This window comes from Nicotiana sylvestris, chromosome 7 (assembly GCF_000393655.2).
Source record: "Nicotiana sylvestris chromosome 7, ASM39365v2, whole genome shotgun sequence".
In the NCBI taxonomy this organism is placed as follows: Eukaryota; Viridiplantae; Streptophyta; class Magnoliopsida; order Solanales; family Solanaceae; genus Nicotiana; species Nicotiana sylvestris.
The window spans coordinates 163,144,303-163,216,391 of NC_091063.1; the positions used below are offsets into that span (position 1 = coordinate 163,144,303).

General features: G+C 32.5%; 1 protein-coding gene, 2 long non-coding RNA genes and 1 pseudogene across 8 annotated transcripts in view; 3 read left to right on the forward strand and 1 right to left on the reverse strand.

Annotated features, from left to right (window-relative positions):
* LOC104217108 (uncharacterized) overlaps positions 1 to 2,918 on the forward strand; it is a 12,368-nt gene extending 9,450 nt beyond the window's left edge. For 3 of the 4 annotated variants that reach the window (XR_011400874.1, XR_011400877.1, XR_011400875.1), the window contains one exon: positions 1 to 2,918. This exon is cut by the window's left edge. This is a non-coding gene — a long non-coding RNA (uncharacterized lncRNA). The other variant, XR_011400876.1, reaches the window with a different exon arrangement.
* Positions 2,919 to 12,222: 9,304 nt separating this feature from the next.
* On the forward strand, positions 12,223 to 15,045 carry LOC104229144 (uncharacterized). 3 transcript variants are annotated; one of them, XR_711530.2, is made up of 4 exons: positions 12,223 to 12,518; positions 12,755 to 12,824; positions 14,159 to 14,204; positions 14,763 to 15,045. It is a non-coding gene; the product is annotated as an uncharacterized lncRNA (long non-coding RNA). The 3 variants fall into 3 exon arrangements; XR_711536.2 differs by having other exon boundaries at positions 12,223 to 12,514; XR_711531.2 differs by having other exon boundaries at positions 12,227 to 12,423.
* A 5,037-nt stretch (positions 15,046 to 20,082) lies between these two features.
* LOC104227605 (uncharacterized) lies at positions 20,083 to 25,016 on the forward strand (annotated as a pseudogene).
* Positions 25,017 to 39,544: 14,528 nt separating this feature from the next.
* On the reverse strand, positions 39,545 to 46,627 carry LOC104237401 (ABC transporter B family member 1). The gene is made up of 10 exons (XM_009791553.2): positions 46,085 to 46,627; positions 45,925 to 45,979; positions 45,631 to 45,806; positions 45,344 to 45,544; positions 44,782 to 45,041; positions 44,375 to 44,691; positions 43,790 to 44,013; positions 41,963 to 42,336; positions 41,168 to 41,882; positions 39,545 to 40,994 (listed from the first exon to the last, which is right to left on the reverse strand). The coding sequence occupies exons 1-10, from the start codon at positions 46,496 to 46,498 to the stop codon at positions 39,717 to 39,719; spliced, it is 4,014 nt and encodes a 1,337-aa protein (XP_009789855.1). The 5' UTR covers positions 46,499 to 46,627; the 3' UTR covers positions 39,545 to 39,716.
* Positions 46,628 to 72,089: the final 25,462 nt, after the last annotated feature.

Here is a 72,089-nt window from a genome sequence, read left to right on the forward strand (position 1 = left end):
TCTGCAATCATAATTATGATCTTGAATAAGGATCTCCTTTCTACAAATATGCGTAGGGATGCATAAGCACATGTGCACTAAAAAATAAATTTAACAAACCCTGTAAGCTAATACAGCTGCAAGTTTAGGCGAATTCATTTATGAAATGACCCACTGAAGTTGGATAATCTCTTTGTCTCTAGTGACCTAACTTTTGACCAATGGCTGTTTTCCCCTGGAACACATTGTTGACTCCTGTATATTACATGTTAACCACTGATTGTATAGATTGTTTCCCGAGTTTTTGGTTTCCATTACCAGAATGTTATCGACTATATTGTTCAAACACTTTCTCACTTCTGTAATTTATATGTTGGGTGATGCGGCCAATTTGATCATCACTATGTATGTCGTGGATATATGTCCTAATAGTGATAATTGATGATATGGTACAACAGTCCTCATGTTTGAAAATCTGACATGTTTTCAGATGCAAGTTGCTTCTTTCTTTCTTTAGAAACTCAAGACATTAGGGGCTTGACCGTCTATAACTGAAGTATTGAAGTAAAACGACTTATATATCTTGTGGTTAATTGTTAATAATCCAACATATAAGCATTTCTATCTTCTTCTTCTTCTTGTTTAAATTAGATCTAAACAATCTTTCCGAAGAAAACAAATGGACTGTACATTTGTTTTATAATCGTGGTGTTTGGGCCAGCTTGCGCATACTTCGACGAATTCCACGGGATACCTGCTTCCTCCCACTAGCAACAGGTACCAGGTAATTCTATCCACCAAGGCTTGCATAGATGAGAAAAAATCACCCAGTGTTTTTGTCTCCGCTGAGATTTGAACCTGAAACGTCAAATTCTCAATCCGCTTCATTGACCACTAGGCTACACCCTTGGGTGCTAATAGAATGTATCTTTGTTGAAATCCAGCTTCTTTTATGTTACTTCTAAGAACGGTGCATTTCTGTTGGATCAGAGGTAAACCCATGCTACACAAATGACTGTCTTTTTAAGAATCATGACCGTGAATTCAATTTCAAATTCTTGCGCTGTTGTGCATTCTCCACCTTTTACCTCTTCGTTAATGCTGATTTTGTTATGAGACTGACATTTCCACTTCTTTTTCATGGTATCCTTTCAATTAAATGGGAAGATTGCATCTTATTTCCCTGTTACTGACAAATTGAGAAGTGGTGCATGGTCAGACGTTTTTACCTTTCAAACATTACTGTCAGACTCATCACATTTGAACCGGATATCATGCCTGTGCAGCCAATCAATCAGACCACTTGAATATTCCAATTTGTTGGATCAACATTAGTTGTTGATGGTTCCTTCTTTTCCCCTAATTGGTTGTTGATCCTTAAAGATTAATTTGTGCATGTGTGGGTTGGTGCTTGTGATTATTGCTTGGAATGATAGATCATGTGACATCTGATCATTGTGGAGGAGGAGCTTTGGTTTGCTTTAGGGAGAAAACTAGCACATCATCTATGTGTCGTTCATTGTCAGTTCACCACTTTCTAAAAGACCTTATAACAAAAGGGCCTGACTCAGGAATAAGCACTGTATCCAACCTTTTATCATTTTCCAACCATGTGGGAAGCATATCGAATTACAAATTCATTGCCTTTTGTTAAATGAAACCATTCCAGGTTCTGCGGTCCTAACTGCTAAGTGCATTTTTCTATGCGTGTTTCTTTTCATGGGTGTTGGGCCTCTGAAATGTCTTTCTGCCAAAACCAAACTCCATTAGTAGGTTTTATTGGTTTATTAACGTGGTTGAGGCTCTCCAGTTTCTTGAAATATGGAGGACAGGGATAATCTACTCCAATATATAGTTTTGCCTCCAAGATATTGTTGTTCAATTACGTGCCTAATATGTCTTGCCTAATATGTCTTGGATATGTATTGGTGTTGCAGGTGAGTGTCTTTTTCAATGCGTTTCCTAAGATCCGCAATTACTACGAGGAAAAATCATCTCTTCTTTCCATTTCTGAGTGCGGATTCATGCATCTTTCCCTGCATTTCAAGGTATTAATTAGCTTATTTTCCAAGTTTCCGTAAAAAGGTAATCTCTGTTCTTGTTCATGTCAAATGCATCACAAAGGTGATGCTTATGTCGGTTAAATTTGAGTTTTGTAGTGCACTAAATCCTTTCGAAGGAAAAGAGAGAAAAACAGTAACTTTTTGGTGTTTTGCGTTGTGTTGAATGTTACAAGATATGATGTAGCTACTGAACTTGACAACGTGAATTTATAATATTATCATCCATTTAGTTAAATATGAATGAATTTCTTAGCGTGATTAGTCAGCTGTACGGCAGATCAATTATTCTTTGCTCCTTCTCTTCACCTTCTCAAGGAAAAAATGAATTATCTAGCATTTGCAGGCGCAATCGTGGCCCAAAAGATTGCTGGTTTCTTGTTAAGCCCAACTTAGCCTGAGCTAAAATTTACTGCAAATCTCGTAGGAATTTTTACTTTCTATAGCAAAGGTTAACGCCTTATTTATTTTAAATAAATACCATTTAAATAAATTATATTCTATAGATACATTTTAATGTTTATAGCAAAATATCTAATTTTGATTACCTCCTACCCCTAATACGCTATTCAGTTACACTATTTTCTTTCTCTCTCTACTTTGATACATGTCATTCTCTTCCCCCATTCCCTGAAACCACGAGTTACTGTTAGAGCCAGATTCCTTTGAAGGAACAACAAATCTTGTCAAGTACGACTGGAATGTGAGGCCTGCTACTTGAGGCTCAATCTCATGGTTTCCTTCAATAACCATCATCGAAACTCTTGAGATCAGCGGCTCCATAAACCTGCAACTCCAGCTTATTCAGTTCAAATTTCTCTCTTTGCTTCAATTAGTAATGCACCACAAAGAATCATATTCAGATTAGCTTGTTTCAAATCCAACGACTTCCAATTTTTCACTTTATTTTTCATTTTCTATCTCATAGGAATATATAATAGGCTCTGTAACAGTTCGTCGTTCCACAATGGTATCAATTTGATGAGCACTCATATATTTCATTATATTCATTGTCTTTTTTTCATTGTAATTCAATGTATCTCGTTGTATTCCATGTATTTCATTGTATTCACTGTCTTTTTTTCATTGTATTTCAATGCATCCCGCTGTATTCTATGTATTTCATTGTATTCACTGTTTCGCTATATGCCATGAATGTATTCATATGTTTTTTTTTTAATTAATATAATTTATGTATTCAGATGTATTATATAATTTCTCTGAAGATTGCTATGTTTTTGGGGTATTTTTCGGTTGAGAATCTTTTTTATAACTAGAAATACAAAATTTGTGTGTTATAATTGAGTTTGTTGAGTTATATTAGGAGTCTATGTTAATTGATTCACTTTCCGTTTAAAAACAGTGTAATCCCCTGTTTCACGCCGTGAATACAGTCGAATACAATAATCTGTCCAACTGTAATCCCATGTTTCATGCCATGAATACAGTCGAATACAACAATTGATTAGCTCGACTTCTCTGATTCACGTCTATTTTTGCTACTGTATTCATGAATACAGTAGCTTAAATACATCTAACATATCTTATAAAAATAGAAAATGTATTTACAATCCGTAATATAGCAAATGATATTTATAGATAGTTAATTACCATTAAAAGATAAGTACTTTATGAAAATTTTCAATCTCATATCATACTGGTCTTTTGACTTGGGTTAAGGTGGACTGAAAGTACTTGCAACTTTCAAAGGATTTTGACTATCTTACTGCCAGCCCATGGAGGCACGTCAATGGATTTTTTTTTGAAGAATTAACCTAATTAGTCGTATATTCAACCGTTTAAATTAAAAATAGGTAGTAGATATATATAATACGTGTATAATTTATGTATATGGATTAGAAAAGATAAACCATGAATTTGACCGACTATTTATATAAATATTACAATTCTTTTCTTTCGATTTAATCCGAAATCACTAAGGCCTAATTAATAGTATTGATTTACGTCGGATAAAGTTTCATGAAAAAACTTTATTTCCAAGGCTTAAATCCATCACACCATTAACATAAAGCTAATGTGTTTAACTGAATTCAGTATCCTTTATATGGAATGTACAAAACCACTAATAATTCATTGAATATTAAGTTTTGACCTCATTATAGCAAAAGCACAGTAGGTTAAGTGCAAAAAAAAAAAAAAAACTCCTATAATTCATCAAAATTAATTATCCGACCCATCTTGAAATAAAAAGGAATTTCAATCATTTTACCACTCCGTGAATGGTTAAAAAGGTGAGAGATTTACTCAGGTTTTGGTTGAAATCGCATTACTCACCATTCCACCGGAGGTACTTCAGGTGAAGCTACTAGGCTTCCATTTGGTAATACCACGTGTCCTTGAACCATTGATCACGTGTTCTTGTCTGACCATTGCATTACACTGTACTAACCATGCAACTTCTTGTTTTAACTTTACTAGCTACGTACTAGAACCTTCTTCTTTGAATAAGAAGCTTCTAGTAGTTAAATATATATGTGTGTGTGGTGTTATTATATCTGGTGCATAATTAAGTAGAGGTCAAGGGAACAGGAGTTGAAGGCATATATAGAAGTTATTGTTCTCTATCTGTCTTTTGTGATTCGGGCGATTGATTGAGTGTCTCTTTCTATTTAAATAAACAAGATTGCACATTTTTATCTGCATTTGCACCTGCACCTTAGTGGACGAGTTTGTAAAGCATATAATTCTAGCAATACAAATATATTGTGGCCGATCGATCGAGAGACTCGTGCAGAAAGGTGCTGGTGCTTTTGCAGACAAAATGGCATCTTGCCTTTCTTTTTCCATCTTCACTCCGTCAAATGGTGTACCCTAGTTTGAGGTAACAACAACGACCCAGTATAATCCCACAAGTGGGGTCTGGGGAGGGTAATATATACGCATACCTTACCCCTACCCCGAAGGGTAGGGAGGCTGTTTCCAGGAGACCCTCGACTCAAAATTATATCTTAATTTGAGGTAACGGATATTTTATATCTTAATTGACATGCGTATAAGCTAACTCTCATTATTATTTTTAAATATAAGTCTTTCCTTATAGTAGCTTTTGCTTATCAAGATTTCCTTTGTTTTGTCGTAGTAACAATACTTCGTTCGCGCCATTACCATATTATTTTGTTGTTATGTTGCTTGGTTGCTTTTATTTTCATTGTTTCTTGAGTTTATGTTGCTTGGATTCTTCAAAATTGTTGAATCCTTCGAAAGTAGTGCATTTTTGAAGGATATGATACGGATGCGGCATCATTTTAGAGAGTCCGCCCAATACAGGGGCGGATCTACATGTTAATTTTGGGTGCTCAAGCACCCATTATCTTTGACAAGATTTAATAAATTTGTATAAGTAATTATAAAAATATTTAGGTAAATATTGATTGAGCACCCATAACTAAACTCTTTTTTCCTCTTCTTTCAAATTTTTTATCAGTGAGCACCCACGACTTTAAAATCCTGGATCCGCCACTGGCCCAACATAGGTCGAGGTTCTGTCAGAAACAACATTTCTATCTTTATAAAATAGGGGTAAAGTCTGTTAACACATTACCCTTTTCAGATCCCATTTATAAGATTAAACTAGGTTTGTTATTGTTGTTATTATCGTCCCAGTACTAATACCACGATATATTGTTCTGAGGGAATGTAATCAGTGAGGAAATATATTTTTACTTGCATTTAGCCATTCCTATGGGGTTGAAGATTTGGTGGCATACTATAGTGAAGAGAGGTTTCAGGTTGATGGTGTGGTGCAAAATTCACTAATTATTTTTCTTTATTTGACATGGAATTGCAAATTCATAATTTATTTTTTTATTGTTTCAGTTATAAAATACCTCAAATTAGGCATTTTTTTACCGAGCAAAATATAGATAATTTTTTTTTTGTTGGTAATTGAAGTTGAGAGGCATGTGAAAATCCCACTAGATGATGTGTTATAACTCTCTGCTCTGCACTTGTCAAGTGTGCAGAAAACCTAAAGATGAGTTGCCTTTTCAATAGTTTTTCTTCCTTATCCTAATGATACGCACATGCACGAGGAGGGGTGGACGTTCTGACAGTCCGATTGAATTCTACCGAATGCAAATGCAACTATTTACCCATTGACATTAACAAATTTAAGCTTGTTTTTTCTTAATTAATATAGGACTGAAAAAAAAAAAGATTTATCTAGTATTTCAAAGAAAACTATAATAGATCAAGAGTTCAAGTCTAGATTAATGTTTTGTCATTCGCAACTATGACTGTCCAACGGGATGGGACGGGACGGGACGAAATTAACGGGACGTGACGATATTTAAGCGGGACGGTGGTGGGACGGGACGAAATGGGACGGGACAAACGGGACGAAACGGTCGTCCCATCCCATCCCGCTAACAAACGGGACGAGACGGAACGGGATGGGACGGGTTTGTGGGTTTTAAGTGTATTTTTTTTTTAAAACGTCTAGTTTTTTGAAAATTATTATGTTGTTAAAGCAATGGCTAGATTTTTGACTTATTTAATAAACTTAAATGTTATTATGTTAAAACAAAAATTAGAAAACTAAGTAAAGAATTATAAAATATTAAAACAAAAGACTTGTAATGAAATATTCTAGTAATTGTAAATTTATAATAGAGTTATAATTTATTTAATATAATTTCAAAGTATTAACTATTAAGTAACTAACACAATTCATATAAAAAAAATTAACGTTTAGAGCCTTTTATTTTATTAATGGAACTTTCAAATCTCAAATACAAATATAATTCTGTTGAAGAGCACCTAATCTACGCAACCACCTTCTAGGAAAGGTTTTGTTTGAACTAGGCCTCTTAGTAGCCAATTACAAATTATCATACTAATATTTGTAAGCTCCTATATAGCTGCTTTGTAACTTATCAATAATATCTCTCGGACATTGTTCTGGAATTGGCAGTGTTGAATGTTGATTGATGTTCTATGAGCTCCATGTCGTCATCGATCTCAGTGCTAAGTATCTCATTGTATTTTTCTTTTTCCCTAGTGTTAATTTTTCAAAACCAAGATTTCTTCTTTCTGCATTAATCCAATCTCTGAATAATACAGAAATCTCTAGGTTGTCCTCTGCTAACGAATGTCTATGATCTTCGATTTGAAATATTGTTGCGCTAAAAACATTCTCCGGTGCTAAGAATCAAGTTCATCATCAATAAAGGAATCAAAACATGTTATATCATCAATATCTTCCCATAAGAATTTCTACTCTAGACTTAGAAGTAGAAGGAGCAGTTTCACCACTTGTTGTTTCTATAGATTTATATTTATCAAACATTGATCTAGATTCTAACATAAGAATATATGTTAGCTTGGAAGTCTTCGAGAGATGGTTGTTCATATTCTTGAATTGCTAAATTTTGATAAATTTTACGAACAAGTCCCTTTGCACCTCTTATTTTAAATATGGATTAAGTATTATAGAAATTAAATAAACTTGGGGAATAGAGAAAAAATACTTTTTAAATTTTACAATCATTTCATTAATGACTGGTGCATAAGTTGGATTTGTTTTATACTAACCAAATACAACAGAAATTCCACAAATATACCATAAAAACTCGCGGGACAGCTTGAATAGGCGGGACGGGACGAGACGGGACGGGATGAGATGGGACGGGACAAAACGGGATGAAATGGGATGGGATAAACGGGATGAAATGGTCGTCCCGTCCCATCCTGTGTCCCGTTTAACATTGGCCCATCCCGTTTTACTTGGAGCGGGACGGGACGAGACGCGGGACGGGACGCGGGCCGGCCTGGGCCGGCCCATCCCGTTGGACAGCCTTATTCGGAACTATCTAATCAGGGAACCTTTACCCCGTTTACGTGAATATACTATTAGAAATTCCACCATTGCTTTGAGTTTGTGTCACTTAAGGGCTCACTTGCTTGATAATTAATTTTGTGATTAAATTTGAGATGAGTTTATCTCACGTTTGGTTGGGATGAAATTGTGATATAAAAAATTCTGAGATTAGTGTCTAATCTCGAGATTGTAGTGTTATTTTTATCTCTATGGGAGGATGGAATAAATAACTAATCTCGAGATAATTAATTTTGGAATAACTTGTTTTCCAGCCAAACGACCTCTAATCTATCTATATCTATATTATATTAAAAGGAGAGTAGTGAAGCATGTGGTTAAGCCAAGTGACAAACTTAAAAGAAGTCACTTGGCAATTTTAAGACAACATTAATAATTAGAAATTATAAATGAAAATATAATTAATGAAAGTAGTTTAATAAATTTTATACATAATCTAAATAGATATTAGACAAATCTAATCTATATATCCATATCTATATTCTATCTATATTATATTAAAATGAGAGTAGTATGCATTGTGGTTAAGCCAACTGGCAAGCTAAAATGAAGCCACTTGGCAATTTTAAGACAATATTAATAATTAAAAATTATAAATGGAAACATAATTAATGAAAGTAGTTTAATAAATCTTATACATAATCCAAATAGATCTTAGACAAATCCAATCTTTATATCTATATTTATATTTATATGTATATTTGTATATATATATATATATATATATATATTGATTCACTCATAGATTTCTTTCTATATTAGCTAGAAATATGTAAGTAAAAAATTAACTAAAAACTAGAATAAAAAAAATAAAAAAATATAGAAAGACATAAATTGAGATAAGCTATTACTATTTGTACTTTGGAGCTATAAAATAAAATTAAAATTTACTTACGATATTAAAAATTTATTGAGTTTAAAATTAAATAAATTCAAGCAGCAAATTAAGATTTTACATAAAGTATACAAATTATTTATAAGGTAAAAAAAATTAAATAATCAAGAAAAAATAGTTTAATAACAAGAATAACAAAGTCATATTAATATTGATAAATCATGCAAACGAATATTTTATACGTAAATATTACTGTAACATTTAGATATAATGTGTTCAAATAATTAAGAAAATATTTTTCTATGATTAATATTTGAATTGAGTGCAGTTAGTTTAAATTTGAAAGCATAACATACTTTTTTAAAATACGGTCCAAATTAGAAAATAGAATGATAAAAATTATTTGAATTTGAGATGAGAAATTTTTTAATTTTTTATCAATATTATATTAGAATGAATGTGGTAGAAATAGATATTAAATTCAAACAAGCTAATAAAAATTCACATGACAATGTAATAATATTAGTTATTGAATAATTTAATATTAAAAATAAAGAATAAATAGAGAAAAAATTAAAATTCAGATTTTTTATCATAAAGAAAAGGGTAAAACTTATTTAAATTTGAGATGAGAAAATTTTTTATATTATGATAAGAAATGTCATAATATGGATAAGTCCACATAACTCAAGTCTAATAGATAAAATCAAAAACTAAAATATTGAATAAAAAAAAATTAGAGATAATGTGAGGAAATTTGTAAATTATAAGTTTAGAAAATAACATAAATGTAAATATACAATACTTAAAAAATTTAAAAATTTCGAGAAATATTTTAAAAACAAAATAAATATTTATTTTATGATTACAAAAATTTATATATATTAATAAATAGAGATAAAATAAAAATTCAGATTTTTATCATAGAAAAAAGGGTGAAATTTATTTAAATTTGAGATGAGAAAATTTTTTATATTATGATGAGAAAAGTCATAATATGGATAAGTCCACATAACTCAAGTCTAATAGATAAATTCAAAAACTAAAATATTGAATAATAAAAATAAATTAGAGATAATGTGAGGAAAATTGTAAATCATAAGTTAAGAAAATAAAATAAATGTAAATATACAATACTTAAAAATATTATTAAAACTTAAAAAATTTAAAATTTTCGAGAAATATTTTTAAAACAAAATAAATATTTATTTTATGATTACAAACTTATATATATATATATATATATATATATATTAGTAAATAGAGAAAAAAATTCAGAGTTTTTATTATAGAGAAAAGGGTAAAACTTATTTAAATTTGAGATGAGAAAGTTTTTTATATTATGATAAGAAAAATCAAAATATGGATAAGTCCATATAACTCAAGTCTAATAGGTAAAATCAAAAACTAAAATATTGAATAATAAAAATAAATTAGAGATAATGTGAGGAAATTTGTAAATCATAAGTTTAGAAAATAAAATAAATGTAAATATACAATACTTAAAATTTTTATCAAAACTTAAATTTTTTAAAATTTTCGAGAAATATTTTTAAAACAAAATAAATATTTATTTTATGATTACAAAATTTTATATATATTTATCTATATTATATAAAGAATAGTAGTGATAATGATATTAAATAAAGTTACAAATAAAATGTAATAAAACTATATATTAGATTAAAAAATAGAAAATTTATATTAAATTATTAAAAATTTACTATTAGAAAGAAAGGGAAAGACTATTTGAATTTGAGATTAGAAAGTTCTTAAAACTATGTTGAGAATGCTCAAACTATGGAGCATACCACGAAATTGAAGTCTTATTTGTGAAAAATAAAAAAATAAATACATATTTAAAAATACATAATATAGGTACTAATGAAAATTAGAAATTAAATTTGAATCTTAAAACTAAAAAAGAAAAAAGTTTACGTAAAGAAATAAAATGGCAGTGAAAATATTACTACAACATTTAGATATAATGTGTTCAAACAATTAAGAAAATATTTTTCTATGATTAATATCTGAATTGAGTGCAGTTAGTTTAAGTACGAAAGCATAACATAATATTTTGAAAATGCGGTCCAATTTACAACATATAATGATAAGAATTATTTAAATTTAATATGCTATTTTTTTATTTCATAATTTTTTTTATTTTTGAAAATGTCACGTAAAGAAATAAAATAGTAAAAATATTACTACAATATTTAGATATAATGTGTTCAAAAAATTAAGAAATATTTTTCTATGATTAAATTAAAATTCTAAAAATATAAATTAATTTCTAATATAGGTAATTTTACTAATGATAATTAAAAATTAAATTTGTATTTTAAAGCTAAAAAGAAAAGAAAATTTATTGCATCTAATATAAAAATAATTATAAGAGAAGTCAATATATTTGGAACGTAATAATCAAATAACTTATGTATTAATATTTTAGACTAATTCAAAGCTAAAATTTAAAATAAAATATGATATTATTTTGGTTATAGGTAAAATATTAATATAAAACTATTTAAAATATAGTAGGGAAGAGATGTATAAAAAAATAAAGGTAGTGTGATTTATACTTTAAATTAATTAAAAAATAAATAAATTAAATAATTAAATTATATTTAAAAATATTACTGATAAATTTAAATGATTAAAAAATTCCGAATAAGAGGATACAAGCATAAAAATATACCAAATTTTAAGAATAAAATATTTATATTTATTAAAGACTATTAAAAAGATAATAAGCAAGATATGAATTAAATTATTATGCTAATAAAAAATTATATGACAGTATAATAATATTAAATAATAAATAATACAATAACTATAAGAAAAAAACAAAAATAAAAAAGAATTTGCATAAAATGATGTGATGAATAAGGCATATTTGACTTTCAGTCAAAAACAAAGTGATAATAAGAATTTTCTTAAAATAATATGATATAATGTGCTCAAATAACACATATCACAACATGACATATTTAGTATTTTTTAATATTGACACCGAAACGAAATACAAGTACTAAAATCAAGGGATTAGGTTGCTACAAATAAAATAAAATAAAAAGTTGTCTACTAGGAGATTTGAATAATAATTCCATATCTTGCTTCAAAATTAATATCTAATATTATATAATTTTTATATGAAAGGTTTATATTTTAAGGTTATTTGCACATAATTCAAACAACATAGATTACAGTTTGACATAATTTGTGTCCGCACATCGCGCGGGTACTAATACTAGTACTAGTATTATTAAAAGGAAGGAAGTTTGGCATAGGATTGTGACAAGTGGCGGAATAAGAAAATGGCACGTGTTAGTTTTTAGGACAAAAAGTAGTTGTTATGAGTAATAATTAGTTATTAGTTAAAGCTAATTTTTTAATTAAAATTAAAATTTAAAATAATAAAACAACTTTTTTATGTAACCATCGTAGGATAGGAAGAAAAATTTAACAGTTTGTAAGTAGAGGTGCCTTAACCGCTTGCAAAATAAAAATCACATTTCTTTGGCAAGTGATTCTACTGTTCCCACTAATAAAACTAAACAGTTAGTTTTTAATAATTAGTTTCTTGCGTATTGTGGCGGAAGTGGTAAAAAGAAACTGTACAAAACCGGTGGAACCGTCAAGAAGTTTAAGGGAGAATCTATGGGAACATGGACTCAATATAGAATTTCAAAGTATAACGAAATTTGCTATTTGTGGAGCACTTCATTTCCTATCTAAATTCTCAAAGTAGTCTGCTTTACATGCCAAATTTGAACTTCTTCGGTTGGTAATTTCTAAATTCAATTGAAGTGGACTATACACCTAGGATGTTTGATGATATGCAAAACTTGAACTTCTTCTGTTGTTAATTTTTTGGGTGTTAGTTTTAGATTGTTTTGAATAATTTCTTGATTGATCGTACCTAATTGCAAGGTATCAAAATTGTTGCTCTAAGATTAGATCTCTTAATTTGTGCTTTATTATTATTTGTTCTTGTAAGAATAACTTTATTTATGGATCCAGTTCCAAAAGGACGAACAAGGAAAGATGAGGATGAAAGCAGAAGATGAACGGAGATGCACCTATTTTTTCAGTTAAGTTCTCTACTTTCTCTCCCTCTTTCTTTTAATCATGTATTTATTGAGTAGTTTTAATGATAATCATTGAAGTGGACTATGCACCCAAGTTGTTTGATAATATACCTGACTCATTCATCAAATAATATTTGAAGTACATAACGTAAAACATGTTTTAAATAGAGTTCTTCTCGCGAATGCATATCTTAAAACTAACCTTTAAGAACAATCATAGCTTTAAAATTGTATTTCGACTCACAGTGCAGTTCACTATGATTATTGCAAGTAATAATTCATTTCTTTGACACGTCTAGCTTTTCTCTTCCTTTTTGTAATATGACAAAATCTAATCAGCAATTAGGCCAAGCTAATCCATAATATTTCAAATTTGATTCTTCTTTAATATACAGTAAAAATTTAAAAAAAATTAGAAAAATGGACTTCGACGCTGCCACAACATATGCTTCTCTATGAAGAAGTAAACTAAAGGTACCTGCCTTTTCCCTTTTTTGTTAGTAATATTTTGGTAGATTACTAGCACTTTTTAATTGAAGACCTTTGTAGGTTTAATTTTAGTATCTTAGAGCTCAAGAATCCGGAACTACATTTAGTAAAGTGGATTTATACAAACGTTCTTTTTACTATTAGTTTTATACTAAATTGCAGCTAATGTAAGGAACTTCGTGTCGCGGCTGCTCCATTCCGCTGCGCTGCGGTCTCATTAACTGAACTTCGTTGCCACTAAATTGCTTACAAAAACTTATTCTTAAAATCTTTGTTTCTTTTTCAAGGAGCACAAAGTTATTTGACCCTGCTGATATAGCATTCTGTTGGAGCAGCATGTGAACTTTTATGGCATTCTGATCATATTATAGTTCAGCTTTGGGGAGCTATATTTTTTTTTTTTCTTTCTTTCTGAATGTTCACTTGGTTTATAAGTATCATCTTTTGAGTTACTTGTGGGAATTACTGAGGCTAACGATTGTAGCGAATATAAAATATCGACGCTACGAGTTTTGAATATGTTGGTCACCAAACTCAAACGTTATCAACAAGAAATCGAGAGAATGAGGAATGATGCGTTTCACTTTGGGCTTCATGGTGTTAAAAGCAATAGTGTTGGATCTCATCCTCTTGAAGGTAAGGCAAGAGGGATGAAGCCAAACCATAGGTGTTTGCAACTATTTTCCTCTTCGTTACCAAAAAATAATATCTTTCTCTTCATCTCCTCTTATCTCTTCATATTGAAATTATACAGTACTTTATTCAATGTTTTTCCTGCGACTTAGAATACATCACTCTTTGTTGCATTGTTGTGGCTAATTTTTGAAATTTTATATGCTTAATACAGGACTATTGCTTACAAAGATCAATTGAAAGAATATCACTATGCCCTGGTAAATATTTTATCCATTTTCTTTTAATTTGTACATTGAGTTCATACTTCAACAACGAACGACATTTGATTGAGTTCATACTTCAACAACGAACGACATTTGATCAGCCAGCAACTGAAGAGATGTAAGGTTGGTTATATATTAAAGATCAACCGGTAAAAAGTAAAGATCGACCATTGCATATTTTAAGATATAAATTTAAAAATAGTTTTGTAATCCAGACCCGTTCATGAATTATTCAGTCTTAGGTGTTTGTTTCACTTCATTGAATCATTAAATTGTCAGATACTTCATTCTATAGAATACTACAAATTACAAAGGTCTAGGAGACTAGTACCACTGTTGTTTGTTTGCATAAGTTTTAGTAGATTTTATACTTGATTATGGAAGCAAAATTTGATTGTTTTGCAATCTGCTAACTAGCCCGTGCTTCAGTAGTATCTTATTTCCTAGATTAAGAGGTAGTGTAATTCATTCAAAAAAAACCTGGGAGTTCAGAATTAGTTATCTACTTCTATTCCATGTTGCTAATCTACTTTATATCTCAATAATATGCAGAAAGTTGCGATTAGCAAGATGGATATGCAATCAACAAAATATTTGTTGCTGAATAGGTTTACATACATGTTCATCTTAAACTAAATTCATGACTCATAGTGATATACTATCTGTTCTTCCTTCACTATAACCTCTTTTGGCATCTGCTTTAAGCATATGTTAATAAATATCATCATGTATGGTTAAACTTACAGACGTCGGCAATCTTTTAACTTATTTGTAATGCAACTTTAAAAAATTGCTGAAATTGCCTTTTTTAATTAATTGATTAACTTCCTTTCAATATTTTGCATTTCTCAATATGCCAATCCATTCACTGGTCTGATCCATTTACCTAGCTAATGTGATGCTTTCCTTATGAAAGTCAGGAATGGTGATTTAGTTGTTCCATACTTGAGATTTAGCCGAAGATGAGTTATTTTTCCTCTTATATAATAATACATAATATGAGATAATATTTCACATGTTGAAGCCGTTTCAGGTACGCTTGATAAGATATTATGCTGAAGGATCTTTGTTTTAAGTATACGAATACGCTGAAAATGTGAAATTCTTCTAAGATTCGTTGGTCGATTTTGCTGCATATTTTACTCCTAAAATGCAGAGAGACCTGCGAAGGCAGGTCCTGGTTAGTTGGTCCGAAAAGTCAGAATTATCGGTAGAAGATGATGTAGCTTGGATTGAAGGGTAACGTTATCTACCTTAGTTGCTTAGTTAATATTAACATAGGGAGTCATTTCTACTAGAAGTTGAACATTATCCACCACTATTCGATAATGGTGCATATAAAAGAAAGGTTATGGTTTCTTAGATTTGGATTCGTTTTGTTAATTGAACAGAAAGTGGTGGTTAGTCTCTGTTGGAGACCAAGGACAATCCAAAATCATTTTTTTGAAGCAGGGGATTAGAGGTTTTAACTAGACCTCTTATCCCTTTCATTTTCAAATACAATTCTTATTTCATGAAGCTATTTTATTTGTATTATTATTATTATTATTATTCCTTTTATGTTTTGCTTTAAGACTCCTTTTAATTATACTTACGGAAAATTTGGAAGGCTTCGACACTATAATTTTTTGCTGTGGTGCAGAAAGAGTTCAAAAATATAAAGTTAGAACTAGAGTAGGTTTCATATTCGGTCAGTTTCTTTTTATATGATATACTTCAGTTTAGTTGGATGTTAAGTTTTAATGATATTAACTGAAATTAAAAGAATCCTATTACTATTTTGACTTTGTGGAAATCGGTAAATATGGCTTCTATTTGTTTATGAAATTTCGTATGTATAGTACCAAACATATATAAAATTAAAAGCTTTTTCACATAATGTGAGATCATTAATTTTTATTAATGTCAATATCAGGGATATGATAAGAACTTTTTTGTTTTCATATAAAACAAGTAATTAAGATCGTGATATTGATATCAAGTGTCAATTAAAATTATCAGGATAAATTTCTATTGAAGTATATATGATTTTAAATATGTCGATGCGATATGACAACTTTTTTTTTTTATATCAAACAAATAAGTTTCTACTTTCTTACTAAAAATTTTCATTGATATCGACCGCGCACGAATACTAGTATCTATATTATATTAAAAGGAGAGTAGTTTGCAATGTGGTTAAGCCAAATGGCTTATTGAGAATGACACTTGGCACTTTTAAGACAAAATCAAAATAGATTTTAGGACAAAATCTAATATAGATTGACAAGATTAGGATAAAAATAATATGAAATATGGTATATTTAGGAACATTATGCTTATTAGAAGAATACCAAATATGTAAATTGTTCAAGAAATTTTTATGTAGTAAATATTTTTATTTAAGGAAGATTCTTTCTTTAATTTTGGTCAAAGTGAAAAACGAAAGGATTGAATTTGGACTGATTTTCCTTCATGATACATTTCCAACTAAAATTTAGGTGATATTATTTTTTTAATTTAGGTACGTATTAACAAAATATTTAGTTTGACAAATATGATATGAAATGTCATAATTAATCTCTCTCACATACACACTCTCTCTCTCTCTCCCTCTCTCTCTCTCTCTATATATATATATTAAAGGAATAAAGTTTGCATTGTAATTAAGTCAAGGGGAAAACTACTATAAAGTCACTTGGCAATTTAGGATAATATTATAATAATATATAAATCTATATTATATTAAAAGGAGAGTAGTTTGCAATGTGGTTAAGCCAAATGGCTTATTGAGAAAATGCCACTTGGCACTTTTAAGACAAAATCAAAATAGATTTTAGGACAAAATCTAATATAGATTGACAAGATTAGGATAAAAATAATATGAAATATGGTATATTTAGGAACATTATGCTTATTAGAAGAATACCAAATCTGTAAATTGTTCAAAAATTTTTTATGTAGTAAATATTTTTATTTAAGGAAGATTCTTTCTTTAATTTTGGTCAAAGTGAAAAACGAAAGGATAGAATTTGGACTGATTTTCCTTCATGATACATTTCCAACTAAAATTTAGGTGATATTAATTTTTTAATTTAGTTACATATTAACAAAATATTTAGTTTGACAAATATGATATGAAATGTCATAATTGATCTTTCTCTCACACACACCCTCTCTCTCTCTATCTATCTATCTATCTATCTATCTATCTATCTATCTATCTATCTATATATATATATATATATATATATATATATATATATATATATATATATATATATATATATATATATATAAGTGGAATAAAGTTTGTATTGTAATTAAGTCAAGGGGAAAACTACTATAAAGTCACTTGGCAATTTAGGATAATATTATAATAATATATAAATTAAATTTAAGAGTAAAATTATTTTTTGAATTTAAATGAAAAAATATTAAATAAGATTCTTTTGAATCTTAATGGAAAGAAAGTTAATATTTTTCTAAGATACAACCTACTATCTTGTCTTTACTGATAAGATTTTAAAAAAGATAAAAATAATAACTACAAGTAAGAATAAAAATAATCTATATCTATTCTGTTAATTTATTTTCTTAAACTTTATCAACTCAATTCTTTTTCAAGCTTTTGAATTGAAAAACATATAAATCGGATCATATCCAAGTTTTTGAATATGAAAAGAAAACTTCCAGGATGTAAAAATATGAACAGATACTCTTCTATTTTTTTTAATATATTATTGACTTAAATACTAAATAGAATAACTTTATAAAATTTATAGTAGGAAAAATAATAAAAGAAGAGGGGCGGAGATAGTGTATGAAAATTTATAATTTACATTTACATAATAAATAATACTAAATAATATTATTAATAAATTTAAATATTAATCTAAGTAGTAGAATAAAAGTTAACAAAAAAATTTATTACAGTAAAAAGAAAAACTAAATTCATCCATAATATATTATAATCTATTTATATTATATTAAAAAGAGGGTAGTATGCATATGTATCTTCTATATTATCTTCTATATTTGCTTATTGCATGTAGTACAAAAATAATAATTATTAAAAATATATAACTTAATCGTAAAGGTCACATTCAAATTCACAATCTAACACTGAATATTGATAGGTGAAATTCTAAGTGAGACTAATCAATTAAAACATCATATAAAAATGTACAAAGTGAAGGATAGAGACAATTTGTTGATATTTATAATATTTATTAATTTATAATAACTTTAGAGTTTTGAAGATGAGCGTAACAATGGGAAAAAAGTTTCGAGAAAAATTTAGGAATAAGAAAATAGATATTTATGTTATATTAAAAGGAGAGCAATTGAGAAAAATATTAAGTCAAGTGACAAGCTAATAAAACGTAATGAGATAATATTAAGTATAACAGATTATGTAATAAAGTAAAATAATGAACTGAAAGTAATTCGATGACTATATGAATCCTTTTATAACTTTATAAGATTCTTTTATTGGGTATGTTTCCTTGGGTAACAAGAAGGTAATTAGAATTTGATTCAAACAATATGATATAATTCACATTCTTTAATATTATCTGCGCACCGCGCGAGTACTAATACTAATTATATTAAAAGGAAGGTAGTGAAGCATGAGGTGAAGCCAAGTGGCATAATGAGAACAAGCCATTTGGCATTTTTAGGACAAAATCTAAAACTTTTAAGACAAATCTAATAAGAATTAAGACAAAGATTTAATATAGATATTCTAAACTAAAAAATAAATATATACCAATACAACTTCTCATTTTTAGCCATAACACTATTCTCTAATTACGGGACGTATCAAACTCAAAGATATATTTTTTTTAAAGAGAGTTATTTATTATCAAGTACCACATTTAATTTAAATTTATTTATAATCTAAATATGATTTATTCAGAATAAATTTAATTTATGCCAAATATCACATTTAATTTTAATATGTTGAGCTCATTAAAATTGTAGGATCTAGGATAACATCTCCATCAAAATCGTTATGATAATGATTACACAAATACCAAAAAAAAAATAGCCTTGAGATAACTATATATCTGTATTATAAGGAAAGTAGTTTGCATTGTGATTACGTATGATTTCCTACTTGACTTAACGTCCTTACCATTACTCTCCATTTATTCAAGAAAAAAAAATTAGTTAACAAATATATTAATTTAAGTGACAAGCTAATAAAAAGTCATATGATACTAAGGAGGTAGATAATATAATAAAAAATAAGAAACAAAAAAGTTATTCAATGGCCATATGATTCGCTTCAATTAATATTATTGAGATTTTATTATTAGATATATTATATAAAAAAATTGGATGACAATTGAAATTTTATTACACTAATATGATCTAATATATTAAACGAGCCAAATCACAATCGCGCGACGCGGGTACTATACTAGTAGTATTAAACAGCAAAAAGTTATTAGTGGTTTGTCCACTTTTCTTTTTTCTTTGAGTTACCTGTTTTTTTTTTTCGTTTTTTTTTTATTTGAATGAAGCTATTTTAAACTCAACGCCTTACTTTGTAAAATTCTGATACATAATGTAGAAGTGAAGTTATTTTTTTCTCGAAAATTTATGAAAGACAAGAACATTAGTATATCATTCTAGGATTCCTTCGCAAGTCAACGTATACTTTTTCACTTTTATATATTTTACATAAATGTTATGACAAAATAACAAATTTTACCCACTTTGTTTAATGTAGTAGCAATATCTGAAATTCTTTGAATTTTCACTTTTTTATTTGAAATAGTCTTACGTTTGACTGAACAAAGAAACCATTAAAAATAAAAAAGAAATGTAGGAAAACAATGAATTTAAAAGTAATCACTCAATTAATTATTTTAATATAGTGGTCTGCCGATAAATAAATGTATTTATTTTGTGAATTCGAAGTCGTTCACAATCTAGGGTTTCAGATTTCCTTCGCCTAATTTGCAGAGAGTGAAAAAATGGGAGGGAAGTGTCCACACAGGAGCGTAAAGAAGCGGAGATACTCTCACAAAACCTTTCGCCGTTCAAAATTCCTCGTAAAAGGTGACGATGCCGTTTACGACGAACTTAAAAAGCCAGCTGAGCAACGGAAAGAGTTTCCAGTCGACGAAGATCTTCCCGGAATGGGTCAATATTACTGTCTTCACTGCGAGTAATTTATTCTTCTTTTTGAAGCTCAATTAATTGGTTATTTTATTAAATTTGATGTATAATATAGTGTTTTGTGTTTTGTTTACTTTGTTGTTTTTTCGTGGTCTGATTTGTGTAGTCGATATTTCGCGATGTTGCGGTGAGGGACGAGCATTTCAAGACGAAAAAGCACAGAAAGCGGTAAGAATGTTAATTGATTTTATCTTAATTCTTAAATAATTGGAGTAAAAGATACATCTTTTGTGCGCGGGGAGTAGTTATTGACTATTGATTTATTATCTGATGAATTTGTGTGAATAAATTGAAGTTAAGTGAAGGATAGGAGTTGTGAATTTCTTCATTTATTACTATGAGATAATGGAGTTGAATGTTGAAAATTGATGAATCAGTGTAGTTTCATCTCAGCTTGAAATTAGCTTTATTGCTATTGGTTGGGTCTTCATTGCACTGACTTGAATCCTCACGTCCAATTTTCTCCGCATGGCTGAGCCATCTTAAATTGGGTGAGCGGCTGGAGAGCGGAGTTATTATGCTTTCGTGTTTATAAACTAGCTGTTTGTAGGAGGTAAAGTAATTGTTGTCTTTGCAGAGAGTTTAGAGATATGCTCTATCCCTTTTAATTTAAATGAAGAAAATACATCTGAAGGCGGAAATATAATGTCTATAGTCTTTTCTGCATCAGATTGCTCAGAGAGAACGTAAATGTTAAGGAACTGATAGCTGATACAAAAGTGTATATGATATACTTGTAGTACGTGGAAAAAATGCTCAAAGGTTATATAAAAGTAAAAAGTTGTCCGCTTCTGCATGTTTTGCACAGTTCCACATTCTTTGATAATTTGTTGTTAAACCTTACTTGTTATCAAAAAGTGGTAGAATCTTGTTGCCTAGCACTTCCAAGAGCTCTCTATGTTTTAAGTGCAAATAGAATATGAGTAGTTTTCTCAATTAAATAGTATATTAATGAAATTGCATCTAAAAGAACACTTGTTGGATTGGTCTATGCGTGCCAGCTGCTTACGACGCCTGAATCCAGTCCTAATAGCTAAACAAGCTCAAAAGAATCCAAAAGTATACGGTTTTGGACCATCATGATCCTTGGAATTTGTGCCATTAGATCTTCTGGACAGACATATCTAATGATCTAAATTCCAAGGACCATGATGTTTTAGTAGGAGTCCTGGACCATAGTAGATGTGCTTTTAGAGTCATCTAAAGTGAAGGCTGTCTCATCTGCTTGTAATTGTGCAAATGCACAATATTTCATACCGGATAATTTGCTATCAAATCACAATATTTGCCAACAAGTGGTAGTAGCTGGGTTGTCTAGAGGATTAACTGTATTTTACTAATGCCAAAAGAAGAATAATCGTTTTCTTCTATTTGCATTATGGAATAATTTTCTGTACTGAATTTGACAGAAGTGTTTGCTTTGATTTCTTTGCGAGTTGCCTTTTTATTCTAGCCTGTTGGTTTTGACTTCTGGGGACTGCCAATGATAATAGAGGTCATATCTTTATATGGCATCTGCAGTCATACACGCTTCCAAGGATAGGGCGACGGAATAGATTACCTTTTGGCCAGTGCATGGTGAAAAGAGATACTGGTGGTAGATAATGTGGAAGTCTTGAACTTCCTTCTTGAAATACTTGAAACTCATTGAGCAGCTGTTTCTATTTGTAATTTTACAACATTTTGTTGTTTCATTTTAGGGCATTTTAGACAATCATGTTGCTTCTTCTCCGAATTTCTCTGTTTCCTTTGGTTGGCTAAGTTGGGTCTTCCAATTTCTCTGTTTCCTTTTGGTTGGCTAAGTCGGGGTTTGGTTTCTTCGATAATTTAGCACATACCACATGGTGAAGTAAAGGTTTTTGTTTCTCAGGAACATGCCAAAATCATAAATGTCAAACAAACATACATATTATGAATGCTAAATTTGACACTTACATTTTATGTTATAAAGAGCACAACTATAAGGTCATTTACTTTGGCTGTAAAGAAATAAGAATACTCTAGTCTGAGCTAGTGGTATCAATTCGAAGCTTAGATGGTCAAGCAAACAAATTGCGACTAATGAATTGTGAACCCATGATTTTCATAGACTATGGTTTGTAGTCTGTAAAGTACATAATCTTGTATACTTGCCTGAACAGCTTTCTTGATGCAGTGTGAAAATAATGATGGGCCGTGCACCACACACATAACTTGATGCTGATATAGCTGCTGGAATGGGCATGCCAGATAATGGTCCAAAGCTATGTCAATGGGTTGAGCTTCTCTCGTTCTGGTTAATAACTCCTTTGGCACTGGTAGAGTTCCCTTCACTTTGAAAATTTAACTGATGAACTTAGTTTTTTGTTAGTCTATATTCTCTCTCTCTCTCTCTCTCTTATAGTTATAGTGAGTTTAGAGATACTTAGCAGAGTGCTTTAGTTGGGCGTTTTATGTTTGGTCTAGATTCAGCGAGATGCTTTAGTTGTGAATTTCTTCATTTATTACTATGAGATAATGGAGCTGAATGTTGAAAATTGATGAATCAGTGTAGTTGCATCTCAGCTTGAAATTAGTTTTATTTCTATTGGTTGGGTCTTCGTTGCACTGACTTGAATCCTCACGTCCAATTTTCTCCACGTGGCTGAGCCATCTTAAATTGGGTGAGCGGCTGGAGAGCGGGGTTATTATGCTTTCGTGTTTATAAATTAGCTGTTTATAGGAGGTAAAGTAATTGTTGTATTTGCAGAGAGTTTAGAGATATGCTCTATCCCTTTTAATTTAAATGAAGAAAATACATCTGAAGGCGGAAATATAATGTCTAGTCTTCTCTGCATCAGATTGCTCAGAGAGAACGTAAATGTTAAGGAACTGATAGCTGATACCCAAGTGTATATGATAGTACTTGTCGGACATGAAAGAAATGCTCAAAGGTTATATAAAAGTAAAAAGTTGTCCGCTTCTGCATGTTTTGCACAGTCCCACATTCTTTGATAATTTGTTGTTAAACCTTACTTGTTATCAACAAGAAAAGGTAAAACTACCTTATGGAACTTGGGAAGGACAAAATCTGGACGAAGAAACAGCTGGGAATTGTTGCAAACAGCTGGGAATTGTTGCGAACTTGGAAGTACTGTGCAGTTTATGAGCAAGCGTCACTATTGGGTTGATCTTTTGTGTATGTGTCTGTATTTTAGAAAATTGAAGCAGTCCATTACACCTAATTCAAAGAAACAATCTCATAAATAGTTGTCGTAAAGGTATAATGTTGCTATTTTTTTAATTTTTTTTTAAAAGTTGGATCAGTTTGGGTACATTAGGCAATGTATACTTTATCTAACTATCTTATTGAGTATGGTTTATCTGCCTGATTTGTTGGTACCAACGTGGGCTAGAAGATGTTAGTTTCTTGTGTTATACAGAAAATGTAAAATACTAATAATAAGGAAAACAAAGCAGCGGAGACATGAATGTTAAGACCAGAACAAGCACAAACAAGCCAATGTTATCCATAGTGATGACCTAGGATTGATTCACCCTCAATGCCTTTTGAGCCTGGACCTGTCGCATAGGGCTTGTCTAGTGCGGTTTATATCTTTTGTGTGGTTTGTAGGCTATTGTATTTTGCCTAAAAAAAATAGAGAAATTTTCATAAAGCACTATTGTTTAGAGGTTATTAGTTATTTATAGATACCATTTACTAAAGGAATTTTTACCTCCTATAGCAAAAATTAACACCTTATTTATTTTAAATAAATACCATTTTAAAAAATTATATTCTATAGCTACCTTTTAATGTTTATAGCAAATATTTATTTTTGGTTACCTCTTACCCTTAAATCACTATATACGCTATTTTTTATTTCTCTCTCACATAATTACCGTATTTGATGTAAACTTCTCACTCCACGTTCTATATCTCTCTAATTTGATACACGCCATTCTCTTCCCCTATTCATAGAAAACACGATTCTAGAACTCAATCTCTCTCACCCACATCGCCCAGTTCTTCCCCATTCTCAGTCACCACGCCAATTTCATACACGCCATCTACATTGTTTCTCTCAACTTTCGTTATTTTTTGCTACAAATAGTTGTGGTAAGTATTTAACTTGTTAGAAACTTGTATTTTGTTTTTTCAATTTATCTCTACTAACCATTGTTATTGTATTCAACAGAAAACTTGAGATTTTCTCTTGGATGTCTGATTCAACATCCCACAAGAGGGTTACCAGAGGTATACCCACCAAAGTACTCAATTTTGATGGGCCATCTTTCTCTTTGCAAATCACTCGAGCAGAATTGGAATTTGCAGGTTCAGCAGCAAAAACAGCTGCAGAGAAGAGAACAAAATTACACAATGACACATTGAAACAAGCCCAAGTTGAGAAATCTTCTAAAGAATCAACACTCCCCGTTATGGAAAAGACAAAAAATCCTATGTATGAAGCTTCACGTGTCAAGGGAAAGGAGGTCGCTGCAAGAAATAGCTCGGATATACGAGACGAAAAGGTAATTTTTGATGTATCAATATGTATTTGATTCCTCATACATTGATTATTACCTCCAATGGGTTTTTATTATTATTGTATGTTATTGTATTTATATGTGCGCAATAGTTGATACATAGCTTCCTCTTCTTATTTGTTGATATGATATATATGTATGTTGATGTATTCATGAGTATTCAAAATTTCCTTCACTATATTTATACTTATTACAATGACCTTTGCATATCGTATTTAGATATATTCATAAGTATTCAAAAATTCCATCACTGATTTATACTTGTTACAATGACTTTTGCATGTGTTATTTCTTGCAGGAAAATATGGTAATTTACTAATTTGTTAAGTGGTTGTTATTTTTTTTAGAATATATTTCTGTTAGTCAATACAATTACAAAAGTCATTGTAACAAGTATAAATCAGTGATGACATTTTTGAATACTTATGAATACATCTAAATACGATATACAAAGGTCATTGTAATAAGTATAAATATAGTGAAGGAAATTTTGAATAATCATGAATACATCAACATACATATAAATCAAATCAACAAATAAGAAGATGAAGCTGTGTATCACTATTGTGCACATATAAATACAATAATAATAAAAAAACCATTGGAGAAGGTAATAATCAATGTATGAGGAATCAAATACATTAAAAAAATACCTTTTCGTCCTGTGTATCCGAACTATTTCTCGCAGCAACCTCCTTTCCCTTGACACGTGAAGCTTCATCCATAGGGTTTTTTCACTTTTCCGCAATGAGAAGTGTTGATTCTTTAGAAGATTTCTCAACTTGGGCTCGTTTCAAAGTGTCATTGTATAATTTTGTTCTCTTCTCTGCAGCCATTTTTGCTGCTAAACTTGCAAATTTCAATTTCGCTTGAGTGATTTGCAAAGAGAAAGAGGGCCCGTCAAAATTGAGTATTTTGGTGGGTATACCTCTCTTAACCCTTTTGTGGGATGTTGAATCAAACATTGGATAGAAAATCTCAAGTTTTCTGTTGAATACAATAATAATGGTTAGTAGAGATAAACAAAATACAAGCGAAATTCTAACAAGTTAAATACTTACCACAACTATTTGTAGATTGTTTATGTTTTATTTGACTAAATTGTGGATTGTTTATGTTTTATATGCAAGCTTTGTTTCAAATTTGAGATCATTTAGAGGGGAATTGGGGTGGTTTAATCAAAATTGAAGTTGCAAATTCGAAAAGTACTTTGTTAAAAAACACAGAAAAATTATATCAATCGGGTAAATTTGATTAACAGTCCACAGATAGGTAGATTAAATATAATATAAATTCTACTTATCCGATGAAGAGCAAAATTATGTTAATCTGAGATTTTGATGAACTTAACAAATAGATATTACATAAATTTTACTGATCTGGTGAAGAAAACGGAAGAGCACTAGTTGTATTCCGAGTTTGGGACTTTTTTTTAAATACCGCTAATCTTGAGGACGTTCGGCTATGACCATCCCCTTATGGGACTATTCGTGAAAGTAGTGCGGGCTAGCCAGTTTGTGGACTGGTAATTGAAAAATAGTCAAGAGTCACTGAAAAATAGTCAATATTTTACTACAACACGGAAAGTTCCAGCATAATATAGTGGAGATTGGAGCACATGTATGTTAACATTGTAATTGAACGAACGAAATTGACGAGATGAATCCAGGTTACACTTTGAATAGAGAAGACGAAGAAAGAGAGAAGATTAAACTTTCATTCATCTGATTAAGAAAGTTCTAGAGTATATGCACATATATATACAAGGGGCAAAATAGTCTAATTCTATCAACCTAACCGGACTAATAAAAATACAATTATTGGGCTAACTTTGACCCAAATCTGCTCTATAGGTCTATGGCCCAATGCTGTATTAATGCTATATCTTTATATAACTCCAACAATGTATATGTAATTTCAGTATATTATGCTGAAAAAAAATAGCATATTATGCTGGAAATTCACATGTAAAAATTCACATAAAATATTTTTCGGATTTTGAACAATGTTTTCGTTTAGATTTATCTTTCTCGTCGATATCCCGAAGCGAGTTCTCTGATCGGAAAAATTCAAGTGGTCCAAGCTTTCAAACGTCCAACGTTTTTCGAGCACTCTCTGACGCAAATTTTGTTTGTATTTCGTAGCTCTCTTCTCGTTTGGGATTTAATGATCCATTTGAATAAGTCAAAACATGTTCAGAACCTGCCAAATGTAACTAATTAATACTACTGCGTTTTCTGGCAGTGGGCATTTCTCATTGTTAAAGTAAAACCTAGCTCTGAATTGATGTACCAGTTGACTACGAAATAGCAATCATTTACTTTCACTGCCAGTTGAGTAATGAACATAAACTTGTCTTTAACTCTCTGTCTATTTTTCTTGGATCCTTTATTACTACTACTACTACTACTACTTGTGTTCCACTAAATGATTTTACTTCAAACTCTTGTCAGTCATTTTTTGACTTTTAGCATTTTGTATACTTAGCTCACCCCATTTATTCCCTCCAAGATCGTTTGTGGCGTTGAAAATTTTCTTTCGACTTTTTTCTACAATATTTTGTCACTAAACAATTGTTAGCTTGCGTTTGGCATAGATTTCCAAATTTGTTTTGAAAAATGTGATGTGGGTGAAGTTTAGTTTGAAGATAAAAATGTGTTTGGACATCAATTTTCAAAACATATTTTCCAAATTTATTTTGGAAAAACATAAAACATGGCTTATACCTACAAGTTCTAAAAATTATCACAAAATACCCAACAGTACAATTATCAATAACATTCATTATATTATCGCAAACCATAGTCCTGAACATAAATAAATTTGGTACAAAATTATCATTTTTTTAATGAACTACATGATACACTATCAGATGACCGAGAAGACGAAGTAACATTGTTACAAAATAAATGGTGGGCTCTTTTATAAAATACAAAAGTTTAGGGCAATTTTTAAAAAATGTAATAGTGATGTTGAGCTGGTTTTGAGATTTGGGATTTTGCCAAAATATAGCCAAAATCTATGGCCAAACATGTGTTGCCAAATAAACCCCAAATTTATTTGGGCAAAATCTATAACCAAACGGGTCTTTAGTCTCTTTATCTTTATTTAATTAGCTAGTAAATGCGTGTCTCTCACGTGACTTGTGAGTTGTGACTCAATTTAATTACAACCAGTGGCGAAACCACATGGTCTCAAGGGTAGTCAACTGACCACCCTTCGTCGAAAATTTGCATTATATTTATAGGTAAACTATTATATTTTAGAGGTATATAATATTGATGTTATAACACATTACAACATACTCACTCCGTCCAAGTTTATTTGTTTGCAACATTGAGAAATAAATTTTAACTTTTAGTTGTCTAATTTGAAAAATCAATGGATAATTTACTAGTTTATACCTATTTTACCCTTCTTATTAAGTATTATTTATTTTCAATTTATTTTTCAACATATAATAAATAGGATTGATATAGAAATATTATCATATTATTTATTACTATTTCTTAAGAGGTGAGCGAAGTCAAAAGTAAATAAGTAAGCTCAGACGGAAAAATGTATTTGGGACTTAGAAGACCCTAACAATCAAGAAAACCCAACCAGTGTATCTTAACCCAATGCCAGTTCCAAATGTACAATTTCTAATTAATGTTGTCAAGAAAAATAATTCATTTTTAAAGACACGATACATTTAGACCACTAAGAATCATGTGCAAATTAGTTTAAATTTTGAGCATAGAGGTTTGTCGGTGAAAAATAATTGGATATGAATGGAGCTTTCCCCAACATATGGAGTAATAAACTAGAATCATATCTTTTACAACCACACAATTTTGCTCAAACTTACTGTCATTATGTTATCAAAATTTCACTTATTTACAGATAAGACTTAAATCCTATGAGTTAAGTCATTAATATTTTTAACATATATTTTAAAAATTATAAGGTCATATCTACTATTTCTTGTAATTATATGATTATTGCCGCATTGGAAGTACAGTACCATAACATTGAATCTGCCCCTGATTTGCAGGTGTGCATCCTCCCCTCCTTCCGTTGATATTTTTATTGATTGTGCAACAGAAACGTATAGTTGAGTTGTACTTTATTACTGTTAGAATATACTATAAGCCATGCGTATTGTTATAGTATTCTTTATGAACAATTATTTATTTACTTGTTTAAATTCAATAAAGTTTCATTTTAAATAGATCATGTATTGGTTTGTGCGTCCATTGCTTACATAGTAGATGATTTAGTGTATAGAGTTTAGCTTATACACGGAAGATTAAATCATCGGTTCTTGTAAGACATAAAAGTTAATGTTCACAATCTAATGATGGAATTGGACAAATCATCGGAATGATTGTAGCACAAGATTAAATATAATTTATCTTGATTATGGGAATGGTTTAATTCCAACTTCTTGTGCTAGTACATTTTGTATGTATTGAACGGATCAAGTAGAGATGAGTATTTTATACTGACTTTATAAAATAATTTCTCTAGTCCATTTAATGTACTTATACTCTTAATCCTGATATAATTATTATTAGCTGTGTATGTCACTTGTTGTTTTGATTTATTAAAAGGCGAGATTCTTTCGCGAGTCAATAAGTCTGGTAAATTGGATAACAATGATATACATTGGTGAAGTAATAATTAGTTGATGGAATCCATGTCTCGATTTTGAGATTGATGATACTCCTTTATGAAAGCTTATAAGTTTTCATGTATAAACCCGACCGGTGGATTTTGTATCCGACACATGAAATAAGTTAAGTGTAAGTCTAAAGAAGTAACCAATAAATTAAATAGTCAGTAATTTAATTTGATTGATTAGTATCTGAATCTTAACATGGGGAGTTAAATAAGGTTTTATGGAAGAATTTCGAAATTGAACTAAGGAGTACAATTACGAATTTTTAGTGGAATAATTCGTAATTTATTATGATGGAAATTAGTTTCAGAATTTCGAAACTAATATCATAATAAGAAGCCTTGTTACTCTACCCTTCAGAGTAGGGGTAAGGTCTGCGTACATATTACCCTCCCCAGACCCCACTTGTGGGATTATACTGGGTCGTTGTTGTTGTTGTTGTTGTTGAATAAGAAGCCTTGTTAATTAAATTTTGTGGTCCCTACTGTGCCTAAATAATAGAAAATAGTGGAAACTGTTACTTAGTGGGAAAGAAAAAGTGGAAACCGTCCCTTAGTGGGAGAAGGAACCTAACAGGTTTTGAAAACGGTTTTGACCTAAAAAAACACAGCTATATATATGGATATAAGGGCTGGACGTTTTTTTCATGATTCTGACTGCGGTTTCTACTAGAATTTTGCCCACCCAAAATTCTCTATTTTCGGTTATTGTTTGGGTAACACAGTAGAAGACTGTGGAAATCTGCTAGTGTGTTTCAACTGAGGAACTGGAGAACGACATAGATTTGTTGTGTTTACGCTTCAAGAGGTAATCCTAAAATCTCCATACGTGCTAGTTGTTTAGATTGCACGTGAATAAGATTCTGTTATTGCTTCCGCTGTGTATATATTCCTACAATTGGTATCAGAGCTTACTCACGTCTAATTAAATAATTAGGATAAACCATAAGGATTAATATCATGTTCTATATGCAAGTTTTGAATTACATGCAAAGTTGTTTTTCTGAAATCCTGCACTGTTTTTTGGTGTGATTATGTGTTATGGGTTGTGTTGATTATTCTGAAAACTTGATGTATCCTTTTAGTATTGGTGATGTTGAGTTAGAATAATCTGAAAATTGAATTTTATCATGTAAAACGAAAAAACATGTTTTGCTGAATTAGGGCAGAAAATCGGAGACCTGAAACTTGGCAGGTCCATGCGAAACGGCCCAGTGAGCAATACACATGGATTTCTCATGACTGAAGTCGTTTTTTGGGCGTTCGGGGTCGTTTAGATGGTGTTTTTGCTGTTTCTCTAAAATTCTGAATTTTTTTTTAGTTGTTTTTAATTCCAGTAATTGTGGGGATCAATTCCCTTGGTCCCCGGGCTTAAAAAATCAGTGATATAATGTTTTTACACGTTGAAGTAGGTCTTCTTCCATATCGCATAAAAATATTATGAATAATCACTATGTTATACTAGTCATTGATTATTTGTATTTACTCTCCATCTGAGTATGACATGTTGGTTCAATGGGACTAATATATGTTGAATGTTGATATTCACTTGGCTTAAATTAACAGTTTACTCTCCACCTGAGTATGACATGTTTAAGTTTATGGAGTGAAAATCTGTCATTATATATGTATATTGCAAGAATAGCTTCTTTCCCATCGAAATTTGTTGTTCAAGGTGCATAGATTGTATATATATAATGTGTTTTGAATTTTAATGTTCATAATACAAACTGATTTGATCTATTTAAATATTTAATGTCTCCCAGATTAACAATGACTGCTTTTAATCCCCTTACTGCCATTCTTACCCAAAACAAACTTGAGGGTCCAAATTATGTTGATTGGAAACGAAATTTGGATATTGTTCTAATTGCTGAAGAGTACAAATTTGTGCTCGATGAGGTGTGTCCAGAAAAACCTGGAGATGATGCCACAGATGATGAACAGAAGGCTTACCAGAAATGGATTAAGGCTGATGAGATGGCGCGGTGTTATATTTTGGCATCCTTGTCGAATGTTCTGCAACATCAGCATCAGTCGATGGAGTCTGCTTATGACATTCTGGAAAATCTCAAAGAAATGTTCGGAGATCAGAATTGTGCGGCTAAGCAGACTGCCATGAAAGCCCTTCTGAATACCAAAATGGTTGAAGGTTCATCGGTCAGGGACCATGTTCTGAAGATGATGAGTCTTCTGAATGAACTGGAGGTCCTTGGAGCTAACATTGATAAGGACACGCAGGTTGAAATGATCCTGCAGACTTTGCCTGACAGTTTTCAGCAATTTCGCCTGAATTATAACATGAACAAAATGGATTTGTCCCTTGCGAAATTGTTGAATGAGCTGCAGTCGGCAGAGACTATTATCAAGTCCCAAGCTCCTCCCGTGGCATTGAATTTTGAGGCAGGTTCTTCTTCTAAGCCGAGAGGCGGGCAGAAAAAGAAAAAGGCTCAAAAACCCTCTGTTGGTGGCGCGACTGCTGGTGTGAAAAAGGCTAAGGGCAAGTGTTATCACTGCAAGCAGCCCGGGCATCATAAGAAGCAGTGTCCAACTTATCTGGCCAAGCTGAAAAATAAACCAGGTGATTTACATCTACTTGTCGTTGAAACATTTTTAGCGGCTGTTTCTACCATGTCATGGTGTGTAGATTCGGGAGCCACTAATCATATCTGCACTTATTTGCAGGGGTTTCAGGTAACGCGGCGGCTAAGTAAAGGAGAAATCAATGTTTATCAAGCAGACGGTTCAGCAGCCCCAGCTTTAGCATTAGGAAATATTAGTATTTCGTTTGGTAGTGGTAGAGTTTTAGCTTTAAAAGACACATTATATGTACCTTCCGTTAGAAGGAATTTAATTTCGGTTTCTAGCGCTATGAGAGATGGTTATGATTTTAATTGTCATGACGTTGATAAATGTGTTATTACTCATAATAAGCGTTATCTCTCTTCGGCTACATTGATTAATGGTCTTTTTGTTGTTGACTCTATTCCTAAACCGTTACCACCTAAAGAACTGAATAATGTTGATTTACCAAGTAAGAGAAAACGTTCTTCTGAATTGAGTGAAACATATTTATGGCACTTGCGTTTGGGTCATATAAATCTGAACAGAATTTCCAGGATGGTCAAGGATGGACCTTTAAGTTCATTGAAAGTGGAGGCATTACCAACTTGTGAATCCTGTTTAGAAAGGAAAATGACAAAACTAAATTTCCCCTCAAATGGAAATCGGGCAAGTGATAAATTAGAGTTAATTCATTCTGATTTGTGTGGTCCAATGAATGTCCAAGCAAGAGGTGGTTTTGAGTATTTTGTGACTTTCACAGATGATTACTCAAAATATGGAATATATTTATTTGTTGCGTCGAAAGTCTGAATGTTTTGAAAAGTTCAAAGAATTCAAGACTGAGACTGAAAAGCGACATAATAAACATATCAAGACACTACGATCTGATCGTGGTGGGGAGTACCTCTCTACGGACTTCATTGGTTATTTATCAGAATGTGGAATTACATCTCAATTATCTGCACCTGGAACTCCACAACAAAATGGTGTAGCTGAAAGAAGAAATAGGACTCTTATGGAAATGGTTAGATCAATGATGAGTTATTCCGATTTGCCTTCGTCTTTTTGGGGACATGCCTTAGAAACGACGAATTATGTTCTGAACTTAGTTCCTTCAAAGTCAGTACCCTTGACCCCTACAGAATTGTGGATTGGGCGCAAGCCTAGTCTGCGGCATATTCGAGTTTGGGGTTGTCCGACACATGTGCTAAAGGGGAAAACGGATAAATTGGAGGCAAGAACGGATGTATGCATGTTTATAGGTTATCCAAAAGGGACGAAAGGTGGTTTATTCTATTGTCCTAAAGAGAAAAAGGTAATTGTTAGCACAAATGCCAAGTTTCTAGAAGAGGACTATTTGATGAACCATGTTCCTAGAAGTAAACTCGTTTTACAGGAACTTAGCAAAGGAATGGAAACTCAGTCATCTGAAAATCAAAACGACCATATCCAAACCCCGGAAGTCGATTTTGACATACCATTGCACTTTAGTAGTGGGAGAAATGTCAATAGACTTAATGTACCACAAGAACAAGTGCCCGCAGTCATACTACCACAAAGTAGTGGGAGTCATGTTGAGCAGACTGCACAACAGGAAGAAGTCGTTGATATCCCTGTGGATAGCATGGAGACTCAGGTTCCTGATGATGTTGTGGTTCAACCACAAAATCAACGTGATGTAGTTGCAACTGATGTAGTGCGTAGTCGTAGTGGGAGAGAAATAAGACAGCCAGTTCGTTACACGCTCTTGAGAGAATCATATGATAGGATCCCTGAGGAGTCTACCTCCGAACCTGTCAATTACGACCAAGCACTACATGATAAAGATGCCGATAAGTGGATTGCTGCTATGAAATCAGAGATGGAGTCTATGTACTCTAATCAGGTTTGGGATCTTGTAGAACCAATTGATGGGGTTAAACCCATTGGATGCAAGTGGATCTATAAGAAAAAGAGAGGTGTAGACGGAAAAGTACAAACTTTTAAAGCAAGGCTTGTAGCGAAAGGGTTTACTCAGAAAGAAGGGATTGACTATGAGGAAACCTTCTCGCCGGTAGCCATGCTTAAGTCTATAAGGATTCTCTTATCCATTGCTGCTCATTATGATTATGAGATTTGGCAAATGGATGTCAAGACAGCTTTCCTTAATGGAAGTCTTGATGAGTGCATCTATATGATGCAACCAGACGGTTTTATGGAAAGTGGCAAAGAGCACATGTTGTGTAAGCTTAAAAGGTCCATTTATGGACTAAAACAGGCATCTAGGGCATGGAACACTTGTTTTGATAAGGCGATTAAAACTTTTGGTTTTGATCAGTGTCTTAACGAATCTTGTGTATACAAAAAGTGGGATGGGGACAAAGTGGCATTTTTGATCTTATATGTAGATGACATACTGCTCATAGGAAATAATGTGGGCATGTTGAATTCAGTTAAGCAGTGGTTGTCCACACATTTTGATATGAAAGATTTGGGAGAAGCGGCTCATATCCTTGGGATCAAACTCTTGCGAGATCGCAAGAAAAGGATATTAGGCTTGTCCCAAGGTCTTTATATTGATACAATACTCTCCAGGTTTAGCATGCATGATTCCAAGAAAGGATTCCTTCCTTTCAGACATGGAATTTCTCTATCTAAAGATCAGTCTCCTAAGACTGATGAAGAGATAGAAAAGATGAAGGCGGTCCCTTATGCATCAGCTGTGGGGAGCCTCATGTATGCTATGTTATGCACTAGGCCTGATATCTGCTTTGCCGTTGGCGTTGTTAGCAGATTTCAGTCTAATCCTGGGAAAGAGCATTGGACGGCGGTTAAACATATAATCAAGTACCTGAAAAGGACTAGGGATTACATGTTGATCTACCAATCGGATGACCTGGTACCTATTGGGTATACTGATTCGGATTTCCAATCAGACAGAGATTCTAGAAAGTCTACCTCAGGTAATGTGTTTACTCTTGGAGGTGGAGCCATAAGTTGGAGGAGTATCAAGCAAACTTGTGTTGCTGATTCCACCATGGAAGCCGAATATGTGGCAACCTCTGAGGCAGCCAAAGAGGCAGTTTGGCTCGGTAACTTCCTGAGAGAGTTGGGTGTGGTTCCTTCGATTCAAGCGCCAATTGCGCTTTACTGTGATAATAGTGGTGCGGTTGCAAATTCAAAGGAGCCACGAAGCCATAAGAGGGCAAAACACATTGAGCGTAAATGTAGTGGTCACCAAGATTGCGTCAGAGAACAACTTGGCAGATCCGTTTACTAAGAGCTTACCACAGAAGACTTTTGATAAGCATGTAGAAGGAATGGGTGTCAAAATTGTAGACGCATGGTTATTAGTCTAAGTGGGAGATTGTTAGAATATACTATAAGCCATGCGTATTGTTATAGTATTCTTTATGAACAATTATTTATTTACTTGTTTAAATTCAATAAAGTTTCATTTTAAATAGATCATGTGTTGGTTTGTGCGTCCATTGCTTACATAGTAGATGATTTAGTGTATAGAGTTTAGCTTATACACGGAAGATTAAATCATCGGTTCTTGTAAGACATAAAAGTTAATGTTCACAATCTAATGATGGAATTGGACAAATCATCGGAATGATTGTAGCACAAGATTAAATATAATTTATCTTGATTATGGGAATGGTTTAATTCCAACTTCTTGTGCTAGTACATTTTGTATGTATTGAACGGATCAAGTAGAGATGAGTATTTTATACTGACTTTATAAAATAATTTCTCTAGTCCATTTAATGTACTTATACTCTTAATCCTGATATAATTATTATTAGCTGTGTATGTCACTTGTTGTTTTGATTTATTAAAAGGCGAGATTCTTTCGCGAGTCAATAAGCCTGGTAAATTGGATAACAATGATATACATTGGCGAAGTAATAATTAGTTGATGGAATCCATGTCTCGATTTTGAGATTGATGATACTCCTTTATGAAAGCTTATAAGTTTTCATGTGTAAACCCGGCCGGTGGATTTTGTATCCGACACATGAAATAAGTTAAGTGTAAGTCTAAAGGAAGTAATCAATAAATTAAATAGTCAGTAATTTAATTTGATTGATTAGTATCTGAATCTTAACATGGGGAGTTAAATAAGGTTTTATGGAAGAATTTCGAAATTGAACTAAGGAGTGCAATTACGAATTTTTAGTGGAATAATTCGTAATTTATTATGATGGAAATTAGTTTCAGAATTTCGAAATTAATATCATAATAGGAAGCCTTGTTAATTAAATTCTGTTGTCCTTACTGTGCCTAAGTAATAGAAAATAGTGGAAACTGTTACTTAGTGGGAAAGAAAACGTGGAAACCGTCCCTTAGTGGGAGAAGGAAACCTAATAGGTTTTGAAAACGGTTTTGACCTAAAAAACGCAACTATATATATGGATATAAGGGTTGGACGTTTTTTTCATGATTCTGACTGCGGTTTCTACTAGAATTTTGCTCACCCAAAATTCTCTATTTTCGGTTATTGTTTGGGTAACACAGTAGAAGACTGTGGAAATCTGCTAGTGTGTTTTCAACTGAGGAACTGGAGAACGACATAGATTTATTGTGTTTACGCTTCAAAAAGTAATCCTAAAATCTCCATACGTGCTAGTTGTTTAGATTGCACGTGAATAAGATTCTGTTATTGCTTCCGCTGTGATATATATTCCTACAGGATCCGCCCTGGTTTGTAGTTGGGGATCCGGGTCCGTGGAGTTCCAAAGTTTTTACTTTCCTGTCCAAATTAATGTTCATGTTACATTACTTTCCACTATTGAATGATTAGTGTGTGTCTAATGCAAGAATCATAATATTTTTTCGTTTAAATGATAATAATGAAACTATAATTTAGGCATGTAATAATGCAGATTCGGGGTGTACATGCATCGAGTTGGTTCGGATTTTATCAAAATCAAACCAAATCAACTATATCAAACGATTGGTTTGGTTTTGTCGGGTTTTCGGATTTTTTGATTTTTTTTGTTACATGAATATTATTTTAATTTTACTTTATTAAAATAAAAGATAAAATTTTGATAAGTGAATATATGTAAATTAAAAATTAAAATTTTTTAATAAATGTATAATCTATTAATATTCTTATGGGAAAATTCTTTCAGTAACAAATGATAGTTATTTTCTTAGTCATCTAACAATAATTTTTCATTGATGTACGTTTTTAAGGTTAATTGAATTTAATTATTTAACATTAAAATTAATATGATACCTAAATAATGATACATTCTATTTAATTTTGAATTATTGAAATACTACTTCAAATTCAAAAAAGATATAAGAAATCTTGACATATGAATATAGAAGGATGATAATTGACGTATTTCAATAATACTTGATAAGAAAGTGATACAACTAATCAATTAAAGTAAATAAAAATAAATGTACTTCATAGTTCTATTAAATGTTACATCCCATGAGAGGATGCCAAATATTTCTTGATATTTTTAAAGAAAATTCTATATAAAATCTTAAAAGTATATATAAAGACTATATATTTATATATCAATTTGGTTTGAATTATTTTACTCAATACTAAACCAAATCTAATCGGTTTGGCACAGTTGTGTTTTTGCCACTGCCCTTATCCATGTAGAAAATATAATGCCGTTACGATCATCACGAAGAAAAGCATTATTTATACTATCTTTGTCAACTTTTAATGCCCAATTTTTGCTACTTTTCACTCGTGCACTTCCCACCACCCGAAACCCCATTATGTATACTCACAATCAACGTTTTGACAAATATATATATATATATATATATATATATATATATATCATGAACCATTATTGCTTTGTTTTGTTTCTTTTGCTATATAGACTTCATCAATTAGTTGCTTTCTCTTTCTCATGTGGAAGTGGAACCACTCAACCACGTGAACCCCCTAACTCAATAATGTTGTTTCCTTCCCCTTCTTCCACTTCACAAATCACTATCATCTTTAGGTATTGACAGATTAGTGACCGCGTCGAGCAACAGTGAAGTTATCTTTATATAATCTATATATTACGGGTTTGAATCATGAAATCAGTCACTCATGCTTGCATTAAGGTAGACTGACTACGTACATTACACCCTTTGGGGTACAGTCCTCAGGGACGTAGCTGGCATAGGACTTGTGAGTTCGGCTGAACCCAATAACTTTGGTCTAAATCATGTATTTATCTTAAAAAAATTCATTGAATATGTATAAATTGTTAATTTAGACCTTGGTAACATAAACGAACTAGAATTCTAAACCCATAAGCTTTAAATCCTGGTTTCGCCTCTAATTGTTCTTCCTCCGACCTTGCGTGAACACGGAATACCTTATGCACCGAGCTGCCTTTTTAGAAACTCCCTCTAGGGACACCATCAACATCAAACGGTCCAAAATTGCAAATCATATCTTGCTTGGATTATGACTTATAATCTTGTCGGAAATTCCAACATTTTTGGTCCCATATTGTACAGTCTCAAAGGCTAATCAATCCACACAATTGTCTGAAAAGTGATACAAATCTAACAATCTTGATTAAGGTTGTCATCAATATGGTACCCAAGGCCATCATAATTAACGTTTGTATTCGACGCATTTCACGGTTAATTAGTGTACTAAGTAGGGTCCAAATTAGGTTGATTTGGTAGTGAATTGGTAGGAGTGGGACATAAACATGTCCTTTGTTTCTTCAAAGTTACCACTTACCACTAACAATGGATCTTGTTTCTACATTATGTTGAATTTGTCTTGTAATAAATGAGACATATAAACAGATGTACGAGGACTTTCTGACCAAAGGACATTAAAATCAATCCTATAATGTGTCAATCTTTTCACCCTTTTATAGAGTAAATAATGAACATTAGGCACTAGGTCCCCACAAAGATAGTAAAATGTAACCTCCCCCCCCCCCCCAAACTCTTTTTTTTCTTCCTACATTGTATTTACGCAGGGTTCAGAAAAGCACAACACCCCCGAAAGAGTATGATGTAGGCAACCTACCCTAATGCAAGCTACGGTGGCTGATTCCACGGCTCGGACCCTTAATCAATCAGTTGAATTTATCTACAGAGCAACCCGATGGACGAAACATCTCATGTTTACGCAAGGTTCAGGAAAGGACCGCACTCCAAGAGAGTATGATGTAGGCAACCTACCCTAATGCAAGCTTTGATGGCTGATTCCACAACTCGAACGTGTGACCTACAAGTTGAATTTATGTACAGCGCAAACCGATAGACAAAGCATCCCATGTTTACGCAAGGTTCAGGAAATGACCGCACCCAAGAGAATATGATGTAGGCAACCTACCCTAATATAAGGTTCGGTGACTGATTTCACAGCTCGAACCTGTGACCTATCAGTTGAATTTATCTGTATTAATAAAAAGAAATGAAGCTAAACTATGATGAGGGAAGACCAAGAATGAAGATTGAAGGAAAAATTTTAAATTATAGATTAATGCACATATTATACTATACTATACTATACTAGAAAACAGTGAACAAGAAATGAGCATCCAAAAAATAAAAAGGGTGTTACACGAGGTATACTCCTTTTTCTAGTGGTATTTTCTTTTAGCCATAATTTCAAGTTTATCAATCTTGATCTTCCTTAGGACGTGCAGAAGAAGTAGAACCTGTTGCCATATTCACAGCTTCACCATGTGTAAATCTTTGTAGTTGTATCATACGTGCATAAATTCCGTCCGCGTAGTTTTTCAACAGATGAGAATGAGAACCTTGTTCTGCTACTTTCCCGTCATCTATCACCGCGATTACATGTGCATTTCTGATTGTAGATAGCCTATGTGCAACCACAATGGTGGTTTTTCCTGCACAAGCGCGATCCAATGCTTCTTGTACACATTTTTCGGACTCTGCATCAAGAGCGCTTGTTGCTTCATCCAGCAGCATTAGCTCTGCTTTCCTTAGGAAAGCACGTGCGATGGCAATTCTTTGCTTTTGTCCACCGGACAATTGAACTCCCCTTTCTCCGACGAATGTTTTGTAGCCATCAGGCAATGCAGATACAAACTTGTGGGCGTTTGCCAAGGTTGCTGCTTCGATTATCTCAGCTTCGGTTGCTGATTCATGTCCATAAGCAATGTTCTCGTAGATGGTGGTAGCAAAGAGGCAAGGTTCTTGTGGCACCACGGCAATGTGTTTTCTCAAAGACTTAAGGTTGTACTTTCGAATATCTTTGCCATCAATCATGACACGTCCGGATGATGGCTCATAAAACCGCTCTATAAGTGCAATGACTGAGCTCTTTCCGCACCCACTTGGTCCAACAAGAGCAAGAGTCTTTCCAGCTCGAGCACGAAGATTTAAATCTCGGAATATTGACACATCAGGCCTAGTGGGATATGAGAAGTCGACATGCTTAAATTCCACTTCACCACGAAGACGATCAGGAACAGCAGTGGCATCTGGATCATCAGGCTCAACTTCTGTTTTACGGTCAAGGAGGTCGAAAACTGAGCGCATTGCTCGGCCACCCTTGATGAAGTCAGGGGCTAAGGTTAAAGTTTCAGCTGCACCGTTAGCAGAAACCATGAGGACCATGAAAACACGGATGGTCTTCGAGAAGTCAGATATCCCATGCTTGACAAGCCACGAGGCATACCAAAGGCCGAGGGCATAGGAAGCATAAAGCAAGAACTGAGCAATCCCATAACCACTTCCTGCAATCTGTCCTTTCCAGAAGCAGCGCCTAAGTGGAGTTTGGAGGCTGGAGTTGAAAAGATTGACGATTTTTGTTTCTGAATTGAAGGCAGCGACTGTTCTTACATTAGCTACAGCTTCCCCTGCAAGCTGTGTGGCTTTGGCATGAGCAGCTTCTAGGTCTCCTGAGAATCCTGTCATGAACATTTTCTGGTGGAGAATACAGACTATTCAGCGCACTACGAAAATATAATCTAAAACAAATGTAAACCATAATAACTTATACACATGTTCTACAGTGGAGACTTGATCTTTTTCTGAAGAATTTGCTAACTGATTAATTAACATGCTATGCAAATTAAGTTGAATTTCTGTGAACTCACCTGTAAAACAGTTGCCGCAACAACCACAGGGAAGACAGCAATGAGGACAAGGGCGAGACGCCACTGCAGTACAAATCCTGCAGTGCATGCAACTAGCATGAGAGCTGAGTTCTGCATAATGACAGAGATTCTATCTCCAATGGCTGACCTAACATTGTTGGCGTCAAGAGCTAGCCTTGCTGCAATTCTTGAACTGTCATTCTCTTCCTGATCAAACCATGCCATTTCCATTTTAAGCACGGCGTCCAGCATTTTCTCTCTTACACGTTTTGTCAAATTCTCCCCCACAACATCCCAGAAGAAATGCTGTAGAGTATTGAAAATGAGCGCAGCCGATGAAACTCCAATCAAAAGATAACAGTATTTTGCAATTTGTTTGCTCATGTAAGTGTGGTCTGGATTGTAATACACGCTAAGAACAGCACTGAGGACGTATGCAAAGAAAGCACTAAGTGAACCACAAATGACAGAACCGATGGAACCAACTAAAGCATAACTCCACTCGGGAGAGTTCATCTTTGCAAGCCGGCCAAACGAACTAGCTTGGTCCTTGAATGCAAGCTTTTCATGTCGGTAACTAGAATATGCAGCATCGAGGGAGAGGCTGAAGTCCGATGTAGAAAAGTCAGACAATCGGCGGGAGTATGGTGATCGACCATAGGAAGAGTTTCTAGTGATGATTGGTGAGCTAACAGAGTTCCTTGCGCTCGAGGGCCTGCAAATAAAATAGTTGAAGAGCATTAATTTCATGTTGACCACAAAGGTCAAGACCGCGATATAAGGTGCATTAGATACCTCGCACTGCTCTTTCTAGCATTATTAAGAGCTGTTTCATGAGCTGCTTCTTGCATTTTGATGAGCTTGGCGTACATACCATTCTCTCCTTTACTCATGAGCTCATCATGCGATCCAATTTCAGAAACACTGCCTTGCTGTAGTACGGCGACTAGGTCAGCCTTTCGGATGGTAGACAGGCGATGAGCAATTACAAGAGTCGTTCGTCCAATCATGAACCTGTCTAGAGCCTCCTGCACTAGTTTTTCTGATTCAGAATCTAAAGCACTAGTTGCCTCGTCTAAAAGAAGGATTGCTGGATTCTTAAGCATGGCCCTCGCTATCGCAATCCTCTGCTTCTGTCCACCTGATAATTGTACTCCTCTCTCCCCTACCTGCAATATCCAAATATACATGACTTTCTGTTGGTCTAACTTGAAACGCCAAAATATTCAATACCATATGCATTGCAGAACTCAGTGTCATTTTTCTCTCAGATTAACAAATAAAAGTTTGATCTTGATTATTAACATCTTATAAAAAGACCAAGGTCAAATTCTACTATGAAATTTATTCATAAAATAAAACTGTTGTAACAGTCCGGTAATTATCTACAGCTTTGATCAACTTGTCCCTTTGCTAACCGGCGTGTGTATATATATATATATATATATATATATATATATATATATAATTCATGTATACTATGTGTATAATCAATGTATAATTTATGTATACCGGCTAGAAAAAGTAAATACGGAATCTGGCAGGCTATTTGTGTAACAATCCCTTCAATTATTCTTTTGTCAGTCCAAAGAAGTGCGCCCTTATATCCTAAGTACACAATAAATTTCAAGAAAAATATTTATTTTGTTTTTTGGATATCAGGCTTATTATAATCCTACCGATAGCCCTACATGTTTTTTCTCTCTTTTTTTTGTCATCTCTCCAACTATTAAGGTTACAACAAGTCATTTGTTCTCACATGAATATATAAAATAAAAACTTGTTCCTGCACATGCATTGTTGACTGAAACCCATGTTACCTATTTCTTAAATGAATGACCAGTCCCCCTACAAACATTGACTTCATTAAAAAAATGTTAAGTTTGTTTGTTGACTAAACATAAACAATTTAGGCACAAAAACCAATACAAGTGAGACTAATGAAACCATCTTTGTGAAATGATTTACAATCAAATGTATCTTGTAAGACATAAACTTTGACCATTCAACACAACCACTGAATCTAGCTTTGCCTAAGGCTAAAGTCATCCTTTTTTGCCCATTGACTAAGGGAACCCTTTGTATACATGAGAATAAAGACTATACGCGAAGGACCGGACCACAATGGTCTATTGTACGTAGCCTTCTCCTGCATTTTTGCAAGAGGTTGTTTCCACGGTTTGAAACCGTGAGAATACATGCAAAAAAAAACATCAACCTTATTTTAGAGCTCATTCTGAGGCAATCTCTACAATTAACCTTATATCCAATCCATCTTCCACAAACTGGTGGGACCCAACATGAGTTATATTAAATGTCACACATTAAATAGCATATGGAATGTAGAAGAAAATTTACAACAATTAATGATATATCTGCTAGATCTTTAATGCAACATAATTAGTTGAGTCTAAAGTAGCTAAATTTCTGTTTGGTGCAAGAATTTTAACACATGTGGCTGGTTGCTCTGAAAATAATTACAACCGCTAGCCAAATCACTGATTATGTATTAAATATGTATATTATATTATGTATTTTCCGGCTATTATTTTAGAGGGCGGCTATACAATGTAGACTTTCGGAAAAATCATGGATTTGGATGATTATTTATTATTAGCTAACCTGAGTATCAAAGCCATCAGGAAGCTTGATTATGAAAGAATGTGCATTAGCAACTCTAGCAGCTTCTTCAATCTCAATTTGAGTTGCATCCGGCCGTCCTAATAATATGTTTTCTTTGATGCTTGTGGCGAAGAGTGCCGGTTCTTGGCTCACAAGCCCAATTTGCTGCCTCAGCCATTTCAGTTTCAGTGTCTTTATGTCATTCCCATCAAGCAGAAGTTGTCCTGCATACAGACTAATTATTAGCTGAGATTTTCTTTCCGAAACATGTCTCCACATAAACACATGGAATTCACTTCAACTACCAAACATTTCATTAAGATGCCCATCACAGGATGTGTGAATGTATTAAGGGATTTTTTTTCATTTTTGGCCCATCGGCCCACATTAATTACGGGCGCTAGCCAAAGTATACGAAACATATATACTGATTATGTATATAATATGTATATCATATGTATACATATGCATTTGCCGGCTATTATTTTTTAGGGAGGTCCAAAAATGTAATTATCCGGTTTATTATAAAGGCACATTGCTGATATTGGATTCAATAATGAGGTCATTGTGCAAAGTTGTGCTAACCTGAGGTGGGATCATAAAATCTTTCAATAAGGGAGACCACAGTGCTTTTCCCAGAACCACTGCTTCCAACTAAAGCAATGGTCTTTCCAGCCGGAACAATGAGGTTGAAATTGTCGAGAATCTTGATATCTGGCCTTGAAGGGTAGGAGAAATCAACATCTTTAAGCTCTAGTTGCCCACTAACGGAGTCCAACTCCAAACCTGTCTTGGCGTTTCTGTCGACGCTTGGTTTATGATCGATAATACGGAAAATCTTGGCTGCTGCAACTCTGGCCTTCGCAAATGCAGTCATGCTAGGGGCAGATTGTCCCAAAGCCCTATCGATAAAGGAGAAATCTTTAAGCAATTAAACTTCTTTAAAAAAGTAAACGAACTTGACACATTTTTGTCCAATGCTAAGTACTTACAGTCCACCTATCATAACAGCAAACATTGTTGCAATGGCAAGTCCACCATTGGTATAATGATGCCTAACCAAATAGCCGCCGTACCATAGAAGAAGAGCATAGCAGCAGAAAACAGTGAAGTATGTCGCGCCAAGTCCTAATCCTTTTGAGAATCCACTCTTATAACCAATCTTTTGAGAAACTTTAAGTGCTGCTGAGTATGCTTGCATTGCTTTTGACTCACCAACAAATGCCAGTACTGTCCTAATTTGAACTACTGTCTGCAATTTGGCTACACTTCAGTAAACCAATACAAAAAGCAGAGGATATTTTATCTTAACTGAGCTTAAAACAAAAAGGGCAGCCGGTGCACTAATCTCCCGCTATGCATGAGGTCCGGGGAATGGCCGGACCACAAGGGTCTATTGTACAGAGCCTTACCTGCATTTCTGCAAGAGGTTGTTTCCACGACTCCAACCCGTGACCCCCTGGTCACATGGCATAACTTTACAAGTTACGCCAAGGCTCCCGTTCTTAGCTGAGCTTAATTTCACATAATTTGTACTACCATTTATCTTTTTACCTGTTCAACAATGTTCCCTGCCTTTGAAAGTGCTTCTTGACTTTTTCCAGAGAGCTTAGCTAATGTAATAGTGTGAATAGCACCAATAACAGCAATAAGTGGAACTACAGCAAGAGTAACAAGAGCTAATTGCCACACAGCTGTAAATCCCACCACAAATCCAGACACAAATGTAGCCATATAATGAATGAAATTACCCAACTGCAAAAAAAAAAAATTATCAGATCCTTAACTCCACACCCATTATCCTAAAAATGAAAAAGAATCAATTTTTAAAGTATGTTCACCTTCTCACTAATGGCATCTTGGACCATAACAGCATCAGTGTTAATAGCAAAAACAACATCAGAAGTTCTAACTTCAGTATCAAAGTATTGAATATCTTGGTTTAAAGCAGCTTCCAAATATTTAATCCTCATCTTTGTTGTTTGTCTCTCTCCAGTCCACATCCAACATGATATCTCTGCAAAACATTGCAATCAAGAATCCTAAAAACCAATTCTTGAACCAAAAAAGATTCAATTTTTACAATAAAAATTCAATCTTTATAATAAAAATTCAATTTTTATGAAGTTTTTTACCTGCCCAAGAAGATGCCCATATAGCAGCACCAACAACTAAAAAGTAAAATGCATACTGCAAAGGAAACAAAACCAAAAAAATATCAAGAAGAAAGGAAAAAAAGAAGGGAATTAGCTTTGTTTAATTGTTTTTTATTAGTGAAATTTGAGGTTGGCTTACCTTTAAAACTTCTTGAGTCATCTTATCAACATCATTAGCATAAGAGCCAAAAGAATTAACAAGATCAGCAAAGAATCTAAGAAACAAAGGTAAAGAACAACCATGTACAAAAGCACCAAGTGAACCAATTGCCATTAGTACATAGTCTAAACTATCAGCAAATCTGAATAACTCTCCAAAACCAACTGCTTCTGGTTGAGTATTTGGCTTTTCATTCCCTTCTTTTTTCCCTTCAGAAACCTCCATTTCTTGTTTTTGTTGTTGTTGTTGTATTTGTGTGGTTTCTTGAATTTGATGGTTGGATTTAATAGAGTTGTTATTATTGTGTTCAGAGACAACAAGTTCAAGGCCTTGCATTTCAGACCATTTCCAGTGTTCTCCAATGGTCTTTATCTCCTCAGAATCTTGTGACATTGCTTTGCAATAAACTTACAAAACACACACACACACCACACTTGTAGTTGTTTTTTCCACACTTCCCTTTTATCTCTCTTATTATATTACACTCTTTCTCTCTTTCTCTCTCCAACTTTTTAATTATTTTTCTTCTGTTTTTGGTTTCTCACACTATGTTTGGTATTTATTTTGGGGTCCGATTAAATTCTAGTTCGAGCCGAAAAGTCCCACATTGGGATAAAATGTTGCCTAACAAAGTTAACTTCATACCCAGAGATTCGAACTCGAAAATTCTGGTTAAGGATGAAGGAGTATTTATTACTTCACTGCATCCCTTGTTGGTAATTGTTTTTCTTGTTTGTTACTCCATTTTTTACTATTCCTAGTCATATTTTCTTCCTCACCATTGACTTTTATTAGGAAAAAATCTCTTTCTTTTTTAATTTTACTGTATGTACTTTTTTAACGGTGGATTGGGGTTAGTAGTAAAAATTTGTACATATTTGGTGTTTAAATAATTCAATGAATATATGTTGTGCATGTCTTCTCATACACTGATACCATTAAATCCTAATTTATTAATCCTAATTTGCAAATAGGAGTATATTTTAGAAAATTTAAAGTGTTAACTACTATGTCTAGCTTTTTTGATGTAGTTTTTAAATATGTAAATTTAAGTTTAAAAGTATTGAAAGTTTTATGTCCAAATTCATAGTAAAATTAGCACGGTATAGCTAATTTTAAGATTGGTCATTCAAAAATAGTCAGCGTTTACGAAGTTAATGAAAAATAGCCATTATTTTGCTGCAATAGAGACCGGTCCAGCATAATATACTGGAGTCCGGTGCACGTGTGTATGAACTCCAGCATATTATGCTGGACCGGTATACTTTGCTGACTCCAGTATAATATACTGGAGACTGGAGCACCGGTGCTCCAAACCCCAGTATATTATACGGGACAATTATACTTGCTGGACTCCAGTATATTTTGCTGGACTCCAGTATATTATGCTGGAGTTCTAGTGTACTTATGCTGGAACTCCATCATATTATGCTGGAGTTCAAGCATACTTATGCTGGAACTCCAGTATAATATACTGGCGTATTTTCCGGGTTTTGAACAGTGTTTTCGCTCAAATTTATCTTTACATGAAAAGTGATTAAATTTCGATTACTTTTGAAACTGGACTATTTTTGAACAACCAGTTATAAAAATCTGGCTATTTTTGAATTTCTCCCAAATTCATATAATTAGTCAGCTTAACTCTTTTACTTCGGACTAAATCATATAAAATAAAGTAGAGAAAATACTAAAAATCTAATGCAAGTAACTTTCATGATAAAGGGAAATCTTGGCGTAATAGGTAAAGTTATTGTCATGTGACTAGGAGGTCACTGATTTGAACCGTGAAAATAGTTTCTTACAGAAATGCACGATAAAACCGCATACAATAAACCATTGTGGTTCCGTTGTTTCCCGGATCCGCATGACAAAAGCTTAATGCACCGTACTGCCCTTTTAAATTTTACCGATAATTTCTTAGTTTTTTCTGCTTGAGTTACTCCTGGTAAATAGTAAAGGAAAGCAAGAAAATTATCCCACAAGGAAAAGAAGAATTGACAGATGATGAGAGCAGCCTATAAACCTAGAGAGAGTGTGTGTATGTGTGAGAGAGAAAAAGAAAGTCATGAACTTTAGCACCCGACAAGGAATACTGTGTGTAAACTGGAGATTGGTTTTTTTGACCAGAACAATTTATTCTGAAACTGGCGGTGGTAAAAAATAAATTAAAAAAATATTTAAATGAAAATTTGTAATTTTCTCCAACATTAATACTTCTACTATCATTTTCACACATCAGATGCCTATACAAATGTAGTTCATATAACTATACTATTTTTTTTGACTTTCTGATTACTAGTAGTACTTCTTTCATTTTGATTTAGTAGACGTTTGGACAGAAAAATTAGTCCTATAATTATTTTTTTTAAAAGTAGTATTTTGAAAAATGATCTTTACAATTTGAAATTATGTTTGGATATTCATTTCACTTGAAAAAATGTTACAATTTTATGAGTGGGGGAAAAAGTCTTTCTGAAATTTTTGAAAAGTGATTTTTTGAAAACTCATTTTCGAAAAATTTCCAAAACTTACAAAATTTTATGGACAAACACATTTTTGGAAAAAAAAAAATTATGAACAAATGGGACCTTAAAATGACACATTTTGCTTATCGAGAGCCAAATTATATAAAGTTTGACTAATATTTTTAAATATTTTTTTATCATATACACATGAAAAAATTTTCAACTTAACTTGTTTTTCATATAATTTTTGAATATCTAAATTTTAATTTTAAAATATTGAGTTGAACTAATCTAATTTAGCTTTAAAATTTAATTAAATTTATTCTCAATAAGTAAAATGTATCGTCTAAATTAAAATAGAGAAGTATTGTCTATTATGCTTCTCCCACATGTTAGAATTTAGAAGGCTTTTGCAAGAAATTCACCTCGTTCAAACCATACCCCATTTGTCCTCTTTCAAAAGTTCAATTTTAATTAGAGTTTAAATTCTGTACACGCACAATACATATATTTTATACGGGTAAGTACTTATTAGTAATAATAAGTATGGTATAATTTTTTGAAAAACAAAATAATAATTTAGCATAATCAGTTAATTTTATTAATAATGTAATAATTCTTTACACCTTCAGTGTATAAAATTAAATTCTTCCTTTATCATTTGTAATTTCTTTTTTTTGCTTCGTTTCTCTTCTTAATTGTCCTCCATTTTAGTACTATTTAATAGAGAGCACCATTTTAGCCCATTTTTATTGTTTCTATACATGGGTATTGTCCCTTAATGAGTATAGTAATATTGTAGTTTTTTGATTGTTTGACTGTGTAGTTGGAGTCAATCCATTTGGCTGCTTTTCCCCAAAAGAAAAAAAAAAGGATTATATCATATATATAAAATATATATATATATATATATATATATATATATATCAGCTATTAAATATGGATAGGCTAAAGATGTATATTTCTCAACCATCAATGTCACACAATAGACGAACCCTTTTCAATTTGATCGTGTTGTATTTAATCAATTATTTTTTTTAAAAAAACAATTGATATATGTCATTATTTGCTGTATTTACGACGTTGATACTATTTTTCTGGTTTCTGTTGTTGTTATGGATCTATTGTCTTAGTGTTGAAGGTCTCCCGGAAATAACTTTTTTATCCCTTCGGGTAAGGGTAAGGTCTGCATACACTCTACAATTATTGTTATTGTTATTGTTATTGTAATTGATATATGTCCTCAACTAAAAGTTGATTCGTTTGATGTTAAGTCGTCTTTTAGACCTAAAAACTACCGTTAAATTACAATTGTTTTTACCTTCAAAAGTATTAAGTAGGTACAATCAAATACTTAAATAAAATCACCTAGGTTGAATACAACTAATGATTGTGTTAGAGGAAAAGAACAGGTTGGATCTAATCAAATATCCACTATATTTTGTCCAAATCCTTTCATCTTTAATCTCTTTTTTTGTCTATGTCAGATTAACACCACATACTTCCACCAAAATCATTTGCTACCCTCTCAAAAAAAAAGTTAATGACTTTAATTGGTTCAGAGCAATATACCATCGGGGAGCTAGCATACGATTTACGGGTTCGGTCGAATTTAATACTTTAAGTTTGAACCCTGTATTTATTTTTAAAAATTTATTGAATATGTACAATTTATTAATTTAGAACTCTATAAAATAAAAAAAATTAAAATTTCAAATTCTGGCTTCCCCTATGAATACCACGCCATAAGCATAAGGCAACCTGGCTATTTTACTAACAACTGTCAGAAAATCACCAAAAAATCTGCAGATTCTTCCTATTTTTCATACTTTAGGGAAAGCCAAAAAATGACAGCAAATTTGTTGGATTCAAGAATTCTTGATAACCAATAGTACTGTACTGAAAACATTAGTTAAAACCAAAAATAGAGTTAAATGGGTTGTTATTATAGAGATCTGGGGTTTAAATTATATTAATATGGAAGTGAATTAGATTCTTAAAGTACAAAATAATTAGGTTTTTCTGGAATATTGTTTTTATTTTTCTTTTTTAGAGTAAGAAAGTCAGTGAGTCAGCTTTTTTTTAGCTAAAAAAATAAGTAAAGTAAACTGTGGGATCTGACGTTTGTCCTGCAAATTCTTTCAGGTTTGTAGCTTGCTTCTGTCAGTTTGTTGTTTTATTTAAAAGAAAAAAAATAAAAGTGAAAAAGAAAAAAGAAAAAAAAAGGAATAGGAATTTAATGAAGTATATTTGATGAATTTTTTGCAGGCTTTTGTTACTTTTTTACTAGTCCCTTCACAACAAAGGCTTCTTTTGTTTCCACCACTCACGCGTATTTGTCTGTTTAACTTCCTTTTGAAAAATTTTGCCCCCTTTTGACCAATATTTATTTTACCATAAAACCCCTATTGTTTCTTCTAATTTAATTTATTTTACCATAGACAGTAGCGTAGCCAGAATTTTAAAATACAAAGAAGTAAATCCATAAAGACGTAAAGGGAAATTAATATATAATGTGTATATTCATATATAATAAGAAATTACCTAACTATACAGTATAATTTTTCGACGAAATGGTATTAATTAACATCCCTTGAATACATGTAGCTTTGTCATTGATTATATGTATAAGTATGTGTGTACGCACTACAGAGTGTATATTATATGTATATATAAGCTTGGAGAGGCGGATGAAGTTATATATACTGAGTTCAACTGAACCCGATATTTCCTATACAAAATATGAATATATATGTAACTACAATTTTAAATATTAAATTATGAAATAAATTTAAAAAGTAAAATATAAAAACTTTAAAGATTGAAATTATCAAGTTAAAATTTAAAATTGACCAATATAAGCTTAACCAGGGCGATGAGTCTCGCAAACCTGTCATATAGCTCTAATATTTAAGATTAAAAAATATGAATGCGTAGAAAAATCGAAATTATCCTAAGATGGAATAGTCATTGGTCACCAAAAATAAACTTATGTATAAAACATGAGGAAGAGAATAATACTCTATAGATTCAGTAGGCTGAAGATTAAACCCAATTAATTATTAATGGCTTTAGTTTCTGAGCAAATAAATTTAATTTTTTATTTTATATCACATGACACTATTTCTATTTCAGTTTGTTCAAAAAAAAAATGACATATTAGAAAACTTAACAAGTTTAAAATTTTAAAAAAATTACTTAACTATTAATGATATGCTCTTATAATTATAGAAATGTTATGGCACGCCTGAATTCACAAATGTAACGGTAATTGTTGTATATGCCAAAAGGCTTTCATTTATTCGTAAAATATGTGTCCAAACAAATATTGTGCCATTTTATGCCGTAGCGGATTCAGAATTTTCATCAATGGGTGTCAAAATATAAATAATTAAATATATCGAAAGGCCATGAGGAGTCAATGTATAGTAAATATACATAAAATAAAAAAAAATTATCTAGCATAATTTTCCAGCGAAGGGATGTCGCTTGACACCCCTTGCTTCAATGTGGCTCCGCCACTAATTCTATGTGAATCTTTCTAACGTTTTCTGACGTCACACGTTATTTTTTTAAATATTAGAAAAGATTATATTTCACATTGATCATAAGATTCATAATAAGCACCTTTAAATAACAATTAGTATTTGGCTAAATTTTTTAAAAAATACTTAAAAATATATATTTTTGGAAAGAAGCTACTTTTTTCTGTTTCTAAAAAAATTATTTTACTTCTACTAAAAAGTATTGGTTTTCCTTCTAAAAGCTTGGCAAACACCTCAACATTAGAAAAAAAAATATTTTGACAGGAAAAGCAGCTTTGGTAATAAATAAAAAAAATTAGCCAAACATACTATAAATTTAGCTTTCATTTGGCCATAAAATTTGGGAGCTTTTTTCAAATTTTATTTTCAAATATCTGTTTGTTTATAGATTTAAACCATTTTCTAACAAATTTTGAAAATAAAATTTTCAAAATCCCAAAAACAACTCTAGAGTAGTTTTTGAAGTTTTCTAGTCACAAAACTTCAAATTCTTTTCAATTAAAATGTATGTTCAAATACAATTTCAGCTTTCAAAAATTATTTTTCATCTCATTTTCAAAAAGTTTTTTTTTAAGTTCCAACTAAATCTACGTCTAAATAGCTAGTTTAGTCATGCATAGGGGTGGCAAGCGGACTGATTGGGTTGGATATAAGTGGGTCAAAAATGAATAATGCAAAAACAGATAAATTATCCTACCCGACCCATATTTAATACGGATTAAAAAACGGATTAATCGGCAGATAATATTTATTCCTAACTTCTTGAATATTATCACTTTTGGGAGAATTACTAATCTCTTAAACTTAAGGAACTCCCGAGAATTGGAAAATAGTTAATTTACGCAGAGAAAGTATTTTTAGACTCCACTCTTTTTTGGGGTTTTACAAGTACTTGTATATTTATTACTCTCTTCCTCTAAATAAGGGATCAATTAATAAAATTAAATTATTTTGAGGTCCTCAACAATTTACTACTTCTTTCTTTTGGCCCCGTATACTTTGATTGCACAATTTGGGGAATAAGTTCAATAATAAAAGGGTATTGCAGACGACTTAAATATGCGACGAGATATTCTAAGTGGCAGAATAGCCTTGCTGTCTCACTAAGATTCAGTCATTTGTCGCTCTGATTCGTTTGAAAAAAAATTCAATAACCGTAATTCTAGCTTTTGTCACTAAAATATAGGATTTTTAAAGGACGATCGAATATTATGCCTATCGAGTAGGTTGTATACGAAGTTGTGCCAAGATAAAGAGCGATGTGAATACTTGTGAGCATAGTAAAATCTTTTTTATATAAATTTTCTGTTCATGTCTCTCGTCAAACAAATAGAGAATTTTTTCGTTACTTCAACTAGCTAGTAACAATTGATGCACTACAAAATATTTTACACGTAAGCAATTAATGTGGTTAATTATAACATATTATTATATATTCGAAGTTATTTAAATTACTCCTGTGACTTGAAAATAAGAAGAGAGGCAACTAATTAAATTTATGCGTTTGTGAAAGATCTTTTAGGATAAAACATTATTTTCTTTGTCTCTTTATGTATAAACTACGCTAACAGTTCGAGCCAATTGACCATAAGAAACAAAAATATTATTGGGAATATACTTTAGTTTCGGACTAAACTTTGGACTAAAGCAAGATAGGTATCTAAAAGAACACAAATAAACAATGATAGAGAACTAGAAAAATTAAGCAAGTTATAACGATAAAGGTTAGCTGAGTTGGTTCGGTGAATGACTTTTCATACGGGAGACGTGAGATTGATTCGCTTCACCAACAACTTTCTTAGTCAGAGCTTATCACATCAGGCTTACTAGTGCGGTTTACATCTCCTGCGTAGTTTGTGAGTCATTGCACAGTAAGTAGGTTATGCGATGCGCATCCGAAAAATAGCAATTGCGAGTTTCTTGGAAATATTAAAAAAAATAAAAAATAAAAATAAAATGATAAAGTAGTAGGAAGATAGGGGCACAATCATAGAGATACGGCCGTTATCATATGCTATTTTTTTATTTTATAAAATTAGAAATCAAACAGAAAAATCCAATAAGTTCGTTGAGTTTTGGGGTAAATCAAAGGGGGAGTCGGTGGTCTAATTCCAATAATGAAGTTGAAATTTGTAAATCAAGAAAAAAAAAACAAAGGTTTAAATTAAGAAGTTCAATTAAAATAATACTAATTGTAGTGGTCAATTATTTTATCAACTAATCAGAGCTTAATTTGGGGAAGAAAGAGAGAGGACCTCAAGAAGTCAAAAAAGCACAAACCCTAATTCACTCTCTTTCTTCATAATTAGTCAGACTTATTAAAAGGGATGTCCACTATTTGAATAATCCATCCTCACTTCCAAGGTGCAAAAGGATTGATTTACACTAAAAATATGGCAGCCCAATGCACGAAATATTCTATATTTATGCAGGATCCTGTTAATGTTTTTGTACTAATTGCGTATAGAAATTTTACATTATCTGGTTAGGTTCAATTACTACAAATATGTAATATTTCGTAGCAAGTCTGAAATGATAACTTAAATAATAAAGTAACAACTTGTTATATATGATTAAATTGAACTCATGTTGTAAATTATTTTTTGCACAATCAATGTTAATAGATTAAATCTTAATTAAGCTTTAAAATATGAGTTAATTTAAGTCTAAGGTATGAGCAAGAAACACTCAAATGCCCACTCAAATACTTGTTGAAAAAGTGATGCATGTGATGCTTATTATGCCACCCTATTGTCTTGCTTGTGGGTAAGTGTGCTTAATTCAGACCTAATTAATAAAAAATATAATTAAATAAGGTTAAAATCATAATTAAACTAAAAAAAGAAGCTTTAATGATTCTAGGCATTGTTATTATCTGGGGATTATCTTTTAATAATTCCATATCATACTTTAGGGACCACTCAAATTGAAAAAATATATTATGCAATCTTCGTCTAACTATCTGTCTTTTATGCATTTCAAGATTTAAAAAAATAAATAATGAATTATTATTTTATTAAGAAATTTGATAATCAATCAATCAATCAGGATAGGTGACCTCCAATATTCTATATAAATAATTTCTTAATAAGGGATTTTAAAGTATTGTTTTATTTGTGCTATTTTGGTTTTATACAAGCCTTAAAGTACCTTTTGAAAAGTGGAAATACAGCTGACCGTTTTGTATTTATAGATTTTTGCATTTTTTCCCCTAACCGATATATTAAAAGAAAAAAAAATTACCACATATTTACTTCATTTCATGTTTTTGTTGAAAAACTGAGGTACTGCGTAATCTATGAACATTGTAACTCGAGTAACTAAATTCACAAGTTTTGTCATGAAATTAGTAAACTAATGCTACTTTAGAACTATGTGATTGCAAAACTTATCACTTCAAATATTTCAGCTGTTACTTTTCGCTATCAAATATTGATATTACCAAATTAATGACTTATGTTGCATAAGTTCATAATTTCGTTCTTGTAAGTTTTTACTATTTTAATGCCTAAACCATAAAATACAATTTGTCCAAGAAAAGCATATCAGCCCAGTCCACTAGTGATATTATATTGTCCGCTTTAGATCGAGGCTCGCACGACTTTAAAATGCGTCACTAGAGTCGTCAAATGTTTACTTATATACCCAACATCTCTCCCATATTTTATCGATGTGGAATTTGCGTGGGGTGTCACATCCATACACTAACTTATCGATGTGGAATATGCAGGGTCCTTGCTGAGCTTTTCCCAACTACTGTTCAAAGTTACATGCAGAGTGGCCACTAGATATCATATGTAAAAGTTCAGTTCACTAGTGATATCGTGTGTTTTAAGCCTAGGCTCTCATTATTTTAAAACGCATTACTAGAATATAAGACTTGTTTATTTATATACTCAATATTTTTTCAGTACTTTATCCATGTGGATTCGCCTGAGTATTATTGTATTAGTGAAAAAAAGATTCGTCATGTGGGTCTATTAAATGGTGACATGTGTCAACAGAGTTATGAGAAAAGTGAAGAATGATATGTAAATATGATTTGTGAAACACTCTCGGGACCGAACATACTCGTATAATGCATGTTACTCTTGGAACTGATCATCATAGAATAGCCCCGGATCAGGTATGGGAGAATAGCTCATAGTTACAAATGAGGAAAGCATCAATTAATCCCAGATTACATGAGATTTACCATTATTACGCAATCAATTATAAATCAATTATGCAATGTACAATAGATGCAATAAATGATTTTAACAAGTAGAACAAGGCAATCACTTATGAAATTGACTCAACAGACACGAGATTAACTCAACAAGCACGGGATTGACTAAAGATGCACGAGATTGACTCATCAGTTACGGTATTAACTCATCCGTTACGAAATTAACTCATCAGTTACAAAATTTCAGCATTTACTCAACTGTTACAAGTCTTCCAAAAGCAACAGATGGATTGATTAAATGCTCATAATGGACCCATAATTCAAATAGAATATTTACTTAGATTTAGCCCTATAAATAGACACACTTATCACAATTGTAATTGCAACGATTCGGCCAGTTGTTTTGAGTGTTGTAGCCCTGTTCCCCTATTTACTACTTATTCTATACTCAATTGTTATTATGTGACTTGTCGGGGCAGTTAGTTTGGTTCCGGTGATGTTGAGAGTGAATTGGGACACTTAGTCCCAAAGTTGGAAGCTTAAGTTAGAAGAGTTGACCGGATATTGACTTATGTGTAAATGACTTCAGAATGGAGTTTTGATGGTCCCGATAGCTCCGTATGGTGATTTTGGACTTAGGAGTGTGTCCGGATAGTGATTTAGAGGCCCGTAGTTGATTTGACTTGAAATGGCGAAAGTTGAAAAATTAGAAATTAGACCGAGATTTGACTTTGTGGTTACCGGGCTTGGATTTTGATTTCGGGAGTTAGAATAGGTTCGTTGTGTCAATTATGACTTGTGTGCAAAATTTGAGGTTAATCGGAGTTGATTTGGTAGGTTTCAACATCGATTGTAGAAGCTGGAATTTCTTAGTTTTCATTAGGCTTGAATTAAGTTGTGATTCGTGCTTTTGATGTTGTTTGAGGTGATTTGAGGCCTCGACTAAGTTTCTATCATGTTTTAGGACTTGTTGGTATATTTGGTTGAGGTCCCGGCCTCGGATGGATTTCAGATGGTTAGCGGATCAAATTTGAAACTACTGCGAAGACCTGGACTAGTGTGATCGCACCAGCGAAGGTCATGGTCGCAAGTGTGTGGATTGCATCGCATAAGCGACATGGAAGGAAGTGGGCAGTGATCGCAGGTGCGATGGCTTTGTCCGCACCTGCGAGGTCACAAATGCGGAGAAAGGGTCGCAAGTGCGAGGTATGGGAGTGAGTCTGGGGAGCGCAGGTGTGGAGCGTGTTCCATAGATGCGGACTCGCATCTGCGCAAGTTTGATCGTAGATGCGGAATTTGGATGGAACGGGTGGATCTCAGAAGTGATGGAAATCTCTGCAAAAGTGGAACCGTAGGTGCGGTTAAATGATTCGTAGAAGCGATAACCTCTGGGCGGTGTATATAAACGTAAAGTTCCGAGGTTTTATTATTTTGGGACTTTGCAAACTCGGATTAAGGTATTTTTTGAGAGGGGTTTCTTAAGGTAAATCACTATTGATCATTTTTATGCAATAATATTAATTATCCATTAATCTTCCAACCTAGTTTATGTATTTTTAAGGTGGAGTTTTAGGAGTTTCGGACTGGGGATTGGAGAGTTAAATTTAGGGATTCGGTTCACGATTTGGTGTCGGAATTTTATAAATTTGGTATGGTTGGACCCGTGGTTGAATGGGTCTCCGGATTTTGTGACTTTTGTTGGGTTTCGAGATATGGGCCCGGGGTTGACTTTTGAGTTGAGTTTTTGACTTTTGATTAAGAACTTAGCATTTTCATATGGAATTGATTCCTATAGCTCGCATTGATTGTATCGAATTATTTGTAGCTAGATTCGAGGAATTCGGTGGCTGATTAGCGAGGCAAGGTCTTATTGGAGTAGAGATTTGCGCTGTGTGAAGTAGGTAACACTTCTAAACTTAGTTCTGAGAGTATGAATTACGTGTTATATGATTGGTGTTGAGATGACGCACATGCTGAGAGGCAGACGTGTGGGCGTGCATCGTAAAAACTGTGATCCGGTTTATTTCGTGGTACTATATAGTTATCAGACCTTGTAGCCATTCATGTGACCTATATGTGTTAAAGTAATTGAGCTACCGATTCATGTTAGAAATCATGTTAGGGTATAAGTTTTGGAAATTGAGAAGTTTGACCGAGAGTTGACTTTGTAGTTACCGGGCTCGAATTTTGGTTCTAGGAGTTGGAATAGGTATGTTGTGTCATTTATGACTTGTGTGCAAAATTTGAGATTAATCGGAGTTGAATTGATAGGTTTCGACATTGATTGTAGAAATTGGAATTTCTTAGTTTTCGTTAGGATTGAATTGAGGTGCGATTCGTTCTTTTGATATTGTTTGAGGTGATTTGAGGCCTCGACTAAATTTGTATCGTACTTTAGGACTTGTTGGTATGGTATATTTGGTTGAGGTCCGGGAGGCCTCGGGTGAATTTCGTACGGTTAACGGATCGAATTTGGAACTTAAGGTATGGTTGGGCAGCCCTGGATTGGTGTGATCGCACCTGCGAAGGTCATGGCCATAGGTACGAGGTCGCAGGTGCATAGATGGCATCGCAGAAGAAGCGTGGAAGGACGTGGGCATTGATTGCTGGTGCGATTGTTTTGTCCGCACTCATGAGGTCGCAAATGCGGAGAATCGGTTGCAGATGCGAGGTATGTGAGTGAGCCTGGGGAGCACAAGTGCAGAGCGTGTTCCGTAGATGCGGACTCGCATTTGCGCAAGCTTGATCACATATGCGGAATTGGGCTGGAACAGGTGGATCGCAGAAGTGATGGAAATCTTCGCAAAAGCGGAACCGCAAGTGCGGTTAAATGATCCGCAGAAGTGAGAACCTCTGGGCAGTGTATATAACGTACGTGTTTGAGGTTTTATTATTTTGGGACTTTGCAAACTCGGATTAAGGTAATTTTTGAGAGGGATTTTGAGGGGTTTCTTGAGGTAAGTCACTCTTGATCAGTTTTATGCAATAATATTAATTACCCATTGAATTCCCCACCTAGTTTATGTCTTTTAGGTGGAAAGTTGGGAGTTTTAGGCTAGGGATTGGAGAGTTAAATTTGGGGATTTGGATAATGATTTGGTGTCGGAATTTGGCAAATTTTTTATGGTTGGACTCGTGGTTGAATGGATGTTTGGATTTTGTTACTTTTGTTGGTTCCGAGACGTGGCCCCTAGGTTGACTTTTGAGTTGACTTTTTGACTTTTGATTAAGAACTTAACATTTTCATATGGAATTGATTCCTATATCTCGTGTTGATTGTATCGAATTGTTTTTGGCTAGATTCGAGGCGTTCAGAGGCCGATTCGCTAGGCAAAGGCTTGTTTAGAGTAGAGATTTGCACGGTGTGAGGTAAGTAATACTTCTAAACTTGGTTTTGAAGGTACGAATCCGTGAATTACGTATTATATGATTGGTATTGAGGTGACAGATATACTGGGTGACGGGCGTGTGGGCGTGCACCGTAGAAACTATGATGTTGATTTCGTGGTACTGTATAGTCATCAGACCTTGTAGCCTATCATGTAACCTTTATATGCTTGAGTAATTAAGCTACCGATTCATTTTAGAAATCATGTTAGGGTATATATTTATTTTGTTGAGACCTACTGTGGTCATTTCTGCTGTTGAATTATTTGCTTAGATGATAAATTTTGTACTCAGTCACATCTATTATTGCATATCATATCTCAGTCTTTGTTACTAATATTATTGTGTCATATATCATTGTTTGGACTAGTTGGCATGAGATTTTTGAGCCCGAGAGACTGGAGAGATTGATGACTGAGTTAGGACCTGAGTGTCGTGCTGTGAGTGATATATATGTGGGTCGGGTTGTGCGCTGCAACAAACCTTATCTCTCTCTCTCTCTCTCTCTCTATATATATATATATATATATATATATATATATAGAGAGAGAGAGAGAGAGAGAGAGAGAGAGGAGAAAGAGAGATCGGGTTGCATGCTGCAATAAGCCTTATGGCTATATATGTGGATCAGGTTGAACGCCGCAACAAGCCTTATGGCTATATCTGGATCGGGCTGCACGCCCCAGCAGGTATCATTCAATGCTGAGTGACTGAGTGTGCGAGCGAGAATTGAGACTGTTATATTGAGTGCTCTGAAAGTGTGAGTACTTAAGATTTCATGGTATTGCATCATGTCTGGTATTCATATTGGCATGTAGATATAGAGATGTCATATTCCTCTTATCAGTCACACTTGGCATATTTTATCTCTGTAGAACTTAACTGTTAAACCTGGAAGCAAGTCTGCTTTTTTTTGTATAGTTAAACTCTGTACTTTTACTGTATTGTTTGAGCTCGTCACTACTTTCAGCCCAAAGATTAGACTTGTTACTTATTGAGTTGGTTGTACTCATGCTACACCCTGCAATTCGTATGCAGATCCAGGTGCTTTCGGGCACGGTGGTTGTTGACCTTGGAGTTTCAGTCATTCGGAGATTATCGGGGTAGCTGCCTTGGAGTCCACAGACCTTCACTCTCCTCCCCAACCTCTCAGTTTTACTTATTTTGTTCTATTTTCTTATACAGTGAATAAGATTATTTTATTGTATAGATATTCATGTACTCAATGACACCAGGATTTTGAGAAATTCTGTATTGAATTGTGGCGTTTTCATCTAGTTTTATGAGGTTTTTACTTATTTAAACCTATTTCAGTATATTTTGAATTTAAAAATATTTGTATGTGTGAGTTGTCAGCTTGCCTAGTATCATAATAGGTGCCGTTACGACATGCTGAGTTTTGGGTAGTGACAATAATCATCTAATTTTCTTCTCTATAGTTCTATACATTGTAATTTATAGTATCTTGTTCCCAAGTTAGCCTTAGTTCGGCCACTCAAGCTCTGTTCGGCTCATCATCCTATAAAGGATCATTCAATAAGAATTATTTCTTCTCTGCTTTATTTTTATTATATTATCTGTCATTGAATTTATTTTTCACTTCTCTATCACGTTGTATTAACAAAAATTTATATCTTTCGGATCGAATCGATTGCTTGGGACCCGTCATATAGAATTTATTACTTTGACCTTGAAAATCCTTTTTTGGGTTAAACAGTCAAATAGGTGGGTAAGGATTCTTGTTAAGTTGAAGTTTTCTTCGACGTGTTTGCACCAAAACATAAATGTTGCTCTTTTTTTTCTTTTTTTTGTGTGTGTATGGTTGCAAAGTTCAAGTTTTTGTGGGTGCCTAATTAGTTAAAAAAGAGAGAGATTAATTTTAAAAATGTTTGTATAGGTTTCACGGCTTTCAAAATGGATGCATAATATTTTGTTGTGCAATTAAGGTACATACTTGCAACTGAGGCAACTACTTCTAAATACTTAATTAACTTTATTGTCCCTATGACCTAGCCAATTTCTTAACTATTGTTGGCATATTGGGAGCAACTCTTGATTTATCTTATTTTATTCTATCATTTTTACTGATAAATATCTTTATCTTGTCATTTACTTTGTCTGCCTATAGCACTAATCCTATCAAATTTGTGCAAAAAGCATAATATGCCCTAATATAGTAGTAGCTAATAGGCTTCTATGGAGATTAGACAATAATCCAAATTAATGTGGTTTGTAATGTTTATAGGTGGTAGTAAATCTTTATAGAGGTGTCTTTTATCTTGACTTTCGTATACAATAAGTTTCTTTTAGGATATTAAAAAAAAAAAACAGTCCAATGCACGAAGTATCCCGCATTCACATAAGGTCGGGAGAACGACCGAACCCTAAGAGGTGTGATGTAGGCAATCTACCCTAATGCAAACATCAATAGCTAATTCTATGGCTCGAATCCCTGATCTATATATCATACGGAAACAACTTCACCGTTGTTCAAATGACCATAGTGATATGAATTGAGGCCAGGAACACCTAAAAGTGGCAAATCTTTTATGAAGATTTGAATCCAAAGGAAAATAACATGAATAGGTTGATTCCCTATTGATTTTTAGGCAACATCATATGGTCCCAAAACAAAAGAATAAGATAATAGAGCAAAAGTGAACATAAAAGTTTTTAATGTGCTTAACGAACATTTTATTATATAATATTGATATTTTTACTGTCCGATTAATCTGAATTTACTGTCAGATTGACCAACTCATTTTTTTTTATTCTAGAAACTCTAAAATTAAGTGTAGATGAATCTCAACCATTTCACAATCTCTAGATCGTTGTAACAAATATTTCCACTTGCAATCTTTTACAACTCATTTTTATGTTCTTTTATTTTTGGTTGGGTAAATGTATATATTTTTTTAACATGGGGAAGGTGGCTACGGAATACTTGGAATAATCAACGATATTACCCATAATTTTTTCACAAGGATAATCTTGCCAAATTAGATTAATCTTAGAATATAATATATATACTATTATCACTTTCCAGATACAATGTGACAGTCAATGAAACAAAAGTTTGCTTGATGTAGATATTGGTGGATAATCGTATTTCATTTTTTATTTATATCGTTAGGTAAAAATGTATAATCAACCATTGTCTTTGTAAATTTATATTTATCCAACCTATAGTTTTTGTTTTCAAAGTTTAAAGGTTATAACAAATTATAATACTTCGAAAAGTACAATGTGCAATTCTGTCATTACAATTTCCTGAAATTCCTACTGGAATTTTCTTCTGTAACAACTTAGCCTACTAATTATATTTTTTGCTTTGGGCCTAGATCCGTACGACTTTAAAATATGTCATTAGGGTTTAACGCTTGTTTACTTATATATCCAGTATTTCTCTCATATTCGTCGATGTGAAATTCGCCTAGGTGTCACATATTCGAATACTTTCTCTTACTTTTACTAAATTTTCACATGATACTTTGAAGATACTATTAAATGAATATCAAACACCGTATGAGAAGCCTAAGAAAAAGAAGAAGGGAAAATGATATTGTATAGGCGCTCTCAAAATAATTGCCAATATATATATAGTCGGACCTCCACTAAGCTTTGCTCCAACTTCATCCTGGTCATGGATAGATCACCCAGGTTCGGATCTATAAGCAGTGCTAATTGCCCTATGAAGACGTGGCTCCGGTGGATTCCCTTAACCAAGCCACTGCATGTGAGTCGCTGGCTCATTCTTCAACAGGCACGCGGTCAGAGCCTAAGTTAGTGATGCTTTCGCTACAGGACTTTCGTCATCTAGGGTGCATCATTCAGACTGCTTCGCCTAGCTGCACGACGCTTGTGTATATATATATATATATAAACATACAATATATACTTTTTCAGTTATCAGACGTAAACAGTTTCCTTCACGAAGTAAAAGTGATCTTTGCCCAAAAAAAAAAGGAATTTTTACCTCCTATAGCAAATGTTAACACCTTATTTATTTTAAATAAATACCATTTAAAAAAATTATATTCTATAGATATCTTTTAAGATTTATAGCAAAATATTTAATTTTGGTTACCTCCTAGCCCTAAGCCACTAAATACGCTATTCAGTTACACTATTTTCTTTCTTTCTCTACTTTAATCTCATTTTCTTCCCCCATTCCCTAAAAATACGATGCTCAATCTCAAAATTCCTCTCACTCACGCTATTTTCTTTTCTTCTCGGAACCAAACAGAAAATCGCTCCCGGAAAGCATTGTTTGTCTTCCATATACCAGTTTGCATTTGTTTATTATCACGCAAGTCAAATCAACATTTGAACTGAAATATTTGCCTTCGTTCCCAGCTTTTGTCCATCTCTGTTGGTCCCTAGCTACTCTCTCTTTTTCTTTCTTTTATCTTAATACTAGTAAAGAGAAGGACCTGAATCTTAGAATATTATCTATATTTTTGAACGGCGGTGGATTCGTCGGAAATTAGAGTAAAGACGACGGAGTTTGGGCTGAGCAACTTCAATTTTCTGTTAATATATTTCAATGTATCATGTTGTATTTTCATGTATTTTATTGTATTCATTGTCTTTTTTTCATTGTAATTTAATGTATCTCGTTGTATTCCACGTATTTCATTGTATCACTGTCTTTTTTTTCACTGTATTTCAATATATCCCGCTGTATTCTATGTATTTCATTGTATTCACTGTCTCGCTATATGCCATGAATGTATTCATATATTTTTTAAATTAATATAATTTATGTATTCAGATGTATTATATAATTTCTCTGAAGATTGCTATGTTATTGGGGTATTTTTCGGTTGAGAATCTTTTTTATAACTGAAAATATAAAATTTGTGTGTTATAATTGAGTTTGTTGAGTTATATTAGGAGTCTATTATGTTAATTGATTCACTTTTCGTTTAAAAACAGTGTAATCCCCTAGTTTACGCCGTGAATACAGTCGAATACGGTCGAATACAATAATCTGTCCAGTTGTAATCCCATGTTTCACTCTATTAATACAGTCGAATACAACAACTGATTAGCTGGACTTCCTTGATTCACGCCTATTTTTGCTACTGTATTCATAAATACAATAGCTTAAATACATCTTATAACCACAAAAAAGGTATCTATAATCCGTAATATAGCAAATGGTATCTATAAATTGCTAATTACTACTAAAAGATAGTGCTTTATGAAAATTTCTCACAAAAAAAAATTTGCTACCAAATGTCCCACCAAATTGTCAATAATGAAAAATGTGCAGCTATTGGATGCATAAATAATAGTTTAATAATACAATTATTTTACAAACAACTCACTTCACAGAAAAGCAAATCTAAATTTTGTTGCCTTGATTCACAATATTCCATATAAGAGTATCAAACTTCTTTTATAGTAGCACAATCTTTTAGCTCAAACTCAAAAGTGGAAAATAACAGATACTATAACAAGTTGGCAACCACAATCCAGTTCAACTATTACAGTATGCACATCACCACTTTTAATATTTAAAAAAATAAAGTTTTATTAAATAAAGTGTTGATTAGCTTAGTGGATTTTAGAGCTGATTCTTGAGTTGTTAAAGTGGGAATCTCACTAAGAAGAATCAAAGAAAAGGTCTTACAAAATTTAAATATGTAATGTACGAATTATGCATAAGATTTTTTAATTTAGGTATCCTTAACGGTAGCAATTAAGTCTGCATTATGAAACTAACCCTTTAAATAACTGACATTTGTACTCTCTAATTGGTGGTTTCCAGAAAATCTTGCGCATGCTTTTCTTAATTAAAAGCCTTTTTAAGTTAATTAATTACTAGAGCACATGCTTAGGAATCTTCTCTACGAGTTTTGCAAGATTTTCTAACCAATTGTTTTTTCTTCCAACATAATTTAATAGATAGACCTTTTAACACATTTAGCCGATCAAAAAAAAAAATTACAGTCGCTAGCTAAATATACTGAAATATATATTGATTATGTATAAAATATGTATATTATATTTTAATATATAGAAATATATATTTATTGACTGATACTTGTGGGGGTGGCTATACTGTAAATTTTTAATATAGAAATAATAAAAAATGACATATAACGAGTGATCTTTTTATACATTTGCAGGGTTACAACTCTGTAAAGCTGGACAAGAAGGGTAAAGAACGACATCCAATAATTGCTAGGATGAAAATATAAAAGCAAGAGATCAAATGTTTCAAACTGCACAAAAGAAAAGCCCTTTTAAGCAAATATTTTTCTTTTTTCCGCTTAATCATTGGATATTCAGAATTTACTGGTTCGACTATTTTAGGCTTTTAACTTCCAACTAAGTAGGCGTGTTAAGAAACATTAAAAGTTGAAGAGTTAACCTAAATATTCGTCCGCCTAATCACTTAAACTAAAAATTATTAGCAGTTTATAATATATGTATCATCCATGTATAATATGTGTATAATAATATATACTCAATTTATAATTTATATATACCGAATAAAAAAAGGTAAGAAGTGAATTCAATCGGCTATTTACGTGTAAAGATCCTAAAAAGGTTCATACTGACGTAAATATGTTTAGAACACTGCTTAATTACACAAAGAAAGACAAATACTTGGGTGAAATATACACCTATCCAAAACAATGTGAAGTTGAAAAGTTGGGACAAAATAATGTGAAACCAAGAATAGGGCAACCTTAAACTAAAAGGGGTTTGTGGGTGGGAACCCTTTACTCCAATCCAAGTGTAGGCTAGGGTATAACCTTTCGGGTGGTGGGGCGGGGGTGGGTGGGTGGGTGGGTGGGGGGTGGATTGGGCCATGTACATTAGTTTGATAAATGTTGACCTTTAAGGCAAATGCCAAAAAGGGTTTTGTCATGTGTATAGAGTTGTAATTATGAATGATGAGTAATGAATTATTACGTTTGCTTTTCCTTTTCTCTTTGCACTCTTTAGTGGAAGAGTTGGTATCCATGTGTGCACGTTAGTGATCATATATGTTTGTTTCTTTAAACTTCATAGTATATTTTTTTCGTTCTCGCTCAGTGTTCGATATTCGCTTCATGTTCGAATAGCTCAAATTCCTGTCATATAAAGTTCATTAAAAATGAAAACACTCATTAGAAATATTTTTTATATTATTTTTAGGACTCAAATTGAGACCTCTAGTTAAATATAAAATAAATTTTATTCGTTCTACCAAAACCCTAAAATAATTTTAGCACATCTATTTTAAAAGTGTATTTGTGATGACCGTTTATTTCCTTTTTGCATCTTCCATGAAGATGAAGAGTTTGGCCCATGCCGTTTTTGTCCTTTTCATTGTCCATTTTAAAAATATTTATCCTAATAAAGTTTCCCTTTTATTATTATTATTATTATTATTATTATTATTTGGTATTTTTTGGAAGGACTTTCTTTTTAGTTATTTTAAGTTACACCCCTTTTATTTCAATTTTTTTTTTTGTAAAATGCCACCTTTTCTGTTTTGTCAAAGACTTAAAGTTATTTTCACAATCAACTCAATTTGATTGTGTACGGACGAGTTTGTAGTCTTTTTATCTTTAACTTAGGCCCGCTTTGCATGTTCTTTTAGGACTTTTTATGTTCACAAACAAATAAAAGGGGAGAAAAAAATATCTAGATTTTTTAATAAAAAAAAAAGCTTTGTGAGTTTGCAAAAAATCTTTTTTGGGTTCGAAAAGTGCTTCAATATTCCCCAGTTTTTGAAGAAAAACAAAACATATATCGAGACAAATTTGGGATATTATCACTTTTAGCCTGCGCCAGAAACTATTTACACTGGTAGCCGAAAAAGTGTATAAAATTTGTATAATTTTTGTATATAACATACATAATGTATATATATACAAAAAATATACAAATTTTATATATTTTTTGACTATTATTTTTACATCGGCTATACAATGTCATTTTTCCGACAAATTTTGTATCTCTTCTTCTCATTTTCCAAAAATATCTTCTATCCTGTCACCTCCAAAGTAATTCAAGATTTTTAGGTATTTGTTACATCACAATTCACGAACTATGGGGAAAAAAAAGAAGAAGAAGAAAGAGTAAGTACAAAAAAGGTAGTCCGGTGCACGAAAAGTTTCGTGTTCACATAAAGTTTGAGAAAGAGCCGTATTCTAAGGGAATATGATGTAAGTAGCCTACCTTGTTGCGAACATTAGTGGCTGATTTCACTGCTTGAATCCGCAACCTATAGATCACACAGAGATAAGTTTACCGTTGCTCTACTCTTCTTCTGGAAAGAGTAAGTCCAAGATGAAGAAATTGCTAGTATTAGGGTACAAGACATGGCCCTTGGCATGTGATATACACGTTATTAGTGACTTCTAACTCGACTCTTCACCAATATTGGGTGAAGTTGTACCACGGATAAAGAAGGTTCAAAAATGTGAAAATACATCATTGTCAAGAAAATGATGTCTTTGATAGCTACATAAATAAAGGAAGAAAAATTGATAACTTTAACCTCTATTTCTATTTAATCTTTTCTCTTTTAAAAGATGAGGCGTGATACTTCATAGAAGGATAATGATGTTAAGAATTAAGGCAGAAGATTAGTAGGTAGTCAAACGTTTTTTCTTTCACTCTAGTAGCAATAGCATTATTCTCGTATTTCTATATTCTCACATTCCTATTAATTACTACTTTGTGTTGCTTTTATTTTGGTTTTCTATTATCTTGTTGTTGTTATTGTTTTTTTGATTTTTTTTCACTACTGCATTTCTTTCTCTATATTGTTGACGTAATGCATGTTGGCTTTGAATCAAGAGTCTATCCAAAACAACCTCTCTATATGCATAAGATAGGGTGAGACTGCATATTCAATATCCTCCCTAGATCCCACTTGTAATATTATGCTCCATCGATTTCAATTTAGATGATACACTTTCCTTATTAGTTTGTTTTAACAAGAATGACACATTTGTACAATTGGAAAATAATTTAACTTTAAACTCTTCATTTATCCATTTTATTCTTAATGAGAAACTTTTATAACCACGCAAATATTATGGCCCCACAAAGCTTTTACCCCTTAAGCTTTTAAGACCACAAGTTTCAAAAGTTATTTTTTAAACTCAATGGCGAGTTAAACTACCTCTCATCTAAATTGTAACGGAGGCAATACTGAATATGTTCCGTTGTTGCAGTAATAAACTCTAGATTGGCAAATAAAAGTATAATATCTTAATCAGAAGGTCTCATTCAAACAACCAAGTTATTCTTGGATAAAATTCTTTGACATGAAAATTAATTCCTAACTTATACTTTTCTCCTTGAATACAAGTTTAAGTATGTAAGAAAGTAAGAAAATGGCCCGACAAGATAAAGTTTCATTGATTATGGAAAACAACAATACATTTCAATGAGCACGATTGGTTAATGGTCACACGAGTTTGATACGAGAATAAGATGGTTTTTAAAGTAAATACTCAATAATTAATACTATAGATAATGTGATGGTGAGTGAAAACAAACTTTCTGCTATATTATATTTTGTTTTCTATTGTTTTTTTCTAAAAAAATTTCTTCCGATTTTAGGGTTGAGTAATATGAAGTAGGGACGAGTTGACCGTCGAGTTTGAGCCACAAGAATGAAGAACTTTTTAGTTAGAAGCTTTTAAACTTAGTAAAAAGTGTATAAGATATTTTGTCTTCACGTAGGGTTCGGAAAAATATCGTATCCCAAAAAGTGTAATGTAAATAACCTATATTGACTAATTAAGGTCAGCCCCAAGGCTTCCTTAACCCTTTTACGCTTATTCGGATCAGTAAATTTCGAATACCGAATCCGTAAAAAAAACAAACTATACTTTCATAATCTTTCCCCTTTTAGAAGCAAAGCAAATGTGCTTCATTGACATGTTGCTCGAATGTGTGATAAGTTGGGATTAATATAGAAGAAGTAGCTTCTCTCAAGAATTAAAGCAATTTGCTATCTTTTTAAAGTACAACTTGGACATGACATCAAAAATTCAAGCCATAGAAGAAACTTCAAAAATTCAACTTCCGGCAAAGTTTCTCAAACTTGAAAAGGACAGGTTAAAAAAGGAATTCATCTCATGTTCTTCATTAGTTTTTACTCTTTCATATAACTTTTTTGGTTTAGTTCAATAACTTATAGTAAAAAAAAAAAAAGCTCGTTTGATACACGAAGTATTCCATGTTCACGCAAGATCGGGGGAAAGGTTGTATTCCAAGATGTGTGATGTAGACGGTCTACCGTGATGCATGCATTAATGGCTAATTTCACGGCTTGAACCTGTGACCTATATGTCATATAAAGATAACTTATAATAACATTTATAGATTAAAAATAGTGGGAGGCATATAATTTATAATGTGTTTAAATAACAAAATAGATGGATTGACTAAAAAGCTAGTAGTAGTTTCTAATTACTATAATGCTACTAATTGAGTTGACATTTTAAACTTCTATCTCCCTCAATGACAAGGGACTGGAGGAGCAAATGTTAACCTTTCACACAGATTTTCCACACAGATTGTACCGCTAACAAAAATACAAGAAAAAAATTTGTTATTTTTCCATTTGTTTTAAATCACAAAATGTACTTTAATTATTGCACGGAAAAATAAAAAGAAGTAGAAAAAGAAGGCTAAGTTGGTTAAGATGTAAAATCAGAAGGAAATAAAAGCATGGGGCCTAAGTTGTGAAGGTTGAAAAGATAGGCTCGTGACATTTTAATCATACCCTTTATCAGAAATTTTCAGAAACTACTATGTTTTAGTGATTATTAGTTTGTTATAGCTATCATTTACTAAATTACTTTCTATAGCTATATTTTCAGTTGTTGTAGACTGTATTCGATGTATTTTTGCTAATGTATTAATGAATACAGTAACAAAACTTGGCGGAAAACAAGGGAGTCCAACTAAGCAGAGAATGTATTCGACTGTATTCACGAGATATATTTGTGAATACAGGAATTTGCGAAAAAAAAACCTTCAACTGTTTAAAAACGGTAAATGAATCAATTAACGCGATAGACTCCTAATATAACTCAACAAACTCAATTATAACACACAAAATTTGTATTTCCAGTTATAGAAAAGATTCTCAACCGAAAAATTTCCCAAAAACAGAGCAATCTTCAGAGATTCAATCCATCCTTTCTTTTTTTAGTAGTATCTTTACTAAAATATATTTTAGTAGTATCTTTACAAATAGATTTATATATTGAAATTATATAATTACATGGAATACAATTAAATACATAAAAATATATTGAATACATGAAGTATAGCAAGTCATCTGTAGTGCAAATACATATGAATACATACTGCAGATACATTTGAATACATATATACATCTGAATACGTAAATTATATTAATTAAAAAAAATATATGAATACATTCTACAATACATTGAATACATACCGGTGAATATATACAGCTGGACAAAATAGTGAAACAAAATGAAGCTTTAAAATTATATAATTACATTGAATACAGTGAATATATTTAAAAAGTAGAAAAAACGAAATACAGTGAATACAATGAAATACATGAAATATTGCGAGATACATTGAAATACAATAATAAAAAAGATAACAGACTCTTCAAGTTCTTCAGCCCCAAACTCCGCCCCCAATCCACCGATATTCAAGCCGCCGCCATGTGAGGCGTCGCCGCCGGTTAAATGAAGACAGTTGTTGAAGAAGCACCAATTTAAAGGATCAAACGGAAACTAGAGATAGAACTTCTTCAGATCTCACAAGGCAAACAATAACAATCAATGCAAAATCTAAAATGAATTTAGAATGTGTAACACAATTGTGTGAAAGAAATCGCCGGTCGGAGGAGGGGGTTAGGGGTGACACAACAAGGAAGGGGGAAGTGGTCGCCGGCCGGATCTGTCGTTGGCGGAACACAGCCCCTGCTAGGGTTTCTAAAAGCATGGGAGGGAAAAATCGGGGGAAAAAGAGAAGAAAGTGGAAAGAGAAAGGAGGAGAGATGGAAGAGAGAGGGAGAGAGAAAAATAATATACATCGTATTTAATGGCTTAAAGGTAGGAAGTGACCATAAATAAATATTTTGCTATAAAAATTAAAAGGTAGCTATAAGAGTTAGTTTTTTAAAAGGGTAAGGTATCAACCTTTGCTATAGGAGGTAAAATTTCCTCTCTCATAACTTATTGGACTCTTTACACAAATAGCCTATTGGACTCACCGTTTACTTTTTCTTAGCCGGTATACATAAATTATACAATAATTGTATGTGATTATATACATATTATACGTGGATCTCTCTCTCTCACACACACACACATAATAGTTGGGTGAGCGCTTAAAAGGGCAGTCTAGTGCACTAAGCTCTCGCTATGCGCATTTCTGCAAGAGGTTGTTTTCACGGCTCGAAC

Coding starts and splice junctions, on each gene's coding strand:
- LOC104237401 (XM_009791553.2), bottom strand. CDS start 46,498: ATGTCACAAGATTCTGAGGAGATAAAGACCATTGGAGAACACTGGAAA. Junction 44,014..44,374: donor ATTTTATGATCCCACCTCAG/GTTAGCACAACT, acceptor GTCTGTATGCAG/GACAACTTCTGCTTGATGGG. Junction 40,995..41,167: donor TTGCGGCAACTGTTTTACAG/GTGAGTTCACAG, acceptor ATTCTCCACCAG/AAAATGTTCATGACAGGATT.